Source organism: Syzygium oleosum, unplaced genomic scaffold, assembly GCF_021117445.2.
Source record: "Syzygium oleosum isolate NSW1041296 unplaced genomic scaffold, Sole_v2.1 Sole_v2.43, whole genome shotgun sequence".
Lineage (NCBI taxonomy): Eukaryota > Viridiplantae > Streptophyta > Magnoliopsida > Myrtales > Myrtaceae > Syzygium > Syzygium oleosum.
The window spans coordinates 29535-101623 of NW_026607527.1; the positions used below are offsets into that span (position 1 = coordinate 29535).

Genomic DNA, 72089 nt, shown 5'->3' on the forward strand with positions numbered 1-72089 from the left:
GTTCACATGCATGCCTCGATTGTCTAGTAGTAAACATCGGAGTATTAAAAGTAACGGGACTGGGATCTTGCGAAGAGAGAAAATTATTATAGCTGTCTGAGCAAAAAGAATAAAAAAACTTTATGTCCATGAATCTCTGCTTCTGTCAGAAATTAAAATGAAAAGAAAACGATTATTAAGTGTTATTGTGAAAACAAATAAGCCCAGCTTTCTTCTAATGATGCCCATTTTCACAGTTTTATCACATGCTTTCCTAGAAATCGATGCACGTTCACGTGATTTCCTTAGAAAACAACGCACGTTCACGTGGTCAAGAAAATTTATGTTCATGAATCTCTGCTTTTGCGTGAATGAAAAACAGAAGAAAACCATTATGATCTACAAATTGTGAATGAAGTAGCATGAAACCTTTTGTGTGCAAAAAAGAAATTATATATTGGTACCAATGTGCGATGGGATAATAAAAGCAAGTTGATGAGGATGCTTTTCGACTTCAAAATTTCATACGTGGAAAGGTAAAACAGCTCTTGAAGTTGGCTAATATAAAAAATCATATATAAATTTATTCATTGTGTTAGATATGTCTTGAATTTTATGTATTCGGTCCGGTTTATTACCTGAACCGACATATTTTTTGTGTGACCCAATGTTTTGGGGGGTTCGGGGGCTACGCCCCCAAGGAAATTTTTTTGGGGAGCTCTATTTATACTACGGCTAGGTTTTTTCATTGATGATAAGAAATTTGTGAGACGTGAGGTTTTGTTAAGTCGTTTTTTCGACTTCTGAAAACTGTACTTTTTTTTATTATAGTGGAATCTTGTTTTGCCTCACCCGTGGATATAGATCACCTTGTGATCGAACCACGTAAATCCTTGTGTTTTGCATTTGTTTTTCCGCGTTTGTTTTCGAACACATTGTCCCTTATTAATGGCCAATCACCTCATTTATTAGATAAAACTTTATATAGGCACCCTACCTCGATTATTGTACAAAACCTCTCTTAAGACAATACAAGGGTACAATACTAATAAATAATAGAAAATATTTAAAATGACAAACACTAATTGCAAAACCTTCCCCACAGCCAATGCTCAAAATTGTTTAACCGCATGCTTTCCTTAGAAAACAATGCATGTTCACATGCTTTCCTTAGAAAACAGTGCACGTTCACATGCAGGCCCAAACATCGAGCATTAAAATTACCAGGATTTGCATCTTGAGACGATAGAAAATTATTGTAGCTATCTAGGAAACTTTAACATCGAACTTCACGTGGAAAAAAACTTTAAGTTCATGAATCTATGCTTTTGTCTGAAATTTAAGAAAAGGAAAGAAAAGAAAAGAAAAGAAAAAAGATTGTGAAGTATCACTGTAAAAGCAAATAAGCCCATCATTTTTCTCCATTTTCATATTTTCATCCCATGCTTTCCTTATAAAACAGTGCACATTCACATGCATGCCCAAACATCGAGCATTAAAATTAACAGGATTTGAATCTTGAGACGATAGAAATTTATCTAAGCAACTTTAGCATCTAACTTCACATGGCAAAAAATTTTAAGTTCATGAATCTCTGGTTTTGTCTGAAATCAAAAAACGAAAAGAAAAGAAAAAAGATTATGAAGGGTAAAAGGACACTATAAGTGCCATAAGTTGTGTACGGAGATCACTTTGGTGTCATAACTTTTTTTCATATCACTTTGGTGCCAAGTCGGAGGAAAAGAGATCACTTTAGTGACTCTGGCCAAAATTCCGGCTAAAAAAAGAGCTACGTCAGATTTCCGGTGAGCCACATCAGATTTTCGACGAGTCATGTCAGCATCGGAAATTAATAAAAAAGAGCCACGTCAGATTTCCGGAGGCCATGTCAGCATTGGAACTAAAGTGATTGTTTTTCAAAAAAGTTAGCACTAAAGTTATCCGAAAAAAAGTTATGGCACCAAAGTGATCTCCGTACATAACTTATGGCACTTATAGTGTCCTTTTGCCGATTATGAAGTATCACTGTAAAACTAAAGGAAAATGACACAAATAGTCCATGAACTTTGGCCCAATGTGCATTTTGATCCCTGAACTTTTAATTTGTTCAATGTAGTCCCTAAACTTTAATCTAATGTGCAATATGGTCTCTGAACTTTTAATTTGTTCAATGTCATCCCTGAACTTTTGGTACATGTTCAATTCAGTCCCTGAACTATATGAAAATGTTCAATGCAGTCCTTTCCATTAATTTAAGTTCAGGAACTACATTGAATATTTTCATATAGTTCAGGGACTGAATTGAACATGTACCAAAAGTTCAGGGATGACATTGAACAAATTAAAAGTTCAGAGACCACATTGAACATTAGCTTAAAGTTCATGGACTACATTAAACAAATTAAAAGTTCATGGACCAAATTGCACATTGGGCCAAAGTTCATGGATTATTTGTGTCATTATCCCTAAAATTAATAAGCCCAGCTCTTTTCAGATGATGCCCATTTTCATATTTTCATCCCATGCTTTCCTTAGAAAACAATGCACGTTCACATGCTTTCCTCATAAAACAGTGCACTTTCACATGCATGTCCAAGTTGTTTGGTAGTAACATCGAGTATTACAGTTAACGGGATTTGAATCTTAAGAAGATAAAATATTATTATAGCTGTCTGAGCAACTAAATTCATATAGGCAAATACCTTTATGTTCATGAATCTCTGCTTTTCACCTTGAAAAACCCCCACTGAGATTCAATATCCCCACATCTAATAGCTCTATTAGCATCACATAGAGAATGGACGTGTCCCGATACTGTCTTAGATAAAGAGTACTCAAGGGAATGGTGACACCTAGACTCAAGCATCGCATAGATAACAAAGTGCAGCTTGTAGAACAACATTGGCCGAGTTTATTATTAGTGAGCAGCTTGCCAAGTTATCAACCCAAACTTAGGAACATTAGTATTAAACCAAATAAGTCTATGCCATAGCAACTTGGACCTCCTATTTCTGACTAATTCCCAAGCATCAGCAAATGGCATTAGAGCATGGCAGGATTGAATTAGATAAGCTTGCTTAGCAGGGGACCATTCCCGATTATCACCATAAATTGTTGTGAAATTTGAATGGCTTCGAATCAATCAACAATCAAGTCGGACTTTGAGGCGTGATATCACTTTCCTTAAGGATTTATTTGCCCCACAATTATTGCTAATGGTCACCGGCAAAAATCCTCCAGGATACAACAAAGTCTCAAAATGAGAATACTAGATAGCAATTCTAGTATTTCTCCAGGGTCTCTCTAGGAAACAAAGAAAATGATGACTGTAGTTTTCGAAAGAAGACTTGAAGAAAATGATCTCTGTTTTCTTTCTTGCCAAAAACTGACATATATAGAAATCGGTCTTAAAGAACATTGGTAACTCTTCACGAAAGGTTGCAAAGCTAACAAAGATATTCTTTCGGAAGAAGTTGCAAACTGAATAGATGCAACCCTTCGGAAAAGATTGAAAACCGAACAAGTATAATCTTCAAAAGTTGTCTTGGAAAGACACATGTAAAATTCGGAATAAAATAAATAAATAAATAAATATATAATTCCGAATTTTCATAATTTCGAAAATTACTTAATAAACAAAAAACAACCTTTCAAATAAAAAATTAATAAGATAACCTTACGAAATAAGATAAAAATATAAAGGGATAGTGCTAATTAAACCAAAATCGCGCTAAGTGCGCCTAATAATCGCGCCAAAATCGCGCAATTATTCGCGCACCCGCACGCGGGTATTGTGTGGACTAGCACACACCCCATTGTCTTCACTCTAAGGAGTAAGAAGACACTCACAGTTATAAAATGGCCCACTTACCCAAAACTTTCCTATGTGGGACAAAGGAAAAAGCATTGTTTTGTTTGTTTTACAAACAAACATCCAACATAAATAACGTCTGAAACTTTGACATTAGACTCAAGGCAGCATCATAAGCAACACTTGTAGAATAAAATTCTAGTGGCACTCCAGGATGCCCATTGTAAAACCATAAGGAAGTAGATTTGCTGCTCCCAGCTATATGTTTGATATGAGGCTGCTCACATTCAAAAGCTTTCACCAAATGTAAGTAGAGTAACTCTTAGCTTTAGCAGACCAGATACTTAGGGTCTTTAACAGATAACTAAAGGAAAATTAGCTATTGAGACTCCTTTGGCCCAATGCATGGAGCAGCAACCATATCTAATTAGGATTGATGATAGTAAAACTCAGTCTTTTTGGAGATGAAAGGAAAAAAAAACTATTTTGCGAAATAACCTATTTAGTGTGATTCAATGTAAAGAAGAACCCTAGAACCAGAAATTTGCATAATTGTAGAAAGAAGTACTAACCAAAATAAGCAGAGCTTTTAACTGGGCTTATTTAGCTACTACACAAGAATCGCATTTTGTTAATTACACTAGTAATATGCCCTTGTATTTTGCACGGGTTTAAGATTATATTATATATTATTCCAAATAGTGCTGTAGATGTGAATTTTCGCAGGAGAAATAATATGCAAAAAATTATTACAAAATAAATATTCACATCAATTAAATTCTCCGCTAAAGCTTACGTGGAGCTTTACTTAAAGTGGATCCAGCCTTGTAAGCTTAACCTCCGATTAAACATGAGACATAAAATTGTAAATTTCTCTCTTTTGATAGACTTCCTCCATTTGTAAGATTCTTCATGGTTCTGCCATCAATTTGGTGTGTAAAAAGCAAGAGAGTTATTTATGTAAAATCTTCTCAAGAGCAAGATGATTTGTTCTGAGCAGCAAGAGCTTCAGCCTCAAGGGTGGGCTCCCATAGAATTGTAGTTTCAGCAAGTAACGAGGTCACGACTTATGGGTCCATGTTTGAGGCAGGTCATTTGTCTTCCAAGTAATCTGTTTATCATTTTAAGCCATTAACTAATTGAGCAAGGATGGTGAACTTTGTTTTATAGATATTCAAAAACAATGAGATGTCCAACTGAGATGTCGAAGTCTTAACTTCGATAATGTTCTGTATATGTTGGATGAGTAAGGACTGATATGAAGATTTACATTGTATGAAGCAAAACTGTGGGAGTGCTTTACCCACCCATCGGTGGCCGCGTTGGTTTGCGCTCAGTTCCTTTCACGAGAGGTCCTGGGTTCAAATTCTCCCATCGGTGATTTAAGTGGAGGGTCGTGGTGGTGGGATGCTGCGCTAGCCCCCCTCGAGGACTAGTCGGGCATCACCGCTGGTTTGAGTCCTAGCTCGCCGGCCGCACGGACACCTCGGTTATAAAAAAAAAAAAACTGTGGGAGTGATTTATGATAGTTAAAAGTTTAAAAAAAATTGGACATCTCAGTTGGACTGAGACCAAAAACAAAAAAGTTTAAAACAAATTGCATAGTAGAATTCTTGAACTGAGACCAAAAGACTGTACTATCTATATGTTATTTTCTTAGGGTACCGTTTCTTGAATCCTCTATGAAAGTTAAGCATCTCTGATTTGATATTCAGACAGCACGAAAGGGAATTAGTATGGTTATTTTTATAATAAATTTTCCTTGCTTCTCATTGTCACGTCCCACACGGATTGAGCAACCATGATTGGCAACTCCCTACATAACGGATTTCAAGTAATTCGGGCGTCACAACAAAATTTGAGTTCAATTTAACGGGGCAATCTTCGAATTTGACTAGCAACTGGTATGATTCTTCTGAGCATTACCCAATAAAATGTGTCGATGTTGGCTGTTTCATGCTTTCCCGTCAACCTTCTCTCATTTCCTTCATTGGAAATTGCTGACGTGGACGCCAGCAGTCTTACGTGATACCGTCGGTGCGAACGTAAACAATTTGTTATTATTATTTTTGAATTTTTTATAATTTTTGTTTTCTGTTCTTTTCTTTCTTTCTTTTTTCCTTCATCCATTGCGATCGCCGGCCTCCTCGATGCCCTTGCCGGAATCTGGTGAGGGCCAACCTCGTCCGCTGAGCGAGGGTCACCCGAGGCTAGTGAAGGTCGACCCCGTTGGCCTCGAGTGAGGTTCGTCCTAGCCAGAGGACGACAACTCGCCAACTTCGGGCGAGCCTCGCATGATACCAATGAGGTGACCTTTGTCGAGGTGACGACGATGGCAAGCCTCACCAAATACCCAAACTAATTTCGACAGGCCTTTGTCAAGCCTCACCTGAAGCTGGCGAGGCTGACCCTCATCGGATCTGGCGAGGGAGAGCCTCGCTTGGCGGGCGAGGTCGCCCTCGCCAGATTTTGGCAAGTGCGAGCCTTATCGACCTTCATCTGTGGCTGGTCGCCGGCCATTGAGGAGGCTGGCGACCGCAAAGGATGAAGGGAAAGAAGAAAGAAAACAAAAAAAATAATAATAAAATAATACAAAATAAAAAAATTATTCACGTCAGTACCACGTAAAATGGCTGGCGTTCATGTCAGCGATTTCCAGCAAAAAATTAGCCGGATAGACTGAATTGACAAATTTTCAAAAGGTTTGGACTAAATTGGCCAAATTGAAAGGTTTATGACTGAATTGGCGCAATTGTAATAGGTTTATAACTTTTTTGGTAATTGTCCCTAACGAGGCATCTTGATTTTATTTCCCAAATACTTTGTGGATGAAATTAATTTTTGTCAATTAATAATGATGAAATTGCACTGATATTTTTTAAAAAAAGATTATTTTATGTAATGTTTTTTTTGTTTATGATCGAGGATCCGTCACCATTCCTCGGAGACAAGCCCGCACAGGTAATCGAGGTGCCTATACCTCGAGGTGCCTAGCCCAGCAACCCACCGCCAGGGCCTCCCACTTAAATTACGGAACCGAGGGGGGATTCGAACCCAAACCTCTGAGGAGGGAAGGAAAGCGCCCACCAACTCGGCCATGCGCAGGTGGGTTATTTTATGTAATATTTTTCATAGATATTTTTTTTAAAAAAATCATTTTATGTAATGTTTGATTTACTTAAATTTCATCATTTTAAAGTTTCAAGTTGGAGAATGTAACTATGATTTCATTTTGGAAAATCTTTAAAGAGGGTTTTTTTTTTGTTTCATCCTATTATCCCGCTATATGTATGTATGTATGTATGTATGTATTATATATATAAGGGTAAATGACATATACGGTCCCTGAACTTTAGTCTAATGTGCGATATGGTCTTTGAACTTTAAATTTGTTCAATGTAATCCCTGAACTTTAGCCCAAAATGCAATATGGTCCATGAACTTTTAGTTTATTCAATGTGATCTCTGGATTTTTGGTACGTGTACAATATAGTCCATAAACTATATGATAATATTCAATGTGGTCCCTGAACTTGAATTAATGGAATGACGAAATTTAACATTTTCATACAGTCTGAGAACTCAATTAAACCTGTACCAAAAGTCTAGGGACTATGTTGAACAAATTAAAAATTTAGAGATTACATTGAACAAATTTAAAGTTCAGGGACCACATTGCACATTGGGTCAAAGTTTAAGGACCATTTCATTATCCCTATATAAAAGACAACTGATATGAAAAATGTTTGTTTACAAAATTGTGAGCTCGTTTCCTATTTATAAAAAAAGTTTTAGTGTTCTATTTTAGAGGATTATAGATCAAGATGGTTTATGGATACTTAAATTTGCATCTCTTTATTAATGTGCCGTGGACTTTTTCAAACTGGCATCTCAGATTATTTATTTAATGAGATGTTGGTTAATTCATTCTGAGATGGTATTTCACCAACCACATATGTAAACTTCAAAGAAGTTGACTTATTTAATGGGATGTTAGTAAGTCCCTTCTACGTTGCTAGTTAACTAACCACACTCGTAAAATGTGAAAGAATTTGCTGACTTACTAATGTATTGGTATGTTTGGTAAATTTGTTATAGGATTGGTATTTTACTAAACCGACAGGTAAAATTTGAAAGAAATTAATAATTTTACTAATTTGACAAAATATTGCTAAATTCTCTATAGTGTTTTTAGTTTAGTACTCAATCTTGTAAAATTTCAGAAAAATTGGTAACTCGGTGATTTCATAGAGGGTTGGTAAGTTCCTTATGAGGTTGGTATTTTGTGTAAATTTTAAAGAAGTTGAAAATTTACTAATTTAGTGAGGTGTTGGTAAATTACTTATAGTGCTGATATTTTACTAGAAACAAATGTGGACTTTAAGGCTCCATTTCACGGAAAACAACTTTTAGGAAAACGTTTTCGGGATTTTCCGGTGTTCGTTTTACGGAAAATAAATAAGTCATGGAAAATATTCTCCCTCAATGGAAAAAATACCTTCAAAGTGAGGAAAATGTTTTTCTCTTTTCAAAAAGAGCAAAACATTTTCCCTTCCCTACTCCTTCTTTCCCATTCATTTTAATTATTTTTATTTTTTATTTCTTTAAAATTTTCTTTTCTTTTCTTTTTCTTTTTCTTTTTTTCTTTTCTTTCTTTTTTGTTTTTACCTTCTTCTCCGGCCGGTCGCCGGCCACGACGAAGGTCGGCGACCAGCCACAGGCGAGCTCGATAGTCACCAGAGGTCGGCGAACCTCGAGCTCGCCAGATCGGCAACACTTGAGCATCGCTAGAGGTCAGCGAGCGAGCTCGCCGCCGCTTCACGAGGTCAAGGCCTCGTGAGTCACAGTCTGGTGAGCTCACTCTCCTACCTCTAGTGAGGCCTCAAGCATTGCCGATCCGGCGAGGCTTGGGCCTCGCCGGCCTCTGGCGATGCTCGAGCTCGCTTATGGTCGATCGCCAGCCTTCGCCGTGGCTAGCAACCAGCCGGAGAAGAAGGTAAAATAAAAGAAATAAAAGAAAAAAAGAAAAAGATAATTAAAAATTTGATTTTAAAAAAATATTAATAGTAGTGTATGGAGAAAAGATTTTCCTACCGAGCGGCGGAAAATATTTTCCCAGTCGTTTTTAGATTTCGGCCGAACATCGAAAAATTGTGTCATTTTTCTAGAAAATGACTTCTTGGAAAATATTTTCCAGAAATATTACATTTTCCGCGAAACGAACAGAGCCTAAGGTTTCGTTTGTTTCGCGAAAAATGAATGATTTGGAAAATATTTCCCAAAAATGATTACTTATATTGCTTACAAAAACCAATGAACGAAAAATATTTACATTGTCCACAAAAATATTTAGACATAAATTATTGTCAATAAAGAAAACATTTTTCAATGGTTAATTATTTTAAGCAATACAAGTGATCATTTTTAGGAAAATATTTTTCAAATCATTCATTTTTCGCGAAACAAACGGAGCCTAAAAGAAGTTGGCAACTTACTAATTCATTAGAATATTGACAAATTTCTTGTAGGATAGATGCTTAACTAAATACACTTGTAACGATTCAAAGAAGTTGATAAGTTTCGAACTTACTGGAATGTCGTTAAGTTTATTATAGTGTGGGTAGTTTACTAATGGGTTTCCTGATATTCGAGTTACCACGGTCATACTTTTTTTACCAATGTTATTAGAAAATTACCAGCAACTTCAGAAATCTACTACAAAGGAAAATTTTCCAGCTTTTCCCTTAACCGGACCTTGGAATCGTCTAAGAAATCCAATTAGCGTGTCTTCTCATCCATAATTCAAGAGAAACACCAATCCTAATTCTCAAATTTTTCAATATGTTAAATACGGCATGCTAGATAAGTCTAGCATTAGTATCATTGCTAATTGTTTGTCCTATTGTTGAACAGAACGGTTGAATTGGTGTGAGGAGAAGACGAAAAAAAAAGGACCTGAGTAACTTTCAGTTCTGTAGAAGCAAAATGGTCGGTAATGGTATTGCCAAATTTCTGTTTATTTGTTTGTACTGCATTTTTCATGTTCATGAGAACAATTCTTTCCGTCAAAAAGAAAAGGAATTGCGGAGCTGCATGGACAAACTTGCGCGACCCTGAGGATCATGGTCTGTTTATACTTCCCAAAGTTCTCTTAATAAGGCATTGGAAGATATGAAACTAACTCGTGCATCTCATGTTTACTGAATCAAAAGTCAAACTGTCAAACTGCCTTTTATTCAGAAGAAAGTCGGACATGCCAAATTGAATGAGTTTAGCATATGAGGACACTGAATACGTGAATGAATTGCGCTGAAAATATTGAAGTAACTGAAAATTGGAAGACAGGAAGATATCCAGGACACTAAAGGGTAGGGGTGAACTCAAGTGCTCAGAACGTTGAAACTACTTGCAAATGCGGATGAAACCAATGTAAAGGAGACCAGCTCTGAGCTTGAACACCTAATTTTCTCTCCCTCTGGGAAGCTTTATTTACATGAGGATCTTCTCTCAATGACCCAAATCTAAAGGAAAAGGGATTCACGGTCTCTCAGCTTGTTGGTCCTCACTGATTTTAATTTAAGCAATTGGCCTTTCTTAACCAGCAGCTCGAATTTTAGACCTTCAACGCTAGCTTCTGAGCAGCAAGAGCTTCAGCCTCAAGGGTGGGCTCCCATAAAATGGTAGTTTCAGCAAGTAACGAGGTCACGACGTATGGGTCCATGTTTGAGGCAAGACGCCTGTCTTCCAAGTAACCTGTTTATCATTTTAAGCCATTAAGTGATTGAGCAAGGAAGGTCAACTTTGTTTTATCGATGTGCAAAAACAGTAAGATGTCCAACTGAGATGTCGAAGTCTTAACTTTGATCATGTTCTGTATATGTTGGATGAGTAAGGACTGATATGAAGATATACATTTGTCGAGGAAGCACAGTTCCTTCCGGTGGCTCGTGCAGTCCATCCAGAGCCGTATTGTGACACCGTTTTCTCCGTTAAACTCAACGTAGAGACTACTATGTTATGTGAAATTTTCATGATTTTGAAAATATAGAAATTTCTGTTATTACTCAAAAATTATGAAAATTGTGAAAATCATGGACATCCAAAACTTTTCAAGTCAATCTGGTTAGTTCAAATATAGATATTGGTCGTGGAAAATTCTAATTCCTTTGAAAAGTTCGGTGCAATTATTGAAGAAAAAAAGTTAGCGTGCACAATATTGGAAATATCTATTTTTTTCTGTTTTCTAAAAAATAATATAAGCTATTTTCCTCAAAGAATGATTATTTTCAGATGATTCGCAAAGTCAAATATATTTTTGGGACATGTGGTGCGTGTCAGGGCCACGGCCATGAAATCGAGTCTCGGAGGGCATTTACATGATATTTGTCCAAACGGGCTTTTCAGCCTTAGTGCATTCGGCTGTTGTTTAGGGACGGAGGAAATCTGAGATTGAGTTTTGCGGTTTGAATTAGCGATTTATCGCGGTAATTAATTTCTACCACTTCCATATTTTGTAAAATTTACATGACATTGATTTACCGAGAAAAAGCTATATTGTGATGTGACATAGCATGTATTTTTAAAGTATATAAATAAATATTATGGTATGTTGTTTTGGAAAACTCGATCCAGCATTAGATACTTTTGAGCTTGTCGTGAATGTTTTTTGGAAATATTTTAAATTAAAATGCTATATATATATATTGTGTGTGTGTGGGCACACGGACCAATATTGTTTCGAGACTTAATCACGGCCGACGTGATTTACATGATTTATTCATAGCTGATGTGATTTTTGGAGCTTAACCATAGCGAATAATATTTTTGGGCCTTGTCAAGGGCGTAGTGCCACCTCGAGGCAAGCGAACAGATCACTAAGGGAGCATGGATAGTTCCTCTTACGAGGTGACGTCACAATTGGTTAAAGTTTTCCCAAATCCTACCATCGTGATTTGGGTTGACTTAATCATTCAAATTTTGTTCTTTTTTTAGGAGTCGCCATTAACTTATTTGAGGCTAGTTAGAAGTCAAGTGAAATGAGGGAGATCACTTCACTTCCGCAAATCAGAGATTCGGGAACATGACTTCATTAAGCTAAAATCTATTGAGCACCCAATTTTGGTACCTTTTCTCATTATTTTCTAAATGTGTTTGATCATGCGATCTTATCCATTCTTAGTCTCCAAGCGCACCCATCTAAATGATCATGCATCTGTGAAATTGTGCAATTATGTCCATCAATCACTTAATCACGTAACAATGTAATCACACAACATCGCAAAAAATGAAAGTAAATAAAGTACGGAAAAATAAAGAACCCAAGCCGCATGGAACAAAATTAAATAAAGCCTCATTATTATGCCTCGGGATAGGAACCCCATGAGTGGTACCCTAAGCTAAGCATGTGATTACTCTAATCTATGGAATGCAAATTCTCGCAACATGCCTAAGTCGGATTAAGCCCTAAATTTCATGAACGTATTTCTTATCCTTCTTATTATTTTTCAAAAAAATATCCTAAGCATCTAGATGGCACATCTAGCAAATTCTAACCTAAATCTATGGGCGATAATATGGTGGGATGATCTTGAAAATGATAACAATGCGGAATAAACATGCTCCCTTTCTTATCATCATTTTTAGATTATAACTATGAATTGTCCGTCCTAAATGCATGCTGGACAATACTAAAATAAACAAAATGAATAAGAAATTGACAGTCTTCGAATGTCGCGATAACAGAAATGTCGCTCCAAACGAGCAGTTCCGGTGATTTCATAGCAAAAGAAATGTTAGCCCATGAAATACGATTATATAATAGTGCAAACCTAATGCGCCTCGACGGAAAGCTATTGAAAGCGACCTGAATTGTACAAGCAAAAGCATGTATATATGGATCGAACTTCTGAAACATAGCCCATCGTTCTAGACATATATGACGTATTGACGTGTGGATGCTCCAATGTTGTCAACAAAAAACATACAACGTCCATTCGGATGATACCAATCTATAGGAAAATTTAGATCTTGTTACCTGCGGACAAAAAACAAACTGGGCACAATCTTTGCTTCTTTTTTTGGCTTCACAATTTTTTTCGTGATTTGCTTCACGACTTTCTTTGAACAAGAGCTGCACCAACGTTGGCAAGAAAACTCATGCAATGAGTCATTGGTTTCTAGAACTTGGCCATAAGATTCGATGAGAAAGAAACGACGATATACCTGTCCTGAGAAATGGAGGCACCCCCGTCGTTGAGTAAATCGGATGATCAGTCCAGGTAACGCGATGGGACGACTTGGTTGCCTCTCAATGACGGCCTGTTGCATTTCGGCGTTGGGCTGGTATTAACCCAGCTGCGCATCAGTCACGGATTGGGCTGCTCTTGAGGGTGACGACTGAATGACGTGGCCAGACTCACGACGGAGAGGACTTGCGACTAATGGAGGAAGAGAGGCCACCTCTTCAAATGATGAAAGAGCCGTCAGAGTGGGAGCTTGAGAAAGATCCAGAGAATAAGAGCGGAGCTCCTGATGGCGTAGTGTGTCTTAATGGATTCGGAGTCTTGCGTGTATGCGAGAATCTCTACGGAAGATCCAAGGGAAATGAATGTGGAGAGAGTCGGAGCTGGAGCTGGCCCGTCTGGTTTGCGCTGGCTGAAGGAAGAAGAACGGAGAGAGGGGGCCGTGCGTGTCCGTTTTCCAACAGAGAGAGAGAGAGAGAGCAGGGGTGTCGCCTGAAGGAGAAGAAATTCAGAGGGAACCATTAGGAGCTTGAGAGAGCCTCCTGAAGAAGAGAGAGAGAGAGAGAGAGAGAGAGAGGGGTGTTGTGCGCTGGTGACATCATTACGCCATCTTCTTTCGCTTCGTGACTTCTATCCGTCAGCCACCATCTCAAAGGCCATCCACTCAAAACTCACGTACACGGCCACAGCACAATCGAAGCAAACAGAGAGCAAGAGACGCGATAAACAAACCGGTGCAGACAAGTGTAGAGGTTGACACTCAGCACCATCCCTCAGACGTTTTTCACAGGCGATCACCATTGACAGTCACCGAGAACATGCCGAAACACAGAGTAAAAAAGGCAACAAAAAGATTTGTTCACATTCAATTGAGATAACAATGAAATGTAAATGGAATCAAAGCTTTGCGTTACCAAAATGATTAATCTGCACCAAAAGGCCCTCCGATTGCGCAAAAAACATACGCTATTTCGTAACAGTGTCTGAGAGGTATTTTAACAAACAGTTTGTGTGTATTGAGAACATTGAATCTGGTCACGAAATCAAAGTAATTTTTCCTTCTAAAAACAATATCGTCAAAGATAATCAGTAAAAACTTCATATTCTCATTGATTTATACATGAGTGATACGAACGCGACTTGGTCTTGTATGTCGCAAAAACGACGCAGAACAGGGGATGATGAAGTTACCAGGTTAACAAGACGAGATGAATCAGCAACCGGAAAATGGATTGACGAACGAAGCGTATATGATGTTGACAATCGAAATCAAATCCAGCAGAAATAAGTCAAGCGAGATCCGAGCACTTCGGTCTTCTCGGTAGGGAAACAAAGCAAAACAGAGAGGCCACGGCGTGGAGTTTAAGGCACCGTATGGCGACGGCGGAAATAGCTATTAGTCGCCTGAATTCGTTGAATAAAGTCTGCAAAGTCAGATAAACTAGTGAGATCGTTTTCTCTGTACTCCCCGCGGCTTCAAAAAAAAGAAAAAGAAAACCGATGCTCCGTTTTCCGATCCTATTATGGCCGACCTCAAAGCAGTCGGAGATGGAGGTACGACGGTCAACGGCGACGATCGGCAGCGGCGAACAGCGTCCGGAGGGCGACGGTGGATGAAAGTCGATGAAGGAGCCTCTGAAAATCCAGGAAGAGACCGAGAGACCAGTGTTACTGACTGTACCGAAATCGGAAACCAAAGGAAGGTAGATAGAACTTAGCTTTTGCGGTGATTGGACCATGAAGAACTGAGTTCCGATCGTCTGAGCAGAACTGAGGAACGTCGGATTCGGGATTGGATATCGTCGGAGACATCGACACGGAATAGCTGGAACTCGGTGCTTCTGGAGGAGCTATGGAGTTCTAGAGAGCTATCCGTGAACTGAGGGATAGGTGGAATTGGCATCTTGTAATAGATCCTTGTTTCGAAATTGTAGTATTACATGAGTTCTTACCAATGACACAAAACTCGCTTCATTTGATCATTTATAGAGTGAGAACCGAGCACATGAAGTTGGCACCTCTTGTAACGTCGCACAGATTCTTCGGGCAACTCGTGCGGTCCATTCAGAAGTCGAATTGCCCCCCGTTTTCTCCATTTAACCCGAAAAAAGTGTGACATTCCGAATTTCGGCCCATAGTTGGGATTTATAAAACGTGTAATTCGTCAGTGTGCTTATAGTAAAATCTCGCCCGGGAACTGATCACTCTCGGTTATTGTTTTAAAATTGAGATTTCGCTAGAATCGCGCTCGATCGAATTTGGCCGTTATTTAGACCCCGAACTTGACAGTCGATTTTCGGGAGTTTCAGGACGAAATAAATTGAACGGTGTCAATATTATCGTAGCCAGCGTTGAGATTGTCAGGAATAATGGAAAAGGGGACTTTTTCACCGGGTGCGAATTTGGACTAGTAGACCTCCCTCGATATAGTTTGATTTAATTAATTCGGCCTTTGTCCTTTTTTATATGCGAGGCTTATTTTGGACCGGTAGATCGCTTTCGATTTTGAATTTGGGTCATCGGATCGCATTTAATATTTGATTGAAGTTAATTTTTTTTATTGTTTTTCTCTCTCCTCCGCGCGCACGTTCCCCGTTCTGACCGCGCACGTTCTCTCTCTCTCTCTCCCCGGTCACCTTTTCCCCTTGCGCACGTTTGCCCCCCTGTCAGACCCATCCCTTCTCCTTCTCTCTCTTCCTTTTTCTTTTTCTTCTTCCTTCTTTCTTCTTCTTCTTCCTCCTCCTTCGCCGCTCGATCGTTTCTGCTTCTGCTCGCACCAGCCGACGCCGACCGAGCTCGCCTCCAGCCCCGTCGCCGTCGCTGCCGTCACCCGACCGAGCTGTGCCGCCGCTCGTCGCCCGCGACCGCCGCTCGTCGGCCTTGTTCGCTCGTCGCCGCCCCGCCCACGCTGCACGCGAGCAAGAAGCTTGCCATCAAGGCTCCGCCGTGGTCCGGGCGTTGCCCGGCCCGTCCGCCGGCCTCGTCCTCCGTCGCCCGGCCACCCGAGACGCCGCCGTGCCACCTCCGGCCGCCGCGCCCCCTCTCCCCTCGTTTCTCTCTTCCCAACGCCTTCCCCAGTTTCGGCTCCCAGCTTCGCCGCCGCCGCGTGCCGTCGTTCCGGCGGCCGCCGCTCGGCCTCCGCCACCCAGCCTTTCCCCCCAGCCACTTCCGCCGACCGCCGCCCCCTTGGCCGCCACCACCTTTCTTCCTCTCGTTGTTCTTCCTCCCGACGCCTTCCCCTGTTTTGGGCTCTCCCCGCGCCGCCTCGACGCCGCCGCTGCGCCGCACGGCCGCCGTCGCCGCCCGTCTACCACCACCTAGCCCCGGTGACCCTGCCCAGCCAGCCCGAGCGTGCCCCAGGCCGTGGCCGAGCCCGCGTCCTTGCTCGTACGGTTCAGCCGAGGGGGGGCGTCACTGTTCATTCCGGGGGTACTGTTCATCCGGGCCCGTCACTGTTCTTTTCCGGGGGCACTGTTCATCCGGGCCCGTCATTGTTCATTCAGGGGGTACTGTTCATCCGGGCCGCCATCGTTTCTTTCCTCGGGGGTACTTGTTCATCTGGGGGCCATCGTTTCATTCCGAGTAATTGTTCATCCGGGGCCATACTGCTTCATTCCGAACACTGTCTCATCGTGGTCCGTATCGTTCATTCATTAAGCATCGTTCATCCGGCCCGTTTTTGAGCCCGTGCGGGTTTTTCCCGAGCCAAATTGAAGTAAGTGACTTCCTAAACCCTACCTAGTACTTTGGGTATTTTATGACTTGTCTCGGATTTAGAACGGTTAGAGCGTGATTTAATTTAATTATATTATGATATAATTGTGCTAATTGGATTGGATAAAATGATGTGCATGATTTGGGTGATCGTACGTGGCCGACTTGAATGTCGGGTTTGTGGATTGACGTGGTGAGTTGTGAATATGGATGGTTTAATGCAATTGGCGTGAAATTGATTGAATTGAATGGCGTGTGCATGCCTGTCGATTATAAGCCCGGATTGATCGGAGGGCTACGGACTTGGGACGTGTTGACGGCGGTCCGTGTCAAGGCATGAATGGCCGAGGTGCCAAATGGATGCGGGCTTGAGACGTGTTGACGGTGGCCCGTTGGAGGCGTGTTGGACCGGGACGTATTTACGTCGGTCATTGGAACTTGAGCCCGGATTGATCGGAGGGCTACGGACTTGGGACGTGTTGACGGCGGTCCGTGAAAGGAAAGTGTGGCTTGGGACGTGTTGACGGCGGCCACTGGAATTGATTGAATGGTATGGCTTGGGACGTGTTGACGGCGGCCATTGAAATTGATCGAATTGTGTGGCTTGTATGCCTGTGAGATCGGACTTGAGACGTGTTGACGGTGGTCCGTGAGAGAAAAGTTGGTTGGACACGTGTGTGCGATGTGATTGATTGGATTGGTTAAATGTACGTGTGGTTGCTTGGTTGAATTGGTTGAATGCGAGTGGGAATGTGTGTGCCGGGTGATTGTGATATGGTGGTGAACTATTCTTGCATTGTCATGTTTGGACTAATATGCAGGGTTGGCTCGTGATTCGAGGGCAAGGTAAGTATAATGATGGGAACTCTATATGTTATGGGGTAGATTGCATGTACGACTTGTCTGGGTACGCATTGGCCTACGTGGGGTATAGGGGGTTGCTTATTGAGACTCGTTCTCACGGTTATTATATAACCATTTCAGATCCGCGATCGTGATCGATTCGAAGATGCCGCCAGAGCTCCACAGGGATTGAAAGATAGATCATTTACCCTGTCTTTTGAGTACCTTTTGTAGAGGAGATAAGTTTGTCAACCACCGCCCCCTTTTGAAAATTGTGGCTTTAAATTTGGTAGACTGGGTTATTGTTTTGTAATAGTGACTGCTTTATGATGTATGCAATTAGTGTTGCGTGCTATCCCTTTGTTATTGTTTATTGTCTGGGTTAATTAATTTCGCTTCCGTTTGCCTTTATTGTTGGGTGTTTCGTTTGGGTCGGCGACGCGTCCTGGGACGTCGCGTTCAATACGACCGTGGAAGGGGTGTCGCGAGCCCGTTGGGGTTCGGGGCGTGACAAAAAGAGAGTACTTTGTTCTGTGAAATTTTCATGATTTTCGAAAATATGAAAATTTTATGTTGTTTATCGAAAATTAGGGAAATTGCGAAAATTATGGACGATGGTTTTCTCGACATCCAAAAATTTTCGAGTCGATCTGGTCTGTTCGGATATAAATATTGATGGTGGAAAATTCTAATTCATAGCCTTTGAAAAGTGCAATTATTATAGGAAAAAGTTAGCACGTGCAATATTTTAAAAAATCTAGTTACCGATTTTCTAAAAAGTGTATAAATTATATTGTGCAAAGAATGATTGTTTTGGATGATTCACAGAGTTTAAGTAATTTTTGGGTCATTGTGGTGCATATCGGGGCCACGGACTTGGCATCAAGCTTCGGAGGGCATTCACGTAATTTTACATCTGAAAGGGGTTTTTGGCCCAACTGCATTTAGCCATTGTTTAGAATTACTAATTTCTATTAACGGCATTGAATTATGTTTAGGGGCTGAGGAAATTGAAATTGAGTCGTGCGGCTTGATTTAGCGATTTATTGAGGTAAGTAATTTCTAAACACTTCTATATATTTTTAAAAATTACATGACACGATTTGCCAAGAAAAAGTTATATTGCGATATGCCATGTATTTTTTAAGTATAGAAATAAATATTATTTCATGGCGTGCTCTTTTTGGATCAAGCATTGGATACTTGGATACTTTTGAACCTATCATAAATATTATTTGGAAATATTTTAAGCCGAAATGCTCTCTCTCTCTCTCTCTATTATATATATATAGTTGAGGCTTAATCAAGGCCGGCATGATTTATGGGCTTATTCATAGCTAATGTGATTTTCGGGGCTTAACCAATAATACTTTTGGCTTTGTCATGTGGTGAAGTGTGGCTGTAGGATTTTTTGATCTTGAGTTTGATATATGCTCGTTATATTACGTGGGTTTATGATATATTTACATAATTTATGATTCATTGGAGTAAGCAGAATGCTTTTTACATGGGAAAATGCTATGAATGTGATCGTCTTGATACATTGATGCATACTTGTTTCCAAAGGTACATATATTATTCTTTGCTTGATCCCATAGAAGTGGTGTCTGTCACTTACTGAGCTGTGGTTTTCCTCTCTCATTTTTACTACCATTTCAAGTTTCGAACATGAGAAAGTTTAATCAAATGCACATGGAGAGTGATTCAGGTGCGGCATTGTAATTTACTGAAGACTATTAGAGTAAAGTTTATCAAATTGGATTTATGCATTTCTTGTAATTGGTTAATTCATGATTCACTAGACTTTGTTATAGTTATCAAGGTTTTGCTTAGTCAATATATATTTCTTTAAAATCACTATTTTAGGTTGAAGGCTTGGTCCTTCATATTTTTTAAAAAGGATGGTCGGTCATTTCTTAAGTTCTCGGTATATATGTGGGTTCTGACAACTATTAAGAGAAATGAAAAAGATTGTGAGTATTTTCTAGACTGCATACGCAGATCGATGCGCTATGGGGACTATGAACGGACTCGACTCATACATTTATAGTTCTCTATGTGTTATTCGCAAAGGAGACTGAACTTGGAGTTATGTCAACAGTTTTTTGAATTGAAAATCCTCCAAATTATTGAATTCCTCTTATATAATAAGATAAAATGCAAGTTGGCCTTTGGAAGCGATAGTCTCTCTACGATAGGGATCTGGAGTGTCGCACTCCTTTAACTCAAAAGGAAGTCAAAATTGCTAAATAAATCAGAATCCCTACAATTAGTAAATTCAAAGTTCTAAAACGTGCATGAGCCTTTGAAAAAATAGGGGCTTGCTTTGGATTTTTTGTGATGGTCCCAAGGGTACCTCACCAAAGTAGAGGAAACCGAAGTTTTCGATTGGGGCCGTCCCGCCTGTCTAGGTGTATATACCTGGTAAGCTGACATGATGCGTTCCTTATTTTAATGTGCCGGTGCCCGCACGCCTAGCCATCTTAATTGGAGATAAAATTTTTCTTTTCTCTCTCCAAGAACTACCTCTGAGTTTTTATGTTCCAGAGTTCGGACGAAGTAGTTTAAGGAAAACTTGGAGTTATGTCAAAAGTTCTTTGAATTGAAAATCCTCCGATTTAATGAATTACCTCTGATATAATAAGATAAAATGCAAGTGGGCCTTTGGAAGCAACTCTCTGTACGATATGGGATCTAGAGTGTCGCCCTCCCTTAATTCAAAAGAAAGTCGAAATTGCTAAATAAATATCCCTACAATTAGCGCGTTCAAAGATAAAAACGTGCATGAGCCTTTGAAAAACAATTACAGAGAATTTCCAGACTATATTGTTTCAAATCTGCTAGTTTTTTTTTTTTTTTTTTGGGGGGGAGTGGCGGTTCAAAAAACATTCCAGTTAAACACCCACGATTAATCTAAAAGAAGTCATTCTAGCTAATAATCTAGTAACTAATAAGAGATAACTGGCAAATGGTAAAAATTACTAAGAAAGTGTTCATTAGGTAATGATTGCTGTGAGAATAAATGAAGTTGTGCATCCTTTTGAGTGCACATAGTTATATTGACTACTCACAGGACTTACCTGCTTTAGTTAAACTATCAAAAATAGGTTTGAATAATTTTAGATTAGACAAACATTTTACATTGAGAATGTATCTAAGCTACCTTCTCCATCATTTGTGCAATACAGCTCTAGTATATTAAAGCACAGATTAATAGGTGAACTATTTGTATTATGAATTTGTGATAATAACTGTTTTTGATTATTTTATTACCAAATTGGATCTGTTAATAATAACTTTAAATTATGACAAGCCTTATATTTCTTTTGCTGTCTACTTTAACCTTCTATCACTTAGCTCATTATTTAAGAATGTAAAATTTGTACTCAATAGTATTCATATATCTACAGTTTGCCTGTGTGGCACAATAAATTACAATTAATAGAATTGTTTTTGTACTAGGGATAATACATGAATTTTGATTTGTTAGGCAACATTTGAAATGGGACAAAAACACAACATTTAGAACCGCTTAGCTCCGTCGCTATTGCTGTGCTGGGGTTGGTGACTAGTTGGAGGCTAGGGTTTTTTGAAAAAAGGGTGAATTGGTTTTTAGAACTTCAGAGGTTTTGTCTAGAGATGGAAAGTGTAGATTTCAAAAAGTGGAGATGCAAATTGATATGGATGCAAAAGCAGAAGATGATTTTCCCTTCAAAATTTCCCTTTTATTGAAGAGTATTAACAAACTTTTGAATACAATTTGCTAATACCTTTGTAAATTATTAACTTCATTGGCAATATTTTTTCAAAATAGTAAAAATGAGTTGATAATTTACTTTTGAGTTTAACTTTCATAAATTCCTTACCTTGTTGCCAACTAACTACCGTAAAAGTGGGTTTACATTGGTTGCTTTGCCAAACCTTGGTAATATTGAAGTGCATGTTGGTAAGTGAATACAAATTGCTAAACCTCTTTGTATATTACCAAAGTAAGAATTTGGTATAATGCTAAATTGGCTGATAACTTACTATTGATCTTTGCATGTTAAATTTCTTACATTGTTGGCAACTTATCGCCTACCTCGATAAGTTACTAATTTGACTAGTAAAATTTTGTTTTTAATGGTTAGTTTCTAAAGTGGTTGATAATTTACTACCCTTAAACTGGGCGAACTTTTGTAACTTTGTCAAATCCTAAGCATCTAGATGGCACATCTAGCAACTTGTAACCTAAATCTATGGGCGATGATGATAGAGTGGGAATGATATTAATGTGGAATAAACATGCTCCCTTTTTTATCATCATTTTTACATTATAACTATGAATTATCCATCCTAAATGCATGCTGTACATTACTAAAATAAACAAGATTAAGCAGAAATCGACAGTCTTTGAATATCACGATAAGGGAAATGCCGCTGGAAACGAGCGGTTCCGGCGATTTCATAGCAAAAGAAATGTTAGCCCATGAAATACGATTATATAATAAATGCAAACATGATACACCTCAACCGGAAGCGATTGGATGCGACCCGAATCATACAAGCAAAAGGACATACATTACGGATCGAACTTTTGAAACTAGCTCATCGTCCTAAGGCATTTTACTTCCAATGACAACGAAATGTACGATAGAAAAATCCACTCGAAGTTTCACTATCTCAAAGTAAAAATAAAAATCTTTATGCAACGAGGTGAGAATTCACGTTATCGCACGATTGCTATGAAAAAAATAAGAACGACTTCGCTAGAAACCTTCTTCGCACTAGACTATCATGAAATTGTCTTAGCATATATGATGTTTGAATGTTCCAATGTTGTCAACACAAAACATACACCGTCCATTTGGATAATACCAATCTACAGGAAAATTTAGATCTTGTTACTGTAGACAAAAACAAACTGGGCTCAATTTGCTTCAATTTTTCTTTCTTTTTTGAATTAATACCATCAAAAATCTCAAACGAGTATACTTATGCCAAATTTAACTCAAACTAATTGTTATTTCACAAAAAATCACAAACTGATACTCATGCCGCATTTACCTCATATTAATTTTCGAATCACAAAAAATTTGATCCGGTACACTTGTGCGATATTTACCCAAACTGGTTTGTGTATTACAAAAAATCTCAATGTTTGAGATCAACATGGCACGGGTGTACTAGATTTGAAGTAAATATAGCACGAGTATACCAATTTGACATAAAAATCAATTTGTCAGAAATGTGTCATATGTGTATCAGTTTAGGGTTTTTTGTGATACAAAAATAAATTTCCGTTCAGATTTTTAGTGGAATTAACCCCTTTTTTTTTGTGCTTTCCTTCTTTTCCTTTTCGGCCCCTCACCTCATATATACAAATACAATGAGTTTCTCACCTCTTCAGACCTACCTTGCTCTATTTATTTTTTTCGTTCTTTCTCAACCCTCTCTCTTTTGTCCTACTCTTCTCACCGATCTATTCCACCACACACAGTGTTCACTTGCACGAACCTCTTCATTCTTTCTTTCTTTATTTTCTTTTTCTACTTCCTTTTCTGTTCTCGATTTCTTCCTTCTTTATTTACTTGTGCCTTCTTCTTCTTTTTTACCCTTTTGCACTCCCACGCATACATGAACGACTCTCTGTTTTTATTCACTATCCACGGAATGCCTCACTATTCTCTGTTTTTGCTTTTTACCCGCACACCTCCCAATGATTGTTGATTGTTGTTTTCATTTCGAAAAGCTCAGCATTGTTAAGCACCATCACCAACCAAAAAAAATCCGCTAAACTCGGCCCTTAATTTTTTAACAACACTTTCAATTGAACAAGAGCTCCTGCACCGTTGAGTAATTTGGACGATCGGTTCGGTAACGCAATGGGACGACTTGTTTGCTCCTCGACGACGGCCTGGTTGCATGTCCGCGATGACCTGGTATTAAGCTAGCTGGGCGTCAGTCACAGACTAGGCTGCTCTTGAGGGTGATGACTGAATGAAGGGGCCAAACTCAACTCGGCTGAACGATGGAAGAGCCGCCGGAGTGGGAGAGCTTGAGAAAGATCCGGAGAATAAGAGAGGAGCTCCTAATGGTGTATTGTGCCTTATTGGATTCAGAGTCTTTGTGTGTATGGGAGACTCTCTCCAGAATATCTAGGGAAAAGACTTGCTTGTTAACAATTATGATGCCAACATTATACCTCTCAGTTCGAAACTCTTCTTCGTATTGTCACATGGCATTATTGCTATTATTTTCCTATGACATTGCATTTTGACTAAGGAAGTTCACTCTCCTCGCTAATCTCTTGAATTTATATGCTTCCTATGAATAAATGCTTCTGCATAATTTCTTTCTTTTTTTCTATTTTTGCCTATTCTCTAAATAAATAAGAATTACCTCGAAAATCTCTTCACCCACTATGCAATACCAGAACTTGCACATTAATGCATAAGTACAATCCTATATTTATGCATTTTATGCATGTCACTCGTTTCTCGTAAATACCAAAAGGATTTTATGCTGGGGCAAAATGACGGACATATCTCTCAATTTTTTCTTGCATATTACAATTCGGACACAATCGTTTACTATTTCTATTTCCTATTGCAATGACATCGATTAGTTTGAAATATCCTTTAATTCAAAGTCATAAACTTTTCTTTGTCAATTACTACAAGACAAATTATTTTCATTATCAAGTCTGGTTCTCATTTTTATCTCCTAACAAATTCCTCTTCTAATTAAGCTCTATTCGATATATACAATCAAACTTTTCATGAATTTCCTATTTGATCATACTATTAACGGCTGCTAACTTTTAATCTAAAGTTGCTTTTTTGTTTTTAAATTTTTTATTAATGGCTAATAGATGAGTTCTCTATCGTATTTATTAATCGCCTCCGTCATATTTTTTACATTCTCTATTAATAGTCACCAATAATCATTAGTCATGCATGTCACATGTCTACTTTTCGTTAAATTGTCGAAACCTGACTTTTTGCGGGACTAATTGAACATGCATTTTCAAAAGAATTAATAAATAGAGAAGAGAGAATAAAAAGCAAAAACAATAGAAACAATAATGACAATCCAATTCCAAAATTCACCCCAAATTCACAAACGACAGCGCTCAAATTGGTGAAATCCAAATTCCGTTAAGAAGAGCGAGCTCAATGATCATCTTCTTCCATGGAAGCCTTCGATTTTCCTCAGAGAGATCAATCAAAACCAGAGCGGGAGATGGTGGAGTTGTGCGAGAAGCGAGCGAGAGGCGACCCGATGCTGTCCGGACGCAGTGATCCTAAGCTCTCGAGAGAATGACGGATTCGCTTACGCACAGCAATTGGAGGCAGAAAGCCTCTCTCTCGATCCTCTACGTGTTCCAGAAGCTTCTCCACCCCTGATCGGCGCTGGAATCCACCGCTTACCTCGCCACGTCCGTGCTCTTCAAATCACGATGTTCTAGCGCTTGAGCTTCGAATCTGTGTGCTCCGTCGATGAACTCGAGCTCATTGAACCAAGGAGAATTTCTTCAACCTTCGACGGCTTGGAGCCTTCGAGCTTTCCAATTTTCATTCAGTGTGGAAGATCAGAACATCGTTCGATCGCTCTTGATTGTTGCTTGCATGAACATTGTTCACGTCTGAGATTATATTTGTAACTGCGCTTCAATCTTGATGATGTCGTACTGATTGGGCTGTGATTCTCACTATCTCATTGCTGCAATTGCGCCATTTAATCGAATGCACACTAAGTGTTTGGTGAAATGCCTGAGTCGACTTCGAATCTAACTGTCATCATCTTTGTCTGCTTGAATGATTCACTCCGTACCAGCTGTATAGGTTAAGTGAATCTAAATTGATATTCACTTTTGAGTCCATTCCTGAAGTGTCTCGCTCTGGATAGGCTTCCGGTGTTCTAAGGTGATAAACTCGACTCCGTGAAATTAGCTAAAAATGTTGATGTGCTGAATTGTGAATACTCTGTCGACGGTCGCTGGTGCGTTCATTGAAGCATAAACTGATCATGTAGACTAATAATACATTGAAATGCAGATCCCATTTTTATGTACATATCTTTTTCTAATAGTGAATTCCCCCGGATCATGTCTTCTCTGCGAGTGAATGCGAATATGTGGTTTAGCGGATGTAAAAATGCAATGCGAATTTGTTTTTGCGCTCGTGCTGGATTGTGGTTGTTGCTTGCTGGTTATATGTTGTCTAATGATGCTGAGGTATTATTACTTGGAGCTCTGGCATAAATAACTGGGAAATTTTCGCCATGTACGGTTTATAACTTTATTCGTACAAGGTGATGAAGATGATCGCCCCATTTTCTTGTTATAATAAGCAACTTAATTAGAACGCGTGAATTTTTCATTGTCAAAGAGTTTGAAAAAATGTTATTTCTACTATTTAAATAATTTAACTAGTGTCGTAGGGGCACATGCTAACAAGGTTCATTGCAATTTTTAGAATGCTAGTTGGCCACATCAGCTAACCCACAACGATTGTTGCCAGAATAACATCCAACTGATGGAGCTACATTTGATATAAAACGAAGATAGTCATGATTACAATCTCTTATTATCTTATGTCTTCACATTTATTATTGAGAGAGAGAGAGAGAGGTGCCAGGGCCACTCCATAACATCTTTTTATATGAAAAGTAATCTTACTATCATTAATAATTTAAGAGAAATTAAAATAAAGAAAGAAAATAAAAAGAATATAAAAAAGAACAGAGGCCGTGAAGAGAGAGGATGGCTGGTTGAGCTGCCACCACCCTTCGAGACGTTGTTAAATGTTAAACCTGTTCTTGATTGGTGTGCTTCAATAGAGCCTAAAGGGTTTCAAGATCCTTAGTCAGTTTGCGAGGATGATTGTCTATAGTATATGCGCGTGCATTCGCGATACAATGTGATGTGCTTGGTCGACATTTGACGAATGGTGCATTTCCTGTTGCGAAATCACGAACCCGAGACCTCTTGCGAAATCTCGTCATGGATACACCCGACCATTGGGCTATCGTGCCTGTGGTCGCTTTGCTTAGAATTGATTCGATTGGATTTGGTTTTGACTCTTATTCAGAGTAGAAGAGCAAATTAGTATTCTATCTGTTCTATTGTCCTCACGGATTTTTTGGTTTTAGTGTAGAATATGTAACAATGCAACAAAGACTACTGATATTCCTGATGCTGCTTTCATTTGGGCCTGGTGACTGAACTAAATCAGGAGATAGTCAGTGATAGATTAGAATGTCTAAATTGAGTTTTTGGCTGTATAAGAATAATGCTAGGTCTACTTACAAAAATTGGTATACTACGGCATACTCCTATTGAGCGTTGACTATGATCCATTTATTTAAAAGACCACTTGTAGTTGGCCGTATCACTTTGTATACAGATTCTGTAGACAAGTTTAAGTAAATCTAGCATGACTGTTTCTATTTTCACAATGCTAGCCATATTTTAAGTGATGTTGCTTATGTCTTGAGTCCTTGATTCTCCTGATATTTAGCTATAGTTACAATGAGCTGATTTATTGAGGTTTCAATGTTATCTCGCTTACTTTATTTTCTTATTTCAGGAACAGTTTTAAAGACTGAGGAATGGTTGGTGCTATATGTGAGAGGGATTTCAATGGGGGTGGGGGAAGAAGAGTTTGAACAGGAGCCATATGTGGGGTTGGAGTTTGATACCGCAGATGATGCTCGTATATTCTAAGGCAATTATGCATCACGAGTGGGTTTTAGAATACGATCTGGTCAATTGTATCGATCGTGAGTTGATGGGTTGGTTTGTAATAGGAGATTTGTGTGCTGGAAAGAAGGGTTTCAGATTAATTCAAGGACAGGATGCCCTGCATCCGTAAGGGTGAAAAAATCTGATTCTGGCAAAGTGGGTCCTTGACCAATTTGCGAAAGATCATAATCATGATCTTGACGCTTGTGAGGAGAATCATCCTGCCAATTCCCGGTGCAAAAGTTCAGCAACTACTGCTAAAGTAGTTGATTTATGCCGTAAGCCATGGATAAAACAGCTTTGATGTTGTTGATAATGGATGCTCATCTTCTTCAAGTATTGTCAGTGCCAAACGCATTAAACCAGGGGCGAATGAAGGACAAGTGAAACTGGAGCCCTATGTGGGTCTAAAGTTTGATTCAGCTAACAAAGCATACCATTATTATGATACATATGCTGGGAATGTGGGAATTAGTTCGTATCGGTCAGTTGTTTCGATCAAAGAATGATGGTTCAATTACTTCTTGGAGATTTGTCTGCTCGAAGGAAGGATTTCAGCATCCTTCTAGGGTTGGGTGTGGTGCATTTATGAGGATTAAGTGGCTTGATAATGGAAGATGGATTGTTGATCGTTATCAACTAGAGCATAACCATGAGCTTGGGATGCAAATGAAAGCCAAGAGAGGTTCAGCTTCTTGAAATTTTTAGATGAGATTAATGAAACATCGGAAAAACTAGACATTGCTAAAAAGCACAATGGGAGCTCATAAAGAAACAGCTTGCGAACAACATAGGAAGTGATTGGTATACCGTGCTTCATAATTACTTTCAGAACCGACAAGCTGAGGACATTGGATTCTTTTATGCTGTTGATGTACAGTTGGGTTGTTGTAGGAGTCTTTTCCAGGTTGATGACAGGTCTAGGTTTTCCTGCAGCCAGTTTGGTGATGCCATCATTTTGATACCTCCTATAAGCAAAACAATTATGTGGTGCCATTTGCTACTTTTGTTGGTGTTAATTACCACAAGCAGTCGGTTCTTCTTGGATGTCCTCTAGTTGCATGATGAATCGAAGGAGTCGTTCATATGGTTGTTTGAGACATGGCTCAAGGCAATGTCAGGGTGCCATCCCAAGTCGATAATAGCTGATCATGATGATTCCATTCTGCAAGTGATTGCACAGGTTTTTCCTTCGAGTCATCATCGATTCTCCATGTGGCAAATTAAGACAAAAGAACGAGAGCATTTGAGTCCACTGAGTAGTGATTGTAAATATGAATATGAGAAGTGCGTTTATCAAAGTCATACAGTTGGTGAATTTGATGCTGCATGGGATGCTCTTCTCAGCAAATATAGCTTGAGGGAAAATTCTTGGCTGAAGAAAATGTATGAAAAGCGTGAAAACCGGGTTCCACTGTGCTTACGTCGAACATCTTTTGCTGGAATTCCCATCGATGGAAGTCTAGATGCCTTTTTTGACCCATATTTAATTTCTCAAATGCCACTTGAAGAATTTGTTGTGAGATATGAGCAAGGTTTGGAGCAAAGTCGTGGCAATGAAAGGAAAGAAGATTATAACTCATTCAACTTGCAGGCATTTTTTCAGACAAATGAACCGATGGAAGAGCAATGTAGGAGGCTTTATACCCTTTCCGTTTTCAAAGTTTTCCAGAGGGAACTTTTACAAAGCTACAGTTATCTGGGTGCCAAGATTCATGAACAAGGGGCCATCAGTAGATATTTGATCCGTAAGTGCGGCAATGAGAATGAGAAACATATCGTTAGCTTTTGTTCAGCCAATCTCGATGTGAGTTGTGGTTGTCAAATGTTTGAATCAGAGGGTGTATTGTGTAGACATGCTTTGAGATTGTTCCAGATTCTAGATATTAGGGAGCTTCCATCTCGCTACCTCTTGCATAGGTGGACAAGGAGTGCTGAGTATGGCACTGTACGTGATTCTGAATCAGGAGGTAGCTCCCACAAAATTAAGGCAAGATGGTCTGGAGTCTACGTGAAATTGCTGCCAAATATGTAGAGTTTGGTGCCACATCTTTTGAGAAATACAAACTTGTATATGAAATTATGCATGAGGGTGGGAGGAAACTATGCTGGCAGAGGTAAGTTTAGGAAAAATTTGTAGTTTGGAGTGCGTCTGTGGTTTCTTTTCCAGCAGGCCTGACTTTTGTAACTAGAGGGCATCAACTTGTTTTATACAGTATAAAGCTTTCTCAATCAGAAGTGAAATTATGCGGATATGAAAATATGCATTCTGCTCGTTCTTTTTGTTGGTTTCTTTTGTTTATCTCACCTCAGAGGCTAGGGGTAAGGGAGGGGATAGATTGACGAGAGCGAACGAGGAATTGTGCTCAAAATATTCTTCCAATAAAATTGTACCTGAAGTTTCAAAAGGCAAATTTCAACAAACGTCCAGCGGGAGGAAGCCACCACAAGCCCCCTGACTGTTTGTCTTTGAGAAGCTGACGTTATATTTGAAGAACCTTTAGACCTGTGCTCCGGTGTAATTTCCTCCGAGATATACAATCTCTCTCTCTTTGGTGTAACTTTGGCAAAAGGAATGGGAGACATGGATGACTCTAAGTTTTGGTGCAGAAGTTAGCACGAGACACCTGCTTGTCTAACCTTTTAATGAGCTACTCATAGTGAAGTTAATGATATACATGAGTTGTGGTGATTTGCTTTTCAATTTTTCCTCACCCTGAATAATCTTACATGAACATAAAAGGAAAAGTGAGGTTCATCTAATAGAAACGCCCGATTCAACAATCAATTACACTCTACCACCTCAGTTGTGGTTGCAAAAAGTTACTCAGTGGATTTGCTATGTGGCAATGATTTTTCCAGCAATATTTGGAAATGCCATATGACATTCCATGATGTGGCTGATCTCTTGTATCATGTTTCCTATTTCATCTTATTTCTTGACCATACATTTGCTTTCCCTATGCGGCTTTAATAGGACATATCATAGCCGACAAACTTCCATTATTCAACGATGTTGAAATGTTCCACTATATTGGAGTGTGCTGAATATCTCTCCTACTACAATTTAGTTACGAAGAGTAATACTGATGAAGACAATGCAAAATGAAATATCTCACAGAAGTACATCAGAGACTCTCACTTGTATATGTGATACTGGCTCACGAAGCAGCATAATTTGTTTTTTAAGATGCACGAGGAGCTCTTTAATGGATATCTGTCCATTAGCACTTCAATATATGAGAAAACTAGGGCAATCACTGTTGTGCTGGCAGATGCATTTGTCCTTATGGCAGCAACGATGAGCTTCTTCTTGTCATAGCAAGTTAGGCTACTCTCACCAGGAGAAACCATAAGAGAATATTTGGCCGAGGGACCAAGTGGCGTATATAGCTAGCTTAGAGTTGAACTTGCTTGTGGGTAGATAAGTAGCTCAAGACTGCCATTGACATATAGCTTAGACTAATAAGGCTGAAGCTGATGCACAACACCTGAAATGAGACAAGATTCAGAAATGCATGAATTGAGATTTGCCTGATCAAGTGCTTCATAGAGTCCAAGTTCATATCATATATGACAACCTAGAAAATTTTTAGGAACACTGGTATGGTATGATATGTTAACATTGGTTCCTGATGCCTCGACTTGAAACCTGAGCTTGAATATTATTTGAGATCTGAACATGCCTAGTGCTTAGTAAAAATTATAGATCAAGAATAAATCATGATCTCCCCTAGTAAAATTCAAGTTACATTTTCTTTTCAGTTGTATACTCTTAACTTGATACACTTCAACTGAAACTTGCTGAAATCATGCAAAGAGAACATAATTCTCATTATTTTCGTGACTTTTTCTTTCAAGCCGATGTCAGAGTATTTTTTTTTATCAACCTTATTAGAAATTTACCAGCAGTTTCATAAATATATGAACTACAGAAAACTTTGCAGTTTCTTCCCTTAACCGGACTTGGGAATCGTCTGAGAAGTCCAATCCGCGTGTCTTCTGATCTATATTTCCATAGAAACAGCTATCCTACTTCACAAACTTTCTATCTACTAGACACGGCAAGATAGATAAGTTAGCATCAATATCATTGTTAATTATTTGTTCTATTGTTGAATAAGACAATCGAATTGCTTTGAGGAGAAGAGTTAACTTTTAGTTATGTAGAAGCAAAATGTTAGGTATTGCCAAATTGCTGTTTTTATGTATATATTGCACTTTCCATGTGAATGAGAACATTTCTTTGCCTCGCAAAGAAAAAAGATTTGCTGAGTTGGACAGACAAACTTGCGCGACCCCAAAAATTGCGGTCTGTTTATACTTCCCAAAGTTCTCTTGGTGAGACATTGGAAGAGATGAAGCAAACTGGTGCATCTCATGTTTACTGAATCAGAAGTCAATATGCCTTTCATTCAAAAGAAAGTTGAATATGACAAATTGGATGAGTTTAGCATATGATGAAAATTTGGATGAGTTGCGCTAAAATATCTAAGTATATGACCATTTGAACACGGTAAGATGTCCACGATGCTAAAGGGTAATGGTGAACTCAAATCCCGAAACATTGAGACTACTTGCGAATGTAGGATGAAACCAATGTAAAGAAGACTAGGTGTGAGCTTGGACACCTAATTTTCTTTCTCTAGGAAGTATTTACATGAGGATCTTCTCTCAATGTCCTAAATCCAAAGGAAAAGGGGATCACAATCTCTCAGCTTGTAGATGCTCACCGATTTGATTAATGCATTTGGCCTTTTTAAACAACAACTTGCATTTTAGACCGTCAATGCTAGCTTTTGAGCAGAGCTTCAGCCTCATGGGTGGGCTCCCATAAAATTGTAGTTTCAGCAAGTGACGAGGTTATTGGTCCATGTTTGAGGCAGGGAGTCTTCCAAGTAACCTGCATATCATTTTAAGCCATTAATTGACTGAGCAAGGAAGGTGAACTTTCTATGTTTTATCTATATTCAGAAATATTTAAGCATTCCATAAAGTTTTTTGAGACACTATAAGAACTGAAATGTCCAAGTCTTAACTTCAATAAAGTTCTGTAAATATCGGATTAGTAAGGACTGATGTAAAGATTTACATTTGTTTAGGAAGCAAAACTGGGGAATGCTTTATGAAAGTTAACGGCTTCTTTCATAGTAACAATCATAGAATCAACTGAGACCAAAAAGAACAATAAGTACTTTCTATGTACTATTTTTTTATGGTAGCTTTTCTTGAATCATACATGAAAGTTAAGGGTCTTTAATTGATACTCAGACAGAGCACAGAAAGGGACTGATGGGGCCATTGTTACAGTACCTTTTCCTTGCTTCTCAAGGTCACCACCCACAAAGAATGAGTAAACACGGTTGGCAAGTCCCTGCATAGCAGAATTCAAATAATTCAGGCATCATAACAATATTTGAGTTCAATTTAATGGGCAATCTTTGAAATTTGACTCGCAGCTGGTGTGCTTCTTCTGAGCATTACCCTAGAAAATATGTCGATGTTGTCTGTTTCATGCTTTCCTGTCAAACTTCTCTCATTTCTTTCTCCGTAGGCGCTAATGTGCTCCTCGTGGCGAAGAGAGAGATTCAGAATTGCCTTCTTTATCATTTCAAAGCCTCCCTCTCACTCATGCTTTTGGTACTATAGAAATCACGGAGAAAAAACACTATTAAAGTCCTTTAATGAAAAGAAAAACTTAATCAAGTCCATGTTATTTTTATGGTGTAACCTGTAGTTAGTGTGGCATCCTGCACCATTCCATTCACCCTTAGAAGGAAGAGAATATTTTTATCGACTTATGGATAATATGTTGCGTAAATGGTGATAAAGAAGTCAGCAACCTCCATTGGCTACGGATCTAACACGAGGACAACACCAGCTTGCTCAGTTATTCTATGCCATATAAGCAACATAAACAATTAAGTATTTGAAACTGTAGGACATGTCTGTATGCACTTAATTCTGTTTGCCGTTAATGACATTCGGTTATTTTCTTGAGCAAGTAATTGTAATTTCTCCTCGAGAAGGTATCTCGAACACCATATATAATCTCCCGCTTCAATTCCCACGCTTGGTCCCTCTTGGTACTCCCATTGCACGATAGAAGCCAGAGTTGATGGCAACAATTTTGTGCTTTGTTTTTTTTTCGTAAAAACAGGCGAGATGGCAATATATCTTATTGTCGCCATTCATACCCTTGATTTGCTGCCCATATCAATGCCAGAACCTCTGATCCTGTCTCATATTTAGACTTACATCAAAACGTTAAACAAGATTTGCTAGTGTAGAAATTGAAATACAAAAAAAAGGTGTCACTTATTGAACGTGCATAAAACATGACATATTTATTCTGATGGTAGATTGAAGAAAAATTCTAACTTCTAATCTCAGTACAGAATAGTTCAAGTATTATTCATCTTTTTGTGCACCGCACTTAAAGGTTTTAGGCATTAGAACATACCAAATGTGATTTGCAACTATCGGATCGGTGTAGGGCATGACGTTCAAGTTAAGAAGACTCTCAAGCCTGTAATAGTAGTGTTCTCAGACTTCAAAGCATACACCCTAAACTTAGAAAAGCTCTTGGTGCTTCCACTCTTCTTCTGTTTTAGCAAGAGAGAAATCCATGTGTTTGCTGTCATGGGACTGTCGCTTTGTGATTCCTTCGTGATCCTCAACTGGCATTGTGTCATTGGTGCCAAAATCTACACCATTTCTGCCTAGTCTAAAAATTAAAGCAGTGTGAGTAATAGACATATCTACTGAACCAAAAATCCTGGAAGCTTAATCTCATGGAAGATAGTTAAACGAAAAGCTCTGTTTGTATAACTTGGCCTTCCGGTATGCATGAGAAATTAGTTTTGAAAAAACAAAAAAATGGACTGGGTACTTAGAAGAAAGGGTCTCTTTAGCAAGTGCTAGCGCCAAAAAGTAGAAAACCACTCTTTGAAGACCAGTTTCAAATAGGAAAAACTTACATTTTGCAGCATAAATAGAGAGTTTTATCAATTGCCCTAAGGACGCTACCACATCCTCCTTTGAAAATAAACTAAAAAAAACAGTGGAAAAGCTATACTTATCCTTTTAGAACCATTTCAAGGTTATTCTCAGGCCTCATTCCCGAAAGAGAGCTTGAGAACAAGTAAAAAACTGACGGCAGTTACATAGTTGAAGGAAGCATACCGCAGAGTGCAACAGTTTAAGAGATTAATGGAATTCCACCTTACCAAGGATCAATCAGCAAACATGTTATTATGATATTTCATTAGATCTAATGGATGATCAACTCGTGAATCTTGACTGTGCACCTAATTCTTTCCTCTCACAATGAAAAGGCAATCACATTGAAGTACTTTCTTCTTTCACAAACTTCGCATAATTGCAAATTACCCTTGCCAACGGCTTTGGCGAAAATATCCATCAGATATCACCGTGGCAGAGTAAGACTACCGAACACAGCAATAATCAGTATGACCAATTGAAGTCACAGAACAAGAAAAATCTGAGACAAGAGTGGATACAAGAGATATCAATTCCCCACAAGGTCCACAACATAGACTTAACATTGGTAGTGATTGATTTAGTCATCAAAAGAAACGACAACAATGACTACTGCTCTGTTCATTCATTCTACCTTGCACAGCACACATTTCTTTTGCAAACATTGTTTTGAACAAGAGATGAAGAACATGTCAATTGTCAACCAAACAAAATGAATAGGACAACCTTGCAGTGATCAAAATGGAGAAGTCATAGATTAGACTTCCAGTCCAATTGTCATTAGGCCTCTTCTAATTTCAAACATTTACTCAATTGTTTAAGATGGTGCTCAAAATTGGCAAAGGATTTACCTGAGAATCTCTGCAGAATGGATGAACGGCAAGACAAGAATGTGCATTTCCCTTCTCTCTCTCCCCACCATTGCGTTTCTCTTCAAACTCTTCACAGAGAGACCTCAGAAACTCTACTATAATGCAAAACAATTTGTAGCTTTTAGTTTACACCACATTGCTCTCAAATGCTAACAATAACATCGCTTCATGTATGAGAGTCCTCCCAGAATCATCGGACCGTGCAGGCAACTTTGCTCCTTGTGGAAATCAAATGAGCAGATTGCACACCATATCTGCAGCATGAGTCACGAGCCAGATTCAATGAGCTCGGAGTTGGATTAGAAAGGGTATCAAAATTTTTCTATGTGTTTTTTCTCTCGCGCTTCTGGGAATAAAGCGATGTTTCCACACACCCTAATCGCCAATCGAATCAAGCATCCAAAGGGGATATGCCCAGGCCCCAAACCTTTCACCGATCTGTCCATATCCCCCCAAAATCGAATCAAGTATCGAAACACCATATTCCAAAAATCATTATTCATGTACAATTCTGAGGGCAGTTACATAGTTGAAGGAAGCATACCGCAGAGTGCAACAGTTTTAAGAGATTAATGGAATTCCACCTTACCAAGAATCAATCAGCAAACATGTTATTATGATATTTCATTAGATCTAATGGATGATCAACTCGTGAATCTTGACTGTGCACCTAATTCTTTCCTCTCACAATGAAAAGGCAATCACATTGAAGTACTTTCTTCTTTCACAAACTTCGCATAATTGCAAATTACCCTTGCCAACGGCTTTGGCGAAAATATCCATCAGATATCACCGTGGCAGAGTAAGACTACGGAACACAGCAATAATCAGTATGACCAATTGAAGTCACCGAACAAGAAAAATCTGAGCCAAGAGAAACCAATTCCACATGAGGTCCACAATATAGACTTAACATTGGTAGTGATTGATTTGGTCATCAAAAGAAACGGCTACAATGACTACTGCTCTGTTCATTCATTCTACCTTGCACAGCACACATTTCTTTTGCAAACATTGTTTTGAACAAGAGATCAAAAACACGTCAATTGTCAACCAAACAAAATGAATAGGACAACCTTGCAGTGATCAAAATGGAGAAGTCATAGATTAGACTTCCAGTCCAATTGTCATAAGGCCACTTCTAATTTCAAACATTTACTCAATTGTTTAAGTTGGTGCTCAAAATTGGCAGAGGATTTACCTGAGAATCTCTACAGAATGAGTGACAAGTTGGGGGAGGGAAAACCCGTTCTCAAGGACTGGACTCGGTCTGATATATAAATCGCGAATTTGGCTAAATTCGTTTAGCCAAATTCGCGATTTATATATCAATTTTTGAATGAATGTATGGTTCATCTTTCTCCAAGGGGCTTTAAAGGCCAAAAGACCCTTGAGAAAGATGAACCATACATTCATTCAAAAATTGTCATGAATTAATTTTAACTACATGAGATTTATCATTTCGAACTTGAACCTTGGAACTAAATGGGTAAATCGAATTACATAGTATAAGATCAAAAATGTAGCCTGGCTGAGCATCATTGCAGTTCCACCATTGAAAAGCACAAAAGTAGGAAACAACTCTTCTATAGAACTGATTAAGAATATGTACTCCAGCGTACAACTCACGTCTGCAGCAAAAGCAAAAAATAGGGAGGTGGAGACATCACTAAAACGCCCCACAAAAAATTAGGAAAATAGAAAACTAAGTTGACTGAGAAAATATACCAAATATATTAGGATAATATAGGACCACGGTACCAGATACTTATCCTACAGTGGGTCATTACAAACACTCGAGGCTACGTTCCTAAAATCATAAAATCGGCCAAAATTCCTGCAACGACATGAGAAAATATTATCTCGCATGATGCGACATAAGTTGATGCCTTTTTTTCGGGAAGCTCCGACTCCAAGGAACTGGCTGCAGATTACTTTATCACCATCTATTGTTGCTGCGACCTCTCCCACCACTGAAGCCACCGGAAAACGGGCCACTCCTTTGGCCAGAGAAACTACCACCCCTACCACCTCTACCCCCAGAAAAACCACCGCGCCCCTACCACCAAAGCCGCCACGACCAGCCCCACCGCCAAATCTTCCCCCTCTTGACTGGTCTCTCTCCTGGAGACGCGGCAATGTTGTTACCACCTCTAAGCTTACATTTGCTGCATTCTCATGACCTGCAACCCAGAGGAGTACCAAAATCAATCATTGCCCATATAACGAGAATTTAATTGAAGCGCTACACTAGGCTGATGGACTCACAGCATACTCTGCTATAATAATAGAAAAATCTACGAAAAGTGTGCGTAAGGTGCAGCATCACTTATTGACATTGGAGCGCTGATGAGTTCTGTGGTTTAAGTACCAGCAAGGAAAGTATCCAGATCTTCAGCTGCCACATCAAATACAACGCCATTTCCATCAGCTGTGAGAGTAAGATCCTTCGCAGACTCTACTTTTTCTTCAGGCAAGAATCTCCTCAGGACACCAAAAGCATACCTAAAAATCGAAGTGATATATAAGCCCAGAGTCAGATCAGGTGCGAATCGAATATAATACCAAAGCTAGAAGGGGGCCTGCCCTCACATCCACGCAATATCTACAAAGCAGTACTGCAAAGCAACACAACTTTTTGCTGACAGAGATCTTGAATACTTACGAAGGTGTATAAATGGGCCTTCCAGTCTCGAGAAGTAAGGTTACATGGTTCTCAAGTGACGAGAGCAGTGATCTGCTCTTTATTTCACTATAATCCTGAAAAAGGAAGTGTACAGATTATATTTGTTAAATAACCAAAGAAAGAAGGAAAAGAGATGCATGTCAACGAAGTGCGATTAAAGAAAAAAATAAGCAATCAGCTTTGTTAAAGTAACCAGACGTGAGTGAAAAATAAACTTACAGGAGCCTTAGCAAGAGCCTTTGCAAGTAATTCTACTGCTGACATGCCAGACGTGTTCAGTAGTTGCTCGGCATCAGACTTAAATGCCGGAATAACACTGCATTTTGGAGAATATCAGCATCTCGTTGTTATAGGCAATGATTCAGCTACTCAGCAAAAAGACTGACTGTACCTATCAGAAATTTGTGTTATTGATTCAGCAGCTTCGATGCCAGCAGCTTGAGCAGCATTACTTGGCTGCAGAGCAGCCATGTGTTCAAATTTACACCAGACTCTTTTTCGATCCTAGATACGTTTGCCCTTCTTGGATCGTACAGCATGACAACTACTCCAGTATTGCCTAGAAAACATTAGTGCCCTCAGCATCTGGCGAGCTGCAGAAATAATGACACTATGGAAAATGCAGGTTTCAAGTTGAACAATTACCAGCTCTCCCTGTGCATCCAGATTTGTGAATATAGGCTTCAACGTCCCGAGGAGGCTTGCACTTAAAAAAAAAATGGCCAACTATCAGCACGACTGCATTTAGAAAAACAGCAACTCAAAACATACCATATACAGCATACCTGGATAATTAACTGGACATCATTGATGTCCAATCCTCGTGCTGCCACATTCGTGACCACTAATGTCATAAACTTGCCAGACCTGAAACCAGCAAGTGTAACCAGCACTCAAGAGGCAAAGTTTAAGCAAGGAAAAGCATGTCATTTGTCAATTAAAAGGCAAAAAAGGTTTCAACCGTTTTAATATAGATGGTCATTGGTCGCCATTCCGAGCGTGTGGCCGGATTGACTTTTACATTTTGTTTTTTCTTAATATATATCTTGTGGCTTGCACACACATTTTTAAAATCTTAAAGTCTTGAAATTATCACTACACTCAAGTATTGACACTTAAATTCAGATATGATTTTTCATAGTTTTTCTCATATTAAAATAGTATTTTAAATTTTGGCGGGAAGTACTCTTGGCTTTTGCTTATGTGTAACCAAACATGCCCTAGATTGTGAAAGTTAATTTCTAGAAATACTCGCATACACAAAGCCAGAGAATAAGTGACATACAAGGAACGCATCACTTAAACAGATAGCCCCTGTAAATTAACAAAAGAATATTGTTTCCACAGTCATGATGCTGGACCTACCAATGAATCAGATCCAAAAACAAATACTAATAATTCATTCTATTGAAGCTTGTACCTGTGTATTCATCACTTGAGAATAAGAGGGTAGGTACCCCACTAAAAGAATCAGCCACCTTTATTCACTGAAAATATTTTATAATGAAAGGGAATTTGTTGCTACAGACCAATCTCTTTGCCTCTGGATGTAACATTTATATCCCGTATCATTTATAGCTTGCGCAACTACCACACGTCATTAAATCAGCACTCTCCAAGGAAATGAACTACTAGGCAAATTAAGTGGGTTGACTTGTAAACATAGTAAGGAACTCGCACAACATTGTCACCCACTATCTGTGGTTGACAACTGGAAAGCAGGTAAACCAACATTCCTAGTCATGTAATTCAGTATAACAAAGCATGCTTTCTTTTCTTTCTTCATCTCCTCTCCAGTGTGTTACGACATTAACACTCTTACATGAAATAATACCTATAAAGATTCTGCATATTCATCATTTACCCCTCGTTGGGTTTCTGCATATTCATCATTTACCTCTCGTTGGGCTTGCTGTATGTCCCCATGCAATGGTCGAGCTCCGGGCAACAATCCCGAAAGTTGAGAAGCACATTCCTTTGTCTCAGTAAAAATTATGGTACGGCCTCCACTAAAGAAAATCCAACCAGAGAAGAAAGTTTAAAGACTCTGCAGTATATCTCATGACCAACAAAAGAGCACAGCATTAAAGAAATGGAAATGGAAACAATTAACCTGCCGTAACAGCGTATTATGTCTGGGATAACCTGAGATGTAGCCGAGCTTGTACAAGGGATAACAATATGCCTAACATTGGTGCTGGCCTTCATTTTCTCATTCCCTACTAGAGCTACAGTTCTCTTGTTTTGTTTAAGGAACCTGGAAGAAATCTGGAAATGCAAAGTCACGGTATCAGGAAATTGAGTGAAGATAAGTTTGCACGATGGCAAATAAGGAAAACCAAACATTCACAACTAAGATACAAATTCAGAGCAACAAAACAAGTCATTTGTCATCAAAATTGGATCTGAGACAAGAGTGGATACAAGAGAAATCGAGTCTACATGAGGTCCATAACATATACTTAAAATTGGTAAGATAGTTATCAAAAGAAAAAAACAAGAAAGACTACTGCTTCGCTCATTAATCCTGCCTCAGACAAACGCATTTCTTTTATAAACATCGTTGTCACAAAGAGACGAAGAATATGTCATTTGTCAACCAAACAAAATGAGCAGGACAACCTCACAGTGATCAAAATGTAGAGACATAGATAGACTCCGAGTCCAACTGTCATAAGACCTCTTTTAATGTCAAACATTTACTCAATTGCTTAAGATGGTGCTCAAAATTGGCAATGGACTTACCTGAGAACCTCTGCAGAATGGCTGAACAGCAAACCAAGAATGTGCATTTCCCTTCTCTCTCTCTCTCTCTCTCTCTCTCTCTCTCTCTCTCTCTCTCTCTCTCTCTCTCTCTCTCTCTCTCTCTCTCTCTCCCTCACCATTGCATTTCCTTTCAAATTCTTCATAGAGAGACTTTAGAAACTCTACTGTAATACAAAACCATTTGCAGCTTTTAGTTTACACAGTGTTGCTGTCAAATGCTAACAATAAGATCACTTCGGTACTTGATCCATAGTAATTCCACTTTGGAAGTTTAGACAGGTGCTCAACAGGTCTAGGGATCGCTTGATTTCAGGAATTAATAAATCAGTAGCATGTATCATGTGAAAAGAAAAACGCTACATATTTCATTGTCGCCATTCATACCCTTGATTTGCTGCATAGATCTTTGCCGCAACGTCCGATTCTATGGGAACACATTGAGATAAAAGTTATTTTTAAGGGAAGTAAACGAAAAACCATTTTCGAGAGAAACATCTCATCACTCCATCTACGAGAGTTTTCCAGAATCATTGGACTGTGCAGGCATTTCACACCTTGTGAAATCAAATAAACAGATTGCAACACTATATCCACAACGCGAGTCACAAGCTAGATTTGACGAGCTCGGAGTTGGATGAGGAGTATGAAATCAAATAAACAGATTGCAACACTATATCTACAACACTATATCTACAACACCTTGTGAAATCAAATAATCATTGGACTGTGCAGGCATTTCACACCTCGTGAAATCAAATAAATAGATCACTTCGTTTTTCTCGCACGGATGGGGATAAGGCGATCTTCCCACACCCTGTAAATACCTGCAATCAAGGACATGTCCAAACCTTTCAGCAATCTGTCCCATGTCCCCGAATCGAGAAATTGTTCATGAAAAAAGGTCCCACGTACCTTTAGAGAGAATATTAGGGATCGTGAGATATGTGCGGGAAATGAGCAAATCTTGTGCCAGCGATCTGTCCATGTCCCCCCAGAATCAAATCAAGTAATCGAAACACACAATTCGAGAATTATTCTTCATGTAAAAAATCTGGGTAAAAAGGTCCTCGCATACCTTCAGAAACGAGAAGAGAGCTCGTGAGTTATGTGGGGGATATGAGCGATCTTGTCCCAGTCCTCGCCTACATCTCTCGTGCACCTCCTCTCCAATTCTGGGCAAGCTCCGATTCTTAGGTGAGTAAGGGACGCAAGCCTTCGGATTCCTTCGGGTAATGACGTCAACGAGGGGCACTTGATGATTTCAAGCTTCTGAAGTGATTCAAGAGCCACGATCTGCTCTGGTAATTCCTTCAAATTGTCGCAACCCCAAATTCTGAGCCACTCGAGATTGCTGAGCTGGAGAAGCCACTGTGGGAGAGATGCTAGTTTTGGAAGGCGAGAGAGATCCACGGAGCGGAGACTGTGATGGAGTCCTCCGTGGGAATCCAAGATGAGGTTGTTGTTGTTGCCGCTTTCGTCTTTGCATAAATCCAGCTCCTCACAATACATAATAGTGAGATCCTCGAGATTGCTGAGCTGGAGAAGCCACTGTGGGAGAGATGCTAGTTTTGGAAGTTCATGGAGTGTCACGGTGCGGAGATTCTGGAATCCTTCATGGGAATCCAAGATGAGGTGGTCGTTATTGCCACCGCTGCTTTCGTCGTAATTGGATAAATCCAGCTCCTCAGAATCCGAAGAATCGAAATCCACCAGGTTGGATTGATGTCGCGTACCCAGTAGTGGTGGTGGTGGTGGTGGTTGCGGTGGTGTTGAGAGGGAAGTTAACCCAGGACATTTACCGATGCCCAGAGATTCAAGGGAGGCGAGGCTTTTCCAGCACTCCTCGCCCAGAGATTCAAGGGAGGCGAGGCTTTTTCAGTACTCCTCGGGCACACATTCTAGAGACTCCATCCCCCAGATTACTAGGCGCTTCAACTTATTAAGGTCAACTATCATATTTATCAACGCTGGGTGGGCCCCATACAGGCTTAATCGCTCGAGATGTGGAGCTGGTGGCATGGCTTTCAATTTCATACAATTATTGATCTCCAATTCCAATAGACTAGGAAATGATGCCGCTGAAGTGGATGAACGGTCCGACTCAATGTATTCCAATTTGGTCAGCCCCGAAATCTTTAAAGTCTTGAGGTGAGGTAGTTGGCCTAGTGGAGGGAGATGTTTACATCTTTCACAGCCGGAGAAGTATACCTCAACTAATTTTGGCAAAGAAGACACAAGGCTATCCGTCATCCACCTTGGAAAGCTCTCACCTTTATATCCTTTAATCCTCAACTTCTGCAGATTTGAGTGTGGCCTCAGTCCATCTAATAGCATTTCATCTCTATCCCCGATTACTGCATCATCGGTATCGAAATTGCTCCATTCAAGTTTCAAAGATTCCAGAGAATGCTTCCCTATCAAGTTCGCAGCCTTGGATTCTGCTTCGGCATCTATCACACTTCCCAAATTCTCAATGCAAAGGCTTCCCAAGATGTTATTAAGCCCATTTAGCTCCCCAAGTCTGCAATAATTCTTATCAAGAGCTTTATTTTTAGGCAAAATGAAGCGCGCTAGCCTTTGCAGAGAACTCAATTGCCCTAGTCCGTTTGGCAAATAACTAAGTTTCCAACAACCATCTATGTCTAGATTTCGAAGGCTAACTAACTTCCTTATACCCCTTGGCAATTCTTCAAGGACAGAACAACCCTCGAGATTAAGAGTTTGCAAATTCTGCAATCTCATAATAGAGTTAGGAAGCCTTTTCAGTTTATGATTGCCAGAGAGATCGAGATACGTGAGATACTTCAACTTACAAATGGACCTTGGCACCTTCTCTACATTATTTTCATGCAAATCCAAGACGCGTAACCTCTTGAAACTTTGAATGAGTTGGCATAAATCTGCTTCACTCATTAGTTTCATTTCCCAATAACTAGCAACGTTCAGAAATGTTCTCAGCACACTAGCTTTTGAGCATGAGATTAGAAATTCGCCCCTCAAATTGAAAGTTGAACCATATGATATATGACGAGTTCTTTCGTGTATGGATTTTGTGTCATCCCATGCCACCCAACACTCGGTCCGTGCAACTAAGCAGGCTAGATCATGCATCAAATCATGCATCTTGCAAGTCTCATTATCTTCCTGATAATCTTGAAAGAAGTTACTCCATAGTAGATCCTCGAAATATCCACAAGCAATGTCTTCTAAATGCTGACCTCTATTTGATTGCTGGATAAATCCTTCTGCCATCCAAAGATCGACCAAAGTCTGCTTCTGTATCTCATAATCTTTGGGAAACAATGAACAAAACGCGAAACATTGTTTCAAATGTGAAGGAAGATGATCATAACTAAGCTTAAGAATTGATATTATGCCGTCTTCCCTTTGAGACACATTTAGGAGCTCTTTTTCTTTGAATTGCGACCATTCGTGCTTATTCTTCTTAAAGAGTAAACTCCCAATAGTTCGAACAGCCAATGGAACCCCGGAGCACTTTCTAACTATATCTTTACCAATAGCTAGCATGTCAGGCTCTTGTATCTCCTCTTGTTTGCAACAAGCCATTTGCATTAGTAATTCAAGAGACGCACTTTCAGATAAGCCCTCAAGAAGATGAGGCAGAGCAGTGCCGGTGATCTTCGCAACCAAAGGAAGGCGTGTAGTTATGAGGATCTTGCTTCCTCTAGCACCTCCCAACAATAAAGTTTTCAAGCTCAGCCATGTTTCTTGTTCTACATTCCACACATCATCTAAAACTAAGAGGTATCTCTTTCCATCAATCCCTTCCCTCAGTTCACTTTGCAACCGTTCCATCGCAACCTCGGTTGGTTCTTTCTTCTTTGCACAAGCTATCATATTTTTCACTATTTTTGTGATGTCAAAGTCATCAGAAACACAAACCCACATTTTCAAGTTAAAATGTTTACTGACAATGTCATCATTATACACACATTGAGCAAGAGCTGTTTTTCCAAGCCCCCCAATACCAACTATTGGAAGGATGGAAACTGTCACGCCCCGAACCCCAACGGGCTCGCGACACCCCTTCCACGATCGTATTGAACGCGACGTCCCAGGACGCGTCGCCGACCCAAACGAACTACGCAAGCGGAAGCGAAATAAAACAACCCAGACAGTAAAATATGACGAAGGGATAGCACAAAACAATAATTCCAAATACACAACATTAAAACGGAGTAGTGGTTGGATATCCTACTTCGCTATACAAAAGAGGGGCACACAAAAATATGGGGCAACTTGACCCGTACTTGATCTCCGAGATACCCTTGCAGCGTCTCCAGTCACTCATGGTCGCGGATCTGAAATGGTTATATAATAACCGTGAGAACGAGTCTCAATAAGCAATCCCCTATACCCCACGTAGGCCAATGCGTACCCAGACAAGTCGTACATGCAATCTACCCCACAACATATAAAATTCACGTCATTGTACTTACCTCGCCATCAAACGCATGCTCTACATGTTAGTTAAACGTGACAATGCAATATTAATAGTCTAATAACATATCACAATCACTCAAGCACCAACCACACTAGCACTCAATCAATCCAACCAATTCAATCACACATTCAATCAGCCAGTCCAATCAATTCAATCACATTCAACTCGCATACGTGGCCGAACAACTTTCCACGACCTCCCGGGTCCTTTCACCCTGCCCGCGCCACTGCGCCTCAGCCCAATCTCACGGCCCGCGCCCCTTTGCGCCTCGGGCTCGGCCCTTAGATCAAGCCGGGCTCGGCCCGCGTAACCACGCCTCGGGACATTTCTCTCGACCCGCGTAACCACGCCTCGAGGTCATTACTTGCCTTTCTAGCCACACCCGCGTAACCACGCCTCGGGTTAGCGACCTCGATCAAGCGGGCTCGGTCCGCGTAACCACGCCTCGGGACATTTCTCTCGACCCGCGTAACCACGCCTCAGGTCATTACTTGCCTTTCTAGCCACACCCGCGTAACCACGCCTCAGGTTGGCAGCCCTCAGATCAAGCCGGGCTCAGTCCCGCGTAACCACGCCTCAGGACATTTCTCTCATGCACATGCACCACCACACAATCTGTCATCTAACACGTCGTACATTTCACAATCAAATTACCAAGCTCACACCAATGTCAATATGACACACTCTAACAACCAATTTAATTCACACTCCCCACGTCGGTCCACCGACCCGACATTCATGTCGGCACATTCAAATAATCCAATTCACCCACAAGCGCCACGACAATTCAGTCAGGCATATTTATCTCAGTCAATCACTAAATCAGCCGCACAATTATCGCCACAATAATTCACCAATTAAGCACAATCAGTCTAATTAGCCCACGCCTAATTAAAGTCCTAAGCCGGTACTAAATTTCACCCTAAACAAGTCTAAAAATACCCAAAGTACTAGGTAGGGTTTAGGAAGTCACTTACCTAAGTTTGGCCCGGGAAAAGTCGGCTCGGGCCCAAAATGGCCCGGGTGAACAGTGCCGAACTAGGCGCGGGCCAACGGGCGCGGTGGCCGGCCAACGCGGGCACAATGGCCGGACGGCGTGCCGCGCGCGCGGGCGCGATGGCCGAACGGCGTGCCCGGGGGCGCACGGCAAGCTGGACTCGGGCGAGGTGCCCGGGCTAAACGGGCAAGGCGCCGGGCGAGCTCAGGCCACGCGCTCGGCCATGGGCACGCCCCTCGGCCACGGCACAAGCACGGCACGGGCGCGGAACGGGCACGGCGACGGCGCGCGGCTTGGTCGCGCGGGCGACGATCCGGCTACGGCCCTTGGCTGGCTGGCTGGCCGGGCGGCGACCGGGCGGCGACAGCGACGTGGCGGCGACTTGCGACGCGGCGGCGACGAGCGGCGGTGAGCTGGCCGGGCGAGCCGGGCGATGGAGGAGCCGGCCGGCGAGCAGAAGAACGACTGGGACGGCTAGGCGACGCGGCAGCCGACTCGCAGCAGCCGACGGTGGACGGCACGGAACGAACGAGCTCGGGATCGGCGAGCTCCTGTGTGCGCGAACAAACGAGCGGCGAAGGCGACGGGCCGTGAGCTCCGCGGCGGCGAGCCGGACGGCGAGTGGAGCAAGGCGGCCGGCCGGGCGGCGACGGACCGAGACAGCGGTGGCGGCGAGCGAGCTCGCGCGCTTGGGAAGGAAGGGAGGCGGCGTCGGGCGGGAGCTTCAGGGCGCGGCGACGGCGCGAGGAAGACGGGCGGCGGCGCTCGGCGGTCAGGCGGGCTCGGGCGGCGGTCGGCTGGGCGAGCAAGAGCGGGGCGAAGCAGAACCAGACGCCGGTGAAGAACAAGGAAAAGAAAGAAGAGGAAAAGAGAAGAAGGAAGAGAGAAGGGAGGAGAGAGAAGAAGTGTGTCAGGGGGGGGTTGGTCTGCATGGCATGGGCTGAGGGGACGCTGCATGGGGAAGACGTGCGCGCAGAGGAGGAAAGAGAGAGGGAAAGAAGGAGAGAGAGAGAGAGAGAGAACAGACGTGATGATGGAAGGGGGGGTGAACGTGCGCGGAGGGGGACGTGCTCAGTGCGGCAGAGGGAGGAGAGAGAGAGAGAGAGAGAGAGAGACTCAAAGTCAAATCTCTCACTCGAGTGCGATCCAACGGACACGGTTCAAACCCGAAAACGATCTAACGGTCCCCTATAATCCTAATTAATAATATAGGAAAATGGCCAAAATAAAATATGCCGAAACACACCACGAGGGAGGTCTACCAGTCCAAATCCGCACCCGGTCAAAAATCCACTTTTCACATACTCCGGGTAATACCGACGCTGGCCACAATAATATCGACACCATCCAATTAAATTCGTCCCGGAACTCCGAGAAATTCGACACCAAAGTTTGGGCTCTAAATAACGGCCAAATTCGATCGAGTGCGATTCTAGCGAAATCTCTAATTTAAAATGATAACCGGGAGTGATCAGTTCCCGGGCGAGATTTTACTATAAGCACACTGACAAATTACGCGTTTTATAAAACCCAAAAATGGGCCGAAATTCGGGATGTCACAGAAACGTTCTCTTGCACGTTTGAATCCAGTAAAAATTCCATGACCACCTTCTTATCTTCATCTCTCCCTCTAATATCTTCCTTACGTATAAACGAATGCGTCTCTTCTCTCTTCCTCCACTCTCTCTTGGGGCGCTCATCCAAGTGGAATCCCTTATCAGCCTTAATGGCTTCTATTCTCACCCTAACGGCTCTTAGTTTGTAACTCATCTTCATTTTAAAAGCAAGCTGGTTTGAACTTGAGAAAAATGTCCTTACCTCCTTCATCATTTCATTGTGGCCCCTCAATTCTAGTCGCATGGCTTCTATATTAAATTCTTCAAGCACGTCCTGTGCATCGTAGAAAGCTTCTTTCAGTTCATCAACCCAAACTTTGATTTGGGGACTCTGGTGGTATTGCTCTTCTGCATCCTCCAGTATAGCCTGAAGAGTGGAGACAGTGACCCTGAGCACCTCAAGTTCATGCTTAACGCCCCATAACTTTCCAACATTTTCCAGTGCTTGAGGAACCAGATAAGTGACGATCTTTCCAGCAATACCGGCGATGACAGCTTCTGCCATTTTTGTTCTCTCTGTCTCTCTGTGAATCAGAAGATATTAGTGCAGTAGGTCCAAGGCTAGAGACTTCTCACAACATGCATAACAAGTTAATGTTGATGCTCATCGGAGACTGGCAAATCAAAAGCCTAACATATCTAATTATCAACTCTATGACCGACTTCAGCTTATTACAGATAGGAATTCTTATCATCCACGCAAGCCTCAACCAAAAATGCAAACCCACTCAGGTCGCATCCGATGCCCGCAAGAAAACTGACGTTTTTTTTAAAAAGGTTTCATTCTTTACCTTTTTGTGAAAAGATGACCAATCATTTTTCATATTCTTGGGATGGATTTAATGTATGACGAAGTTGGTAACTAAGCTTACGTTATAAACTTAGGGAATGTTAGTTTGCTTTGATATTCAAGCACCGTGAGATGTGAGCTACGATTAATTAGCAACCAATATATATGGGAATATATAGTTACACATGTGGAATACACATTAGGATAGGGATTCTTTCTAGGAATATAGAAAGTTCTATACGTGTAAGTAACATAATGGATTTGTTAACATTCTGATGCCAACACTACTCATCTCAATTTAAAACTCTCATTCATATTGTCACGTGGCATTATTGCTATTATTTTACTAAAACATTACGGTTTGATTAAGGAAGTTCACTCTCCTTGCTAATCTCACAAAATCGTTTGCTTCCTATTATCAATGCTTCTATATTTTTTTTCCTTCCTTTATTTTTTCCTATTATCCAAATAAATAAATAAAACTGCCTTAAAGCTCTTCCCATACTAGACAATTCCAAAACTTGCACATTTATGCACAGTAAAATCCTATATCTGTACACAATCTTTTACTATTTCAGTTTTTTATTGTAATCATATCAATTAGTTTGAAATCCTTTAAATAACTGAAATTTGTAGCTTTTCTTTAACAACTACTATAAGACAAGTCATCTCTCTTGTCTTTTAAGTCTGGCTCTTCTTTCTATCCCCCAACATATTCTTCTTCTAATTTAGCTCTAGTATAGACAAGTCCATCTCTAACGAGCCTTACTTTGAGCTCACTAAGCCAAAACTCTCCAAAACATATCAAACAAATAAAAATAACTTAGGATCGTGCCTCTTATCTCAAGTCATTCTTGCACGGAGCAATGCTCATGTGAAATAACCTATAACAAGTTCCTGATAGTGGCATTTATTTGGAAATTTAGGTAATTGTATAAAGGAATAATATATTTATTAAATATGAAACCAACCCTACTGGAGATTTCATTGAAATACACGAAAAGGATTGCCATGCATAGAGAAAAGGCATAAAAGGTAATGATTAAGACCATTCCTATTATTGATGGGATGATAAGAATGTTACAATTTAACAAAAGTAGATACGGGACGTGGACAACACATCATTATGAGAAGACTAGTCATACTTTGTATAAAAAGAAACAGTTATCATCATAATAATATAATAATTGTTGCATTTTTTTTAGTGCAAAAAGAATTATAAAAGTTGTTGCAGTAAGTAAGAAAAGCTTGTCTATTAGTCATTAATAGAAAAAGCAAAAATAACTTTAGATTAAAAAATAAATGATCAGACAGGAAATTCAGCAAAGATTTGATTGTATATGTCCCTACATCTTTCTATCGGGCTTGGTGTCGGCCTTTGTCCTTTTGACACGTGGTTGTATACAATTGGCTTGAGTCCCCCTTGACAAGTAGTGGCCTATCCATATGAAATAATCCTGTTAAGCAATTATTTTGATCCTCTTTACCATAAATACCCCATCAATTCACTCGTTAAGGTAGGATGTAATCTTTTACATATCCGGTGGATATTGAGAGAGCTGAGGTTGGAGTTAGAACCACAATTAAATTGGGACGAAAGTGACACAAGTTTGCTAGATATGTAAAAGATCACATCCAGTTTAATAAGTAAGGCAAGTCGATGTTGTTGTTCTTGTATGTAAAAGATTAAATGGTATGATTAAGTTCTTTCCCACTTTATTGTAACGTATGTATGTACATTGGAGTTTTGCAATCAATGTTTGTCATTTTAAATATTTTCTATTATCTATAATTATTGTATACTTATATAATCTAATACAATAAGTAAGGCAAGTTAATGTTGATATAATGTTCTAGGAAAATTATATTAGATTAAATTAGATGATTGAGTCTTCCTCTACTTTACTGTATAGTAATATAGTAATATGTCTAATTGATGTTAAGGAAAGTGTGAAGGGATGGAACTTTGTGATGATGTGGGTCAACCATTTAACTCCATTTTAATGAAGTTTTTTATTATTGATTGATGTGTGTGTATGTGCCTATATGTATATATGTATGTATTACATATACTTAGTTTGGTTTCACAAACGACACATAATAAAATATAATGAAAGAACATAATCATGATGATAAGAGTTGGCTTGGCTGAAATTTCTTCGCACTTGTTTGTTTGTGCTTTTTACAAAAGCAAAAGTAATTTTTTTTCTCTCTGTTAAAATTTAAAACATAATTTAAGTATTTAAAAAATTATGAAAAGATTATGTGTAATTAGTGTGAAGATTTCATATGTTTCAGACCAAAAAACAATGTTAACATGCGTCTGAAATGAGATTGGATTCAAAAAAATAAAACCAAGCCTTTAGCTGTTTTGCCAATGCTTATGAAAGCAAAGAGCTTGAAATCAACCACAGGAGATGGACAAACTTACGGGGATTTCTCATCATCCATGCACATTACAAGATGAGGCCTAAATCAATGTGCATATAGGACCCACGGCAGTTGAGTCCGAGGTCCGTGATTAAAGGCGATGAAAATGCCGGTGAAAACAAATCACTAATCTTATAGTTCCTAAAACAATAAATCGATGCACACATGGTGAAAATAACCGAGAGCAAAATTACCAGGAGTGCGGGCGGTACCGAAGGATCAAATTCGACAGCAGCAAGCCTGAATGAAATGCAACCAACAAGATAAGAAACGGTGAAGAAATGGTTCTTGAGTGCTGCCTGCATTTGTCCTCGTCGCACATTATATAGAGAAAGAAAAGAGGAAGATTCCTTTCTTATGTCGACATAAGAAGGAAACTTGGGAATTGATCCCTTTCTTCGCCTCCTCAATTACCATTACACAAGAAAGGGATTTCTTTGCATTTCATTCTTGCAAATGGGGTCACATCTGATTACTTTCTTTTGTTCGATGGAATGGTTCTTTTATATCCAATAATAATATTTTTGTAGGAACAATTTTAGTGCTAAAAGTGAAATGTTCAAGTTACAACCCAAAACATCGGCAAGTATTTGATCTCCCAAGTAATCTCGCAAACGATCATGTTCATTTTAACAGGAAACAGCTATATCTTAGATGGTCTCCCCAAATCCTTTTTTCTTTAACAACCATGGAAATATTATCTAATCAAAGTTTCTTTGTTTTCCTTTTCTATATTATAAATATAGATATATTGATCTTAATAATTAGGTACTCTTTATAGAATTACTTTCTTGCTTTACGATTCAATTGAGTATTACTTATATATTCTTTTTCCGTATTTTGTTAATGTATTTCCTAAATTCATGAGTTTAGACGTTGCCTTTCTTTTCCTGCTAGTCTCGATGCCCATTGGCAGGCAAAGGCTATACCCTACTGTTCATTATGGTATTAAATATTTTGCTGAACATTGCGAGATTATAATTTAGCAAATTATATGACTATAATGTCGAACATAATGTTAAATATTATATTAGGGTTGGTTTTGAGCCGATTCTACCCTGAACGAGACACCTATCAGGTCAAGGCCGGTTTCCAAATATTTTTCTTGGAAACTGGCCTCACCGGGTGGGTTTCTGGCCAGATCACACGGGGAATTTATCAATCGATTCATTGCTCACCCCAAGTAAAAATGACCATCTGATGCTTCAATGGGCACATATATTTGGTCTTTCAATATTTATCTACAAAGTCATCCCATAAGGGGAGACATACCTGGTTGGACCTTCGAGAAAATAAAATATTAGAATTTGCAAAAGATGCTTAAATTTATACAAATTTTAGGTACATGATAATTAGACTATACCTATTATTATCTTTGAGCTCAGTGGGAATGGTTTTCACTTTCGCACCATTTACATTCTTCATAACTATCGCTCCTTCTCCACATTTTTGGCACATGACATCTCTTTTCAATAACTCTTCAACTTGTGATCTGAAAAATTGTCATCACTGTAATAAAATTGTATAATGTAATACCTGTCGGAACTTAAACCATTTCAATCGTGCTGTGTAGGTTCTCAACTCATGTGCTTTGTTGTCACTAACAACACGATTAGTATCCTTGTTCTTCACAAAATATATATTGCCTTTACCAAATCTCAAAAGCAATGTGCAATGTTGCTGTTGATAGAACCATGGTTGTACTCGTTCTAAACAAAACATACCAAAAAATAATCAATTGGCAAGCAAAATAACCGAATATAGAAACGAATGACGACTTGCCTTGTCATCTAAGAGAACCGTATCGATACAATTCAGCTGCCTATTTCTTTTAGTGTTACATCATTCCATAGTGTCGAAACTCGTACTTTATTGTTATTTTTCAAAATTTCAAGTAAAGAAACCACTGCATATTAAAAAGTTGGGTTAATACCATAAAAAACCCCAAACTGGTACACCTGTGACAACTTTACCCCAAACTAATATTTTGACCATTAAAAATCCTAAACTTGTACATTTTTTACAAATTTACCCTCCGTTAGTTTCCGTTAAATTGGATTAATACCACAAAAAATAACAAACCGATATACCTATAATAAACGAAGGGTAAAACATAAAATTGGCACATCAGTCAACTGCCACGTGTCATTTCAAAGCAATTTAACAGTAAAATTTTAACGGAAACAAATAAAGGGTAAAATTGTTACCGGTGTATCAGTTTGGGATTTTTGGAGGTCAAAAAATTAGTTTGGGGTAAAATTTATCACAGGTGTACCAGTTTGGGGTTTTTCATTGTATTAACCCTTAAAAATTATCACAAAATTTAAATTTGATCATCACCTCTTTCTCTGAACCGAAGATCCATGGTTGGTAAAAATAGGCACTCTTCATATGAATGATTTGACAATAGAAAAAATTATATATATAAAAGATACCAGTGATAGGAATTATATAAAAAATTGAAATCTGCGTAATCGTAAATAATTATTTTTTAAACATTTGATACCAAAATATGCGCACATGGAATTTAAAATTCTTATCATTCATTAATGCCCCTAATTAAACATTAAATTTAATGTTAAGTCTGGATTGTTATGTCGCCAGTCGCTATTGCTTGAGAAATTCCATCTGTTCTTGCATATATACTTTGCTTGACACGAGAGCAAGAGATGATAATCAATTGTTGCAGAAGCAGGTGTTAGCTTGGCCAGCTTTGGCTTTACGTATCGCATATTCAAGACATAAATTAGAGAGAGAGGAAACAGAAAATATATGAAAGAGCTTTGCATGTCTATGAGTACCACTGCTTCTGTCCCGTTTTTCATTCTTGGTTGAGGCAGACTTCTACCGTCCCTCCCGTGCCCTTAAATGCTGAAAGATTTCCGTGTTGGTAAAAGTTTTACTGTTGCCGGTAATTTTCGAATACTGTTGGTTAAAAAAATATCAGCGTTTAATTGCCTATCACTTGTCGGTTCACCCCTTAATAAATTACCGATATTATCAAGGTTTTACCAATGCCCAAACAAAGTAGTGAATCATCTAACTCCTCTGAAATTCTGCAAGTATCATTAGTAATTTACCAACATTATAGTAAATCTACTAACGTTCCACAAAATAGTAACTCGCCATATTTTTCTTGTAGCCTCTCTCTCTCTCTCTCTCTCTCTCTCTCTCTCTCTCTCTCTCTCTCTCTCTCTCTCTCTCTCTCTCTCTCTCTCTCTCTCTCTCTCTCTCTCTCTCTCTCTCTCCTATTGACCTTATTTGTTTATTTTAGTTTTAAAAAAATTGTATTAAAATCGGGTTTGACCAAAACGACGTCATTTTAGCTTTATGTTTCATGTGATCAGCACGTAGGAAATAAAAAAAAATATTTTAAAAAATTACGTCAGTATTTTCCGTTAGCCAAGAAGGACTGAGTTAATTGAAGGACTTGATTGTACCAATTTGACAAGTTTTAGGACTTGCTTGCACTTTTGTAAGTTTTATAACTCAATTGTACTTTCAGTGTACTTATCCCAAATTAGTAAGCCACCAACTTCTTCAAATTTTACAAACGTGGTTCATAATATACTAAAACTGTAAGGAATTTGTCAGAAAATTCAATCTAAAAGTTTAAATTGATAAGTGAAAGGAACTCACATGTATATAAATAACACATAAGACCCATTGTCAAGTAATGTGAGATAATATTTTAACGGAATTAACCTATAATTTAGTGAATTACCACCTTCATCGAAATTTCACAATTAACATTAGTTGACTACCCACATTGTAAGGAATTTACCTATGTCCAAATAAATTGATAAATTGCTTGCCTTTGTAAACTTTACGAGTGTGGTTCGTAAGTTACCAATGATCTAATTAATTCACCAATACCAAATTAATTTGTAAGAATTTGTTTGGAGGAAGAACGCTCTCCTTTTTCGGGCATTAAAAGAGAAAAAGGGGGACTTGATGAACTTTGTGCTTGGTTTGTTTGACCCTGTCTAGGTCCAAACCAAATGGCTGGTTCAGATCCAACACTTCGAAGAGCTCCACGTGTTCTTCTTTTGTTTGCCTTCGACTAGAGCAAGACGATCGCGTGGATGGTGGAGATCGCGAACTCTGTCCGGCTGTAGTCTAATTGTGTCAAGAAGGGGCTCCCCTTTGATGAGGACGAAGATGGAGTTTGAAGCTGCGAAGTCTGGCGTGATGCCGAGGTCATCGAAGATATTCGCAAGTTAGATTATAAAATTAGGTACGAATAGAAAGTTGTACAACAATCGCACCTGAATAGAGCCAAAACCAGGAGCATCAGAAGTAGAGAGGAGGTTCCACTCCTCGACCATGAGTTCAGCGACCGGTGTTGAATTGATGACCGGATTTTGCATGTACCGAACCATCTCCTCATACCGCGACCTACTCAGCGAAATTTTGTGAGGCCACTGTCGTAGCTGTTTTAAACTTAAGCTGTGAAATGAGCGCATTGTTTAATATTTAGATATATTAACACTAACCCACACGTGTGGAATGGACTTTGACCTAAAATTAAAGCGTGCAAATATATAATTACAGAGGCAAATAGAGACTTGAAATATCAGAACTCAGGAACACCTGTTCTAAAACCGTTGGGATAGTGATTTTGTTGCCATGATCAAAACACAGAAATATACAGAAAATTTCACAATTCTTTTTTCCACTTTATTCCTATCTTACTATGAGTGCACATACATGTATTGGTCCAGAGTAAGCGTGTGTCCTCAGCCGAGCGTTTGTGAGGTGTGTGAGGGAGAGAGCCCCCTCTTCGGTTCAAATGAGGTGGCCGGGCTATGGGCTTTGATGGGCCGGGTCCAACTCTCAAACTTCATGGGCTTCATGAATTGGATTTAATGAATCGAAGTTTGATTGGGCCTGATTTTAATCTATTATTTTTTATTCGTTATCAATTTTTTTCATTTTTTATTATTTTTTTTAATAAATGCATACTAGACTTGCCAGCAAAATTCAAGCGTCAACATGCATAACTTAGCATTAGTGTTATTGCTAAATATCTGTTCTGCTGTTGAACAAAACAGTTAAATTGGTGTGAGGAGGAGATGAATAGAAACGAACCCGAGTAACTTTCCATTCTGCAGAAGCAAAATAGTGATCAATAGTATTGCCGAATTGCTGTTTTTGTGTTTGTACTGCACTTTGCATGTTAATGAGAATATTTCTTTGTCTCACAAAGAAAATAGAATTGCCAAGTTCCACGGAACAACTCGCGCGACCCCGAGGATTGCGGTCTATTTTATAATTTCCAAAGTTCTCTTAATAAGACATTGGAAGATATGAAACTAACTGGTAAATATCATGTTTTACTGACTTAGAAGTCAAACTGCCTTTTATTCAAACCAAAGTCGAACATGCCACATGGAATGTGCTCAGCATGTGAGGACACTAAATGTTTGGATGATTTGTGCCGAAATACCAAAGTAACTGATAATTCAAACACAAGAAGATGTCCATCATGCTAAAGGGTAAAGGCAAACTCAAGTGGCCACAATGTTGAGACTACTTGTGAATTCAGGATGAAACCAATGTAAAGGAGACAAGGTCAAAGCTTGGACACCTAATTTTCTCTCCCTCTGGGAAAAGGGATTCATAGTCTCTCAGCTTATAGGACCTCACCGATATGAAGATTGGATTAGTAAGGACTGATACGAAGATTTACATTTGTTTAGGAAGCAAAACTGAGGGAATGCTTTATGAGTGTTAACAGTTAAAATTTCTTTCATAGTAACAATCATGGAATCAACTGAGCCCAAAAAGAACAATAAGTACTTTCTATGTACTATTTTTTTATGGTAGCATTTCTTGAATTATCCATGAAAGTTAAGGATCTCCGATTGATACTCAGATAGAGCACAAAAGGGAAAACATATGGCCATTGTTATAATACCTTTTCCTTTCTTCTCAATGTCACGGCCCACACGGATTAAGCAACCGCGATTGGCAACTACCTGCATAACGGAATTCAAGTAATTCAGGCATCACAAAAAAAAAAATGAGCTCAATTTTAATGGGAAAATGTCGAATTTGACTAGGTGCTGGTATGCTTCTTCTGAGCATTACCAAGGAAATGTGTCAATGTTGGCTGTTTCATGCTTCCCTGCCAGCCTTCTCTCATTTCCTTCTCCATAGGAGCTAATGTGCTTCTCGTGGTGAAATTTTTAAAAATAAATTATTCATTTTTCACGAAGCAAACGGAATCTAAATTCATGAATATTTCCCAAGATAACCGGTACCAATTGCACCGAAGTGGGACCCATAAATAATGTGAATACTTCTAGAGTTATCTTAGTTTTAGGATTTCGAATCGTTTTCTTATGTTTAGCAGCATCACTCCATAAATAGAGGTGTAATCTCATTTGTGTGACCTAGACTTGCATTTGAATATACGTGAGATTTTCCTTAAGTGAGCGAATTTCTTATATTTTTTCTTTCACTAAGAAGTCATTTGTCCTTGGCCGGTGGATTTCCTTTAGGCCTTGGCAGTTAACTTTTCCTTTCTCGAAATTCTTTATCCTTGGCTGGTGGTATTCCCTTAAGCTTTGGTGGAGATCATTATCTATAAGAAAATCCTATTGTCACTCAGACACATTCCCCACCGGGCACATGTCACCACAAGTGTTTTTAACTAAAGAAATAGGATTTACTAATTGGTATTTGGAACATTTTTGTAAAGCAATTTGAAATAAACTAAATTTTGAGAGAGAGAGAGAGAGGAGCGAAGGCATGGCAAGGCTAAGCACTTCGAGGCGGGCGGTGCCATGACCAGATTTCTGCATACGCTAATCTTTCCAAATTTCTCCATACACTGATCCCAACAAATTACAGAATGGCTAACTTGGTTTTGAACTACCAACATCGGGTTGTAGTTTGTTTTCTAGCAGGATTACAATGGACCAAAAGTAGCCAACTCGACCAAAATTGTTCTTGGCAGGCCGCGTGGTTCACAGAGGCCCAAATCAGAGAATATTTCAGCCCAAATCAGGCAATGGAGACTTTCTTTCCTTATTCTTCTTGAGACAAACTATTTAATTATTCCTAGAATATGACATTTTTGTCCATTTAAGTCAATCACAACATATCAACTATCCCATTATTATGCATCGCACGTGGGTTTACTTGGACAAACAAGAACACCGTGCTCCATCAATAATTTAAGTTTCCCTTCTTCAGGAAAGTTGAAGTGTTCAAATACAGAATTTTCTCTTTGGCCCAAAAGATGCAAAACTTGACTCGAAATGACACAAGTCGTATAACTTTATCAGAATTACCATATCGAGTTACTTGAGTTTCAAATTTCCAACCCCTTTCAAATTTTCCACCCCAATACGGAGAAAATTTATTATGTGACCGATATACGGCATAATAGTGAGGCTATAGTGTAATCAACTAGTTACCATTACCATTACTATCACCCGCTGATGACCATGACATTCGAATCTTTTGACTTCAGATGTTTTCATATAGAGGCTTGCGTGACCTTTTCAATCTGTTAAAGCCAAGGGACGACTCTTGGCCTCTCTCTTTTGGGGAGGTGAAGCAAAACGGCTGCGATGACAAACATAGGCATTTACATGGTAGAAGCGTTGGCATTAGAAGTGGAAGGGTTGCGATAATGTAAAGAAGAGTGTTGAGTAAACACATATTATCATCTAGTATAATTTATGTAATTCAATATTTAACATATCGAAGTCAAAATGCGGATATAATGGAATTTTGTTATTGAATCGCGTGTCATGATATTGCAAATCTCCAATGCCAGCATCTTACATTAACTAGTCAACTCGCTCCCTTTGCAAGAATTACGACAACAACCGAATTCATTTAATTGGCATAACTTTTTAAGTAATTTGATTAAGCAAACTATTATAGTAGTCCGTCCGGCTGCTCTTGCTGAAATCATTACTTTTCATTCTCCAGTGCTACGTCTACAATTTACCTTTAACTTGACCTAATCTTGGATCCAGAAACCCGTTAGACATGCCCGAGCCTACCGGCCCAAAGCGCATTCTCGACCAACTTGGATAAGAGTGTTTTCTCTTTGGCCTAGGTCCGCCCACACAAGCCTGGTTAAGCCTGCCTCAATCTAGACATTTTATGAAGAAATATAGTATCTTATTATATCATGAGTGATCTGAACAGGATTTTTAGACTCAATATGAGAGTCGATCATCTATAGATCGGCTATACTTTTAACACCATACGGTATTATGTATAGAAGCAATTCGAGGTCCAAGGACATATAATTGCAAATGTCTAATCTTAATTACTACAGTTAGTTAGGCAAAACGTAAAAGGTAAAAGCAATTCCAGATAGACCGTTATATACTTCTTCTTGGTTGAAGTAGAAAGATAAGGTGTGATGTTTATGAATTGAGATAGGAAAAGGCGATCACAATGTTTTTATGAAATAAGTGCACAAGGAGCCCTAAAACTTGTCACAAAAGTACAATTGAATCATAAAACTTTCAAAAAGGGCATTAAATCCTAAAATTTGCTAAATTGATGCAATTAAATCCTTCCTAGACTCCGTCCAGCTTGGCTAATAGAAATGCCGACGTATTATTTTTTTTGTCTATCTTACGTAGCGATGACGCAGCTAAAACATGAAATATGAGGCTAAAATAATGTTGTTTTGGTCAAATCTAATTTTTTAATATAAATTTTATTTAAATTTAATTAAAATATAAGCAAAATATTAAAAAAATACAAAAAAGAAAAAGAAAAGGAAGGAAGGAAGAAGCGGAAGCCCTCATCGCCGTTGCTGCCGCCGCCCCACCATCGTCGGGAAGGACTGGCAAAGGTGGGGGAATGGTCGGCAAGGATTGCCGGCCGGACAATGGCATTGGCGGCGAGGACCCCGCTTCTTCCTTTCTTTTTTCTTTCTTTCTTTTTTGTAATTTTTCTTATTTTCAATACAATTTAAATAAATTTTGTATTAAAAATCAGATTTTGGCCAAAATGATGTCGTTTTAGCCACGTCAACACCACATAGGATAGAGAAAATAATTTTTTTTTAAAAAGCTACGTCAACATTTTCCGTTAGTCAAATTGAATGGAGTTAATGGAATAACTTGATTGCGCCAATTTGATAAATTTTAGGATTTAATTGCATTTTTAAAAGGTTTTGGGACTCAATTGCACTTTCGTGACAAGTTTTAAAACTTTCAATACATTTAGCTCATGTTTTAATTAGATGTCATATAAGACTCTAAATTGCAAATTGATTCAAGCAGCAAAAATTTTGGCATTGGGGACATGTCCTCTTGAGATGCGGGAAGTGAGGGATTCGAAACTAGCGTCTGAGAATTGGGGATTAGGGACTCTTGGGGAAAATCAGTACAAAAGTAAAAAACCTTTTCACATACATATGACTTTTTACCCTTTTTTATAATATCACTAGTTTACACCCGGAGTTTGATTTTATACACCAATTCAAACGATAGTAATTACAGTTACTAACGGTGATCGATTCGAGGATAAGTCAGTTCCCACTTTATAATCAGAAGTCGAATCAAACAGGGTTGGTTCCTAATATGTGGAACCGGGAACCAATCCTGTCCACCTTGAAACCGGCGGTATTATTTTAATTTATTGTGACTTCTGCTATAAATTCTTTATCTTCAAGGTTGTTATGGTTTCTGCTGTAATATATATTTTGGGTCAATTCCGCCGGTTCGGTTTGGTCCGGATAGTTTCTACAATCAAACCGATTCCCGCCAGAATCACCTAGAACCGGTTGATCCGATCCAATTTCTAGATTGGATATGGACCAATGCACACCCTTAACAAGTAACAATTACAACTTTAATTTGTGAATCACCATTTTCCTTCCCAAATTGCCTCCATCTCAGTCCAAATACCTTATTCACCTAAAACTCCTAATTTGACCTCAACCTTAACTCTACAACCATCGATACTCCCATCATTTGTCATGAAGACTTATAGCCTATTCGATACCGCTGCAATTGTGTTGGAACTATGCTGTAGCTGTACAACGTGTGTTCGATATGACGTATTTTGAAGGTGTTGTGTTATGGTTATAAATACTTAAAGAGTTTGACAAAAGTTGCTGCAAGATTGTCGTGGCTATCGAAATGATGAAAAATCGCCAATAACATTATTGGACTGGAATTAATATATCGTTCTTATTTAAATTTTATAATACCAGAATTATGATAATGACTATAACATATATATATCCATATAATTACAATAATAACATGAAAGTGTTATTCTCATCATTGCTACTAATATTATCGTTATTAGTTTTGTCATTATCATTTTATATGTCATTACTATCATGATATTTATTTTTTATTGCGAAAATTAGTCATAGCGATCTTAGTATTTATTGCAAATTTCTAGAAAAAGTGCCACAACTTTTGCTTAAAAGATTTAAAAGTTACATCACTTCAAAGCAACTAAGAGCAATTTTGTGAAAGCTGTTGAGAAAATAAGTTTTTTGCCAAATGCCTAAAAAAAAATCCAAGTACTCTATTTCACCGTCCTATATTTTTGTAGATGTCTGCAATTCCAGCCCCCTCTCTCCTTCCATACCCATTTAAATTATTTTTTGGGGAAAATATATCGAAACCTTCTCAAGTTTTACAGTTTTACCACTTTGCATCCTCTATTACACGAAATACTTCTTCATATTTTTTATGGTAAAATCCCATTTTGAAAAAGACCAAACTACCCTCATCTGCCAAACTAGCCTCCAAAAACTTCCCCAAAATCCTAACTCCCGATCACCAACAGAACCCTAGGGGTGTCAAACTAGTGGATCGAGTTGGGTTTGGGTGGGGTCGAAAATGGTCTAACCCATTTTGATCAATATTTATGTAGTACAAATATAACGACCCAAACCTAACCCATATTGCTAAAAGACTTTAATATTAAATCCAATTTAGAAAAACTTGTTTCTTATAAATTTTTAAAAATATATATATTGCTAAAACACTATGGATAATTTTTATAATTTAAAAAAATCTGATTTTTTTATATTTTATATGTTATATTTTTCTTTTTTTTCTCTTCTATTTTTTATTCTATGTCCAACAACAACCGACGACGATCAGCGACCTGAACAACCACCGGCGATGACCGACTAGCGACAATTGACGACCAGCGACCGGTGATAACCGGCAACCGATCAGAGACCGACGACCGGCGACCCGGTCGGCAACCCTTGCTGGATTTCCTAGAAAAAAAAAGGAAAAGAAAGAAAAAATGAAAAAAATTAAAAAATAAAAAATTATGAAAAATCATAAAATTAAAAGAATTAAAGAAATGACTTGTCCATTTATGACTCACTTACACTTATGAAATAACTAACCCATTTATGATCTATTTAAATTGTTAACTGACCTATTTATGATCCACTTAAACTTGTAATTAAAACTTAAGACAAGTTTTTGACTGCCGTAGTTAGTCACTTCTAACTGCAGTTAGTCACTTCTAACTGCAGTTAGTCACTCTGGCCCGCAGTTAGTCGCTTCTGACTGTCGTATCTTCTTCCAGCTCCACCACCGGCCTCCTCCCTGTCTGTCTCCTATCGTCTCTCGTCTCCCTCCTCTCTCAACTTTTTCCTTCTCGCCTCTAATCGTCGATCCCGTGCATCGCACGTGGCGCAACCTCCTCGTACACAGCTCAACGAAGCAAAAGGTAATTGTTATGAAATTAGAATATTATTTAGATGACATACAAAGGTTTACGACTAGCAATCATAAATTCGTAGATACGAGTAACATATTGTAAAACCGATTTTTTTTTCTAATGACTATATACGAAGGTTTGAAACGATTTACTGTAATCAAAAACCGAATGTCGTAATATTGATTTTACTTTTTTCGGACTTCGGTTGTCTAACACATAGCATGTCGGATACCCGAAATAGCTATGGAAGGGTACATTTTTATGGACGTCCATCGCTTCATGACTAAGAATGTCCGAAGCCTACCTTAGCATGTCGTGTTTTAATTACAGAAATTTCAATAAAATTTCTATGACATCGTGTCTCACCTAAAATAATTGTGTCATAAATTTTATGAAGAAATATATATTGTAACTCAATGTTCATGCCAACCGACACAAGTAGGTATATTTAAACACGTTAATATATACACATTAACAAATTGGTGAATACATTTACGTAAGATTTTTTTTATTTAAATATAATTAATTTGTCGTACAATGTAACCTGATGTTAAATTTTTATGCTTAAATAAGACTTCAATTTGAAATAACATGATTATGAGACAAAAAGTTTTACAACATTTTTTATAATGTTATTTCGTACTGAAATACTTTGTGATATGATCGCAAAAATGATTAAAAGAAGAAAATGCTAGTTGCGTTAATGGCGGAAACGGTACGTTATTCAACCATAGAAACTCCCGCTCCTTTCTCCCCCTTCCCCTCCCATTTTAGAGGGCTAATGCTAACGCGGCACTGATGTGATACTATTTCAATGTTACGTCAGCGCCACTTGTCTTTTCTTTTCTGTTGTCGGATGAGCGGAACATGTCGGCGGTTCCTCGGCAAATGAGAAAAACGGTTAAAGTGACCTCAATCGAGAGTAAATCAGACTTCGATGCACGCGGCGACTAAGGGCAAAACGACAAAATGAAATGGAAAAAAAAGAGGTTCACAAAAGGTTGTGAATCTACAAAACACAAACCAAACGGAAAACGATGCTACTAAGCCCTTGAAGAAAGGAATATTTCCACCCTAGTCCTTTACTCTCCTCCAACTTCACCTCATTAAAACCATCATTAACTACAAATTAGCCCATAACAAAAAGGGAAGGAATGCCCCAAAGGACAAGCAAAATAAAATAATTGTAAAAGAGCCCCTAGAAAAAAGCAAAATACTAAGTCCGTCCCCCCGCCTGCCCGCCCTGCGGCGATGCTACTCAGTCCTTGAAGAAAGGGATATTTGCACTCTAGTCCCTAACTCCCCCTCCAACTCCATCTTATTAAAGACATCATTAAGTACTCATTCATTAACCCACGAGAAAAAAAACAAGGAGAGAAAGCCCAAAGGACAAGCAAACAAAGAATTTATAAAACAGGACCCTAAAAAAGGCAAAATACTAACTCCTTCCCCCACGCTCCCCCCGCGGCGCGTGACCCTCACGCACCGGCCCTTTTGCGCTTTTTTTTCTTCCCCAGATTCCACTCCAACGCCCCCCACGAGAAAGGCCCATTGCTGCACTAACACCTCAATAATAAATAAATAAATACATAAATAAATAAATCGGCGAAGGGATAATGATATAAATGATCATGATCTTTAGTCTATCATGCAATGCGGTTCATAAACTTTAACCCAATGTGTAATGTGATCCCTGAACTTTTGAAACATGTTAAAAAATGTTCCATGTTATCCCCGAACTTAAATTAATGGAAAGACATCATTAAATATTTTCATACAATTCATGTACCGATTTGAACATGTACCTAAATTTCATAAAGTATATTGAACAAATTAGAAATTCAGATTTTAATGTTAATTATTATACTTAAACTTAAATCAATGGAAGAACAATATTGTAGTTTGAACATGTACCTAAAATTCATAAGCCAATAGGCATGCGGCCTTACTAGTAGGGGTGAAGACGCTAGTATCATAGGTGCAGGGTTCGACTCCCGCATTCTACAAAAAGTAGAGCAAAAGTTAGAAAGTAATGAGAGTTAGAAATAGGACAGATTAAAAAAGGACTAACTTTTTTTTTTTGGTTGAAAGACTAGTTTGAACGTGTACTTAAAGTTCAATAATCATATTAAACAAATTAAAAGCATACTGGACATTGGGCTAAAGTTTAGGACCACATTGAAAATTGAACTAAAGTTCACGGACCATATTGAACAAATTAAAAGTTCATGAATCGCATTACATATTAAATCAAAATTCGAAGACCATCCGGATCATTTTTCCGTCAAAGAAAATTAATTTAAAAAATAAAAAAAACAAAAACAAAAACAAAAACAAAATATTGCCTTCTGTGTCTCTCTTAAACATGCACCATCTCCTCCTCTCCTCCGCTTCTCCTCCTTCTTCACAAGCACCCACTGCCATGCCTACACTCAACCCCTCCAAGCCCAACCACCACCACCACCACAAATCGCCGAGCCCCGGCGGTGGCGGCCTCTCCGGCGGCGGCGGCCACCACCAGCAGCACAACGCCTCCTCCTCCTCCCTCTGCACCCACTCCCCCTCGGCCACCCTCGACCTCCTCATCCTCGTCCTGGTCCTCTTCTCCGGCGCCTTCCTCGTCTCCTCCTACTTCTCCTACATCTTCAACTCCCTCTCCCTCCTCCTCGCCCACCCCGCCGCCGCCACCGCCACCATCCACCTCCGCCTCGATCTCCCCGTCGTCCCCTACGCCCTCGGCTTCGCCGCCTTCTTCGTCGCCGCCGTCGCCCTCCTCGAGTGCTTCTGCGGCGCCCGGTCCCGCCGCTGCGACCGCCCCGGCTGCAAGGGCCTCAAGAAGGCCATGGAGTTCGATTTGCAGCTCCAGACGGAGGAGTGCGTGAGATCGGGCTCCTCCAAGGAGATCGACCGCCTCCCTTGGAAGGGCGTTACCCAGTCGAACCCTGATTACGAGTGCCTCCGCGCCGAGCTCCGCAAGATGGCCCCTCCCAACGGCCGCGCCGTCCTGCTCTTCCGGGCACGCTGCGGCTGCCCCGTCGCCAAGCTCGAGGGCTGGGGGCCCAAGAAGGGCCGGCGGCACAAGAAGTGAGTACCCTTCTGGGGATAATTGTTTTCAATTTGCTGCCAATTGGAATGCTCGATTACTGATCGGTGGGAGTGGGAGTGGGAGTGGATGTTTGGGTATTGATTGGTTGTTCGATTTGTTTGGGTTGCAATTTAGGGTTCTTCACAGAGATTCAATTTGTGCAAAAACTGGGTTTTCTAGGTCAATGCCACGCTTGGCATCTCCATGACCTTTGAACCAGTGGCTCATCTATTCATCGTCCTCTTCAAATGCGTGCTTTGTCAAGTTTTGTTTTTTCATTTGTTTGATCAATGTCTGCGTAGCTGCTTATGATTCTGATTGCTTTTTTTTTCGTTTGTGATACGAGTGGAGTTGGAAGAGAGATGATAATCCCTGTTTGGCTGGGTCTTTGCTCATTCATTAGGCATTCGTGCCGGTTAGCAGTAAAATATTGATATGGGTGATTTTCAGTGAAAGTTTGCTGTTGAGCGTTCACACCGTTGCCTAGAGTGTCAATTGGGTAAATTCTAGGTAGTAGATTGATTCTACTGGTCTGCTCTGTTCTGCAGAGGCAACTGCTGATTTATAGCCGAATATTGTGAATTCGTACATCAATAAGCTGCTTCTTGTTCAAGGATTGCCCAGTAACTCATCTGCAATTTTAGGGGGCATATATTAATGTCTAGCGCCCGTGCCCTTGGTTGCTTGTGCTATTGGTTACCTTTTCTTTTCTCAATTGAATTCTCTGTGTTGGTATCTTACATCTCCCAATATATATGCAGCTTCTTGTGAGTTTAGTGGAACTTTTGAGTACTTGAAAGTATTTATAGTAACTGAGTATTTAGAAATCTTCTATGTGGGAACAATGTTATGCCAAATTAGAAGGTTGTGTAATTTTCACATGAGGAGTGCTCTTGCGTAGGAGTTGTGGTGCATTCATATCTGGGTTTATTGGTGCCATGATGCGATCTAATCAGTAGTTGATTTGGTTGAATAAACCATCTCTCGTATGACAGGACAAGAACTCATTATTCTTGTGCAATTGTGTTCTGACTTGCTCTTCCATATTTCATTTGTTCTGTTTGGTGGTGGTGGTTATATTTTTTTTTTTGTTGGGATTGATTTATACTTCTCTTTAGCTATTCAGTATCTCTTGCATGTCTCTTCAGAGACGTGATCAAAAAACGTATCTCCCTTGTATAGTTTAGAATCTCGATTTCTTGAACCACTTTCTTTGATCCTAGAAGGGGCAAACAAGCCTAGATATTTAACTTCCCTAGAAGCCACCAGCCAAGGCCAAAGAAAAAAAATCATAATGACCCAAAGGTGTGTGTTTCTTTCAAAACAAAAAAAAGGGGCTCATCTCATTAGATGGTTTTTTGAATGTGTCTTGGTTAAAGCAGTTGGAAGGAGACTCCTGAGGCATATACAATGCACTAAGAAGATGGGTAGTTGATTTTTCTGTAAGTTTGAGAAGATTTTTATTTCTTTTGATCCCTGGACAACTTAAGATACCCATATGGCTTGATGCTATAGCTTGTTTGGGTATAAGCTATAGGCTAATTTCAAGACATAGACGATGCTGTATGGTGGGGTCTTTTGGTGTTTCCTTTTGATCGAGGAGTCTTGACTGATAAATGGAATATGTATTTAGAGGTATCTGCAATTTTAAGAAGGTGTCTACTGGATGAAGGATACCTGGACCCTGGATTTGTGGGACAAATAGGTTGAACTTGGCAACGTTGGACGTTTTATGTCTAAATTATTGTAGGGTTGGGCAAAATTAAACAGGTTTCTTGAAATCAAATATCATCTTTTAGTTATTTTTAGGACAATAACATACTAATAAGCTTGATTCACGACTGAAAGATCACATTACATACTAAAAACCGTATAAGACGTCTACATACTTATCTATAGTTTAGACTGATTTTAGTATTCCAAAAGGCCGATCTTCCATTGAAAAGGTATAATTTTCAAAATGGCAGATTGCTTGGGAAAGATTGCACCCATTTTAACTTGGAACTTCTTCTACTTTCTTTTTTGGAGCTTGTCCGTATGAAGTAGCGTCTCTAAGTATTATTGTGATTTTCCTTAAAAGCAGTTGGTATGTGGTGGTCTTCATGAACTGCCAAAACTGGCTTCTCGCACCATTTGAGATCTCTCTGGCCTCGTCTTATTTTCGTCAAATCTCACTCCCCTAAGAGCCCCTGGTCTTGGGGAAAGAAGGGAGTTGGACAGATAAAAGAGTACTTTCTTTCGATGAAGGAAGCATCGAATTGCATGTAAAAAGTGTGATTAGACTTAGGGAAGGAAGAATAAAGAGAAAATGTGGCTGCTTGAAAAGCTGTTGGGAGCTAGGAGGAATGCCTCTAAAAGAAAAGCCTGCCTTTCTTCTCAAAAGCCGCATCTTTGTATTGTCCTAAAAAAGGGAAGGTCCCTTAAGGTAGGGTCCACAGGCAGTCGCTCGAGGTGGAGTCCACGGGCAGATTTCTTAGGATGTCTTTGCTCCTGTCCTGGTTCCTTTTGAAGACCCATGACAGCTGCAAAGCACCCCTATTCTGCATGCAAAAAGCGTCTACCGTATACCTGTATAGACACCTTGATAGCACTGTTCTGGACCTTGACTCTCAAGTAATAGTCTGATTCTGGTTAATGCAATCTATGTATGTGGCATAGGTCCGAATAAGCTACTTGTTTTCGCTCTTAAAAAGAGTGCAGTGTTGTTGGACAATATCCAATTTGTATGCATACAAGAGTTGTGGCCTTGCAAACTTGTTCTTTGTTCAGGCAGAAAGGCAAAGCACCTATAAGGTTGCTCACAGGGGTATTTATATGCAAAAGAATGTGATCGTAAAAATAGCTGCCGCAAGCAAAAACTTTGCAGTAGTTTCCTTGGAGGCATCTTAATTGAGAGAACTTCTAGGAATTCTTTACTTTTCCGGCACCAGTGAAGCTTTTGATGCTCCTTCCATTTAGGCGGATAGTAGTCACCTTAAGCATCTATGTGAGTTTTATCTTGCGACTCTTATAAATGCACAACGAATTGCTGAGGCGAACCCTCAGATTGGAACTTACCTGGATGGGTTCAATGAGAGATCAGGAAGGTCCATTTCCTAGTTTAGCAGCCTCCATCGCCCTTGCCAGGGGCGCCGCCTAAGGTTGGCCCAAGTGGCTGAGCATATGTTGTAATTCGTGGCAGCAACACTCAAATTGGAGAAAGAACATTTAGAACTTTAGAAGTTAGGGGCAATGTATATTATTAGATTATAATTCATAGAAAGTTCTGTTGTTTGCTGAGTGTTATCATTTCTATAAGACAACCATTTAAGATTTTCAAAACTTGCATGCTATGAGACCGATTTGCAGCTTCTGTTGACACTGGAATACTCATTCAAGTTGTTTTTGTTAGTTCGCTCAATATTTATTCTATTGTTTCAGCAAGGTTGCATGCCATTGTGTTGAATGAGGTAGCTGCCACGACATTGATGATTAAAATTGCTTGTAGTAAAGAGTCGGACTTAAAGTTTGAAGTTGTGGTACACAATATATATTTCAAAATGCCTGTATCGTCAGTCATAAATGATGATTTTTGCAGGGCCCTGGCCGGCGTTGCTCACAATGGGAAAGGAGATAAGGGTTGATTATGGCGATCGCTCTGAGGGGGGCTACATTTGCTCTGTCCGACATTTCTACCATCATGTCCACCACTCAGATTTCAGTGCCCTTCCTTCTTTCTGGAAGACTTTACCATTGATCAGACAGAACTACTTTAATCTTATAGGTCATATCTTCTTCAATTATGTCTGGGAAAAAAACCTTCCATGTACTGCACATTTCCAAATTATTTTGGAAGGACATACCGCAATATGATGCGAATAAGTTCATAAATAACAGCTCAGAATATCAAAATTGGATAGACCTGGATCAACCTGGATCAATAGAGGGTTTCTGGAACTCATTAAGCTTAGCTTCAAGTTCGCAGGTCAAAGTGTCGCGGCGGGGATCTGAGTGCTTCGTGTCTAAGTCACTGCATTTGTCAGAAATAGTTATGCACTGAACTTCATGATTAGATTTGTGTTGCACTAATCTTTATTCTTGATGTTGTTGTTAATCTCTTTCAACCCAGAAAGCCGAACCATTTCACAAAATGCTGAAAACAGCAAAAAGAAGATAGGAAGACTTCATGTCACAGAAAGACAAATGCCACATTTAGTAACTGGGGAAGCTGTCTGAGATTGTGATATGGGCATAAGCCTCTTTGGTTGGGTGGTCACTGCTAACATTGGAGGAAAAATATGAACTGAGATTGAACTAATTGAACCGGTTGCTTCAATTCGAATTGCTCGATTTGCTCGGCTTGGTCTCTTTTAATTGCCTTTTTTCCTCCCATGTTTTAATTGCACGTTTTATCGTTATAGTATTTTTCCTATATGACTAGATTTGCGCGTGCATGAACAAATTCAATTCTCGCACATACTCATAATAAGACAGAGTAAGATTTTATTCAATTACCAGTCTGTAAACAGAGGAAATTTCAATGGCAAGGAGTGGCAAAAGTGCGCAAATTTATGGATGTAAAGTATAATTTTACAGAGGATTTTTAAATAGAGTGATAGTATAATAATAAAAAGATTGAATATAATGTAGATTGACACTTCATACAAACGTATGATTTGTTTGTGCATTAAATCATATACCATTGGTAATTGACGACTAGTTAGCAAAAATAAAAGTTTCGTTTTCACACATATAGTATTGCTCTTCCTTAGTGAATCTTTTTCATCGATTTATGATGACATCTGAAAGAAGAAATTACAAGTTTTTTTTTTTGTGTGACCAATTTTTCTTTCTTTTTTTTCCATCGAGAGTACAAGCCAAAGGTCCAAATTTTAAAAAATGAATGTTTTTGTAACAAGATTTAAGAAACTTATTTTGGTATAACTACTATTATACAAGTTGTCTAAGGTGATATCTACACCGCATATGTTACCAGAATAAGTTCGCATGAAAATTGTGCCAAAGCTTATCCTCTTTGCTTTTCTGTCCTTATCCCCTCGCCTTTCCCCTCGTCAAAATCCATTGTTGTCATCGATTGAAAACGACAACAACGACGAAGGAAGAAGAAGAAAATATATAAAAATAAAAATAAAAATAATATTAAGAAGAATTCCATTGTTGTTATTGGTAAAGAAAAAACAATTCGCGACCTCGTGATCAAAAGTAATTCCAATGTGCCTCTAGTGTTCAGTAGAACCATTGAATATGTGATGGGAGCGTTGTATCCGTTTGACCGTGATTGCTGAATGGACGGTGAAATCGACCGCCGCCACTGCGGTGCCCCCTCCCCCACCCTCTCCGGAATTGATCGGGCAAGGGGTCGGCGACGGCCCTCGATGCTTGCCCTTTGCCGACCCATCTGGACCTCAGGCCCAACCAAGCCGCCATATATGAGATCCAACGCAAGGCCGGGATCGCATCGAGCCCCCCGAGCTGAGTTTTGGACCCAAGATGACGAGAGAGAGAGAGAGAGAGAGAGAGAGAGAGAGAGAGAGAGAGAGAGAGAGAGAGAGAGAGAGAGAGAGAGAGAGAGAGAGAGAGTCGTCGGTGCCGGAAGAGATCGATGGTCAACCGAGTGTGGATGAGTGAGCTGTAGTATTTACCCTCGAATTTTCACTATTACTCTATCTCAATATATTTTTATTTTGTTACTACTGTTAACTTTCGTTATTTTTTCCGTTAGCATGTATAATACATATGACTTTTAAGGAGTAAAAGAATATTTTTCATGTCATCTTTTTTTAAGAAATCCCTGTTTTATCCTTAACTCTTGAAAAAAAAAATGAAAACATAGAAAATTGGCGAAAACTAAATAATTGACATACTAATAACTGAAAAAAAGATAAATATGAATAATAGTATTAGACAATAAAAAATTGTTTTAAATTTGATAAATATGGCCACTTTGATAAAACTAAATAAAATATTTTAAGAAAAAGAATAAACACAAAGTAAATAAAGGGAAAATGCCTCAATAACAAAAAAGGTCAAATGACAAAAATTGATATTGATTATGTTCAAAGGGTTAATTAATGTAAGAAATGATTGATAGAAAAAAATGTTGTGCAAAAATTATGCAAGTAAATGAAATCCTCAACTCACGAAAGAAAATGATTTACCAAAATCCAGGGTGATCTTTTTAAGTAGCTTTAACTAATCAATCTATTTTTTCATTTAATTAACCATTTAAAAATATTTATGAGGAGTGTCCAATTTTTGTTATTTGACTTTTATGCTATTGAGGCCTTTTTCCTTTTTACTTAATTGTGTTCCCCTCCCTTTCAATATCTAATTGCTTCTATTAATATTTTCATAAAAAAATTTATAAATTTTATTT

General features: G+C 39.3%; 2 protein-coding genes and 2 pseudogenes across 2 annotated transcripts; 1 reads left to right on the plus strand and 3 right to left on the minus strand.

The window, feature by feature from the left end:
* Positions 1-10175: 10175 nt before the first annotated feature.
* On the minus strand, positions 10176-35637 carry LOC130136191 (glutamine synthetase, chloroplastic-like; annotated as a pseudogene).
* Positions 35638-37069: 1432 nt separating this feature from the next.
* On the minus strand, positions 37070-41422 carry LOC115693447 (DEAD-box ATP-dependent RNA helicase 7-like; annotated as a pseudogene).
* A 1080-nt stretch (positions 41423-42502) lies between these two features.
* Positions 42503-51225, minus strand: LOC130136177 (putative disease resistance protein RGA1). The gene is made up of 4 exons (XM_056306325.1): positions 51135-51225; positions 47665-48244; positions 46568-46655; positions 42503-44652 (listed from the first exon to the last, which is right to left on the minus strand). Exons 2-4 carry the CDS (start codon positions 48223-48225, stop codon positions 42518-42520), a joined length of 2784 nt encoding a protein of 927 aa, XP_056162300.1. The 5' UTR covers positions 48226-48244; positions 51135-51225; the 3' UTR covers positions 42503-42517.
* A 13743-nt stretch (positions 51226-64968) lies between these two features.
* Positions 64969-69586, plus strand: LOC115693432 (uncharacterized protein At5g19025). Its single transcript, XM_030620422.2, has 2 exons — positions 64969-65712; positions 69291-69586. The coding sequence occupies exons 1-2, from the start codon at positions 64994-64996 to the stop codon at positions 69334-69336; spliced, it is 765 nt and encodes a 254-aa protein (XP_030476282.2). The 5' UTR covers positions 64969-64993; the 3' UTR covers positions 69337-69586.
* The last annotated feature ends 2503 nt before the right edge of the window (positions 69587-72089 follow it).

Excerpts from the sequence above, each read along its gene's own strand:
- LOC130136177 (XM_056306325.1), bottom strand. The coding sequence starts at position 48,225 with ATGGCAGAAGCTGTCATCGCCGGTATTGCTGGAAAGATCGTCACTTAT. Across the intron at positions 46,656-47,664 it reads ACGTGCAAGAGAACGTTTCT|GAGCTCGCCGATCCCGAGCT; the intron begins GTGACATCCCGA and ends TCGCGCACACAG. Across the intron at positions 44,653-46,567 it reads GTCGCCTAGCCGTCCCAGTC|TTTCCATCCTTCCAATAGTT; the intron begins GTTCTTCTGCTC and ends GGGGCGTGACAG.
- LOC115693432 (XM_030620422.2), top strand. The coding sequence starts at position 64,994 with ATGCACCATCTCCTCCTCTCCTCCGCTTCTCCTCCTTCTTCACAAGCA. Across the intron at positions 65,713-69,290 it reads AAGGGCCGGCGGCACAAGAA|GGCCCTGGCCGGCGTTGCTC; the intron begins GTGAGTACCCTT and ends TGATTTTTGCAG.